Source organism: Coptis chinensis, chromosome 4 (genome assembly GCF_015680905.1).
Source record: "Coptis chinensis isolate HL-2020 chromosome 4, ASM1568090v1, whole genome shotgun sequence".
Classification (NCBI taxonomy): Eukaryota; Viridiplantae; Streptophyta; class Magnoliopsida; order Ranunculales; family Ranunculaceae; genus Coptis; species Coptis chinensis.
The window spans coordinates 82709949-82782037 of record NC_141459.1 but is presented as its reverse complement, the minus strand read 5'-3'; the positions used below and the strand labels follow the sequence as shown (position 1 = coordinate 82782037).

Sequence of the window (72089 nt, the reverse complement as noted above, 5' to 3'; positions counted from 1 at the left end):
GATAGAATCCCCTAACTAAAAAAAGTAGATGCCCTTGTAGTTCAAGTAAACGATCAACTACCAAAACCGGTCATAAACGCGTTGACACCGCCCCCATGTGTCCTTTGTCTTAGTCCGACCATCGATGCATATTGTCCCTTGTTATATGCTTCCCTACTAAACAATCGGAGGAGGCATGTGCATTCAACATTCTAATGCACCGTGGAGACAACATCGAATTTAAACGGCGCCAAAATAACCAACAAATGGGGGCTCCTCCGGGTTTATTTATTCCACTGTTCGACCTACCAACAATTTTATTCCATACCGCCAAGGAAATAATCAACAATACCAACAAGGTCAATTTCAAAATAATTCCAATGCTAACTATCAAACCAATCGCAGACCTTGTTCGGCTAATCCGGATCCCAACTATAATCAACAACTTCTCAAGAATAATCGTGAACTACTACCTATTGCACAACTGCGCATGAACCCGTTTTGGATAGGTCAAACGAGACTTTCTTAGCTACATGAATGAACAACAGTCTCAAATTTTAACGCGTCTATCCAACAATCACTTCAACAATTGGGCAAGAAAAGAGTCGGAAAAGCGTGTTTCTGGACAAGCGGTTTCAAACCTTAAACCACAAACCACGACCTTTGAACTTACTAATGCACCGGTACAAACACCTCCAATCAAGGTGAGGTGCATGCAATCACTACTCTATGATTTGGAAAAAGGTAGACAATCAAATACATTATGCGGATGATCAACTAAAGGAATCCGAAGGTTCAATGAACCTATTTCTAATAATGAACCTACGGACGATTCACGGATCAAACAAAGTCAACATCTCGAATTTAGGAAATAAGCAAAGAAGACCCCTTTTCCAAATTCGTCCTAAGGCACCGTTTCACGCTTGGCAAAGAATAAACCCGATGAGAATTTTCTTTGAAATTCGAGAGACTTTTAAAAATTTGACTATCAACTTGCCTTTTCGATGCCTTAAAACTATTACCAAAACATGCAAAATTTAAAGATATGTGCACCATAAAAGGAGAACTAATGTTCCTCACAAAGCGTTCCTCAATCAAGCGGTTTCTATCCATCCGCGAACCACAATGGTATAGTCAAATACAAAGACCACTGGTATTTAAGCGGTTCCATGCACCTTAGGTGACAAATATACGACTCTTTTAGCTACTAGACCTAGGAGCTAGTGTGAACTTACTTCCATATTACTTATTTAAACAACTAGGTTTTCATGAGCTCAAACCTACCACCATGACTCTACAGTTAGCCGATCGTTCCATAAAGTATCCAAAAGGAATTGTGGAAAACGTCCTCGTAAAAGTCCAAGACTTCTTCTATCCTGTAGACTTTGTTATTTTGGATACAGAAGTTGCATGCGATTCCATTCCTATCATCTTAGGACGTCCGTTCCTAGCAACTGCTAATGCTCTTATTAATTGTAGGGATGGTTCAATGACCATGTCCTTCGGAAATCTATCGGTAGAGGTAAATGTGTTCAAATTGATGAAACAAATTCCAGAGACTGACATTGATGGTGAGGTGAATAGGGTTGACAGCATTCCGCAAAAGTATTTAACAAATTAACTTGTTTCCAGAAGATGAAGTGTATCAATTTCTTTCATTTAGCGAATCCGAGTTTGAGGACGATGATTATACACAAGAAGTAAATGAGTTATTAGAGTCAATACCATTATTTGACCCTACTATTGTAATGTCCAAGATAACTTGGATGAACATCAATCTGTTTCTTGCATGGATGATGACTTTCCTCAAGAATCTTTAATACCAATTCTCCACCCCCTCGATTTGAAACCTCTTCCTTCGGAATTAAAATACGTACAGCTTGATCCAAATGGTCGTCACCCAGTTATCATTTATTCACAATTAACTGACGATCAGGAAGCTCGTTTAATTAATGTCATTCAACAACATCGTTACGCTATTGGATGGTCCCTCGATGACATTAAAGGCATTGCACCCATTGTGTGCACCCATCGCGATACACCTTGAAGAAAATGCTAAGGCGTCGCGTGAACCGCGGTCGACTAAACCCTACCATGAAAGATGTGGTAATGCGAGAGGAAGTTTTAAAATTACCGATGGGTATTATTTACCCTATCTCGATAGTGTTTGGATAAGTCCAATACACGTTGTTCCCAAGAAATCGACATTACGGTTGTGAGAAATGATAAAGATGAATGCATTTCCGTTCGAATCGATGGAAATGGCGAATATCGTTGATTATCGCAAACTTAATGCCGTCACTCGTAGAATCACTTTCCACTCCCATTCATCGATCGGATGCTTTCGAGCGTTTAATGGGTCATGCACATTCTTGTTTTCTTGATGGTTATTCGGGTTATTTTCGGATAGTCATAGACCTGGCGATCAAGACAAGACCACGTTCACCGTCCATTTGGTACATTTGCATATAAGCGAATGCCTTTTCGGCCTTTGTAATGCACCGGTACTTTCCAATTTGCATACTTCACATTTTCAGGTGATATGGTTGAACGCGTTTTATGGAAGTGTTCATGGATGACTTCTCCATATATGGAGATTCTTTCGATAGTTGTCTATCAAATCTTGAAAAAGTCTTTACACGTTGTGAAGAAAAATCTTGTTCTTAATTGGGAAAAATGTCATTTCATGGTGACAAAAGGAATAGTTTTGGGACATATCGTTTCAAAGGGCCGGAATCGAAGTCGACAAAGCTAAGATAGAAAAAATTGCTTCACTTCCTATACCAAAATCAGTTCGAAACATTCGGCAAGATTTTAGGACACTTGAGGTTTCTATAGGAGATTTATTCAAGACTTCTCAAAGGTTGCTTCGACCTTTAACCAATCTCCCCGCTTTAAAGATGCCGTTTTTATTTCGGTTTCAATTGCAAACAAGCCTTTGAAATTTTAAAAACGATTAACTACCGCTCCCATAATTCAACCACCTGATTGGTCTAAACCTTTTGAATTAATGTGTGACACGAGCGACTATGCTATTGGAGATGTACTAGGGCAACGCCAAGAAGATAAGCCAGTTGTCATTTTGCTATGCGAGTAAAACCCTTAATGAAGCTCAACGTAACTATACCACCACTGAGAAAGAGTTTCTCGCCATTGTATATGATTTGGATAAGTTTCGTCCTTACTTAGTGGGTTCTCCAACTATTGTCTACACTGACCATGCGGCACTTCGTTATCTATTAGCAAAAACAGATGCAAAACAAAAGTTGATCCGATGGATTCTCCTTTTGCAAGAGTTTACTCTAGAAATTATAGATAAAAAAGGTTGCGAAAATGTGGTTGCGGACCATTTATCACGACTTGTCAGTGATATTGATACTGATACAGAACCTATCTGTGATTCTTTTCCAGATGAACACTTGTACTCTATTTTTTCGTCTCCTTGGTATGCTGACATAGTAAATTACTTAGTTACCGAAGAAGTCCCTTCATCTTGGTCTCGTAATGATCGGAAAAAGTTCTTATCCACTGTGAAATTTTATTTCTAGGATGATCCCTACCTCTTCAAGTATTGTTCCGACCAACTAATCCGCCGTTGCATCCCCGATTAGGAACACAATGATGTGTTATCCTTCTGTCATGAACAATCTTGTGGTGGTCATTTTAGTGGTAAGAAAACTACGGCCAAGGTCCTACAATGTGGATTCTATTGGCCAACACTGTTTAAAGATGCACATGAACATTGCAGAGCATGCAATCGCTGCCAGCAGCTAGGACGCATTACTCAACGCAATATGATGCCCTTAAATCCCATTTTAATTGTGGAAATCTTTGATGTATGGGGCATCGACTTCATGGGTCCATTTCCAAATTAACATGGCTTCCTATACATACTAGTAACAGTTGACTACGTGTCAAAATGGATTGAGGCATTGACATGTCGTGCTAACGATTATAAAACGGTTGTTTTGTTCGTAAAAGAAAATATTTTATCTCGATTTGGTGTTCCAAAAGCTATAATTAGTGATGGGGGAAAATATTTCTGCAATAAAATTTTTGAATAATTAGTAAAGAAATACGGAGTCACGCACAAAGTGGCAACTCCGTATCATCCTCAAACCAGTGGTCAAGTAGAAGTCTCTAATAGAGAGATCAAATCCATTTTGGAAAAAACTATCAATCCATCTAGAAAAGACTGGTCTCTATGATTATTTGATGCCTTGTGGGCATACAGAACACCTATAGGGATGTCTCCTTATTGCCTCGTTTTTGGAAAACCTTGTCATCTGCCAGTTGAACTTGAGCACCGTGCTCTATGGGCCATCAAAAGCCTCAATTATAATACTAACGCGGCAGGCACGAAGAGAAAATTGCAGTTAAATGAGCTTGAGGAAATTCGGAGTGATGCCTATGATCTCTCGACATCCTATAAAGCCAACATGAAAAGAGTGTATGACAAGCACATATTGAGAAAAGAATTCAAAGTGGGTCAAAAAGTTTTGTTGTACAAATCAAGATTACACATTTTTCCGGGAAAATTAAAGACTTCGATGGTCTAGTCCTTTTCACGATCTCTGCTTTGTCACCCCTTATCGCGGCTATTTATTTGAAAAATGTAAAAATGATGACAAATAATTTCAAGTAAATGGCCAACGCTTTAAACATTATCATGAGTTGCACTCTCCGGATGTCGAAGAGACTCTTCTCAATGACCCGATCTACATAGACTAATAGATTCGATGGTGTACTTCTTTCCCATGTTTTTAAACAGAAAGTACGCCATTTGGGCCTCTTCTATTTTCTTTTCTTTAAATCCCAGAGAGTGTGTGGTTGCAAGCCCGGAACCATAGTCCACAAAAACTCTACTTTGGCGAGTATAAATGTCTTCGATAATCGAGCAAGCGTGCCTCCGGAAAACAATGGGTACCAAAAATTTCAACTCCTTCTTTCTCCTCCCTTTTCTATTCTCTTCCTCGCGAACTCCAACTCATCATTTGGTCCAAATCTCACCCATCTCGAATAGGTAATGGTCGTAGTACTTTTTTGGTCGCGTCGGCGAAAAAAGGATGAGGTGGTGTATGAACATCAAACTCTTTTTCGTCGGTCTTGATCTTCTATCGAGAGATGAGCCGGTATAAGGTATATTATTGTCTGACACCAACTCAGCAGGATAAACTTCGTCGTCGTCCCGTTGTTCCCATAGGTTGGGATTTGTCTTGAGGATCTGACGTTAAAAGACTCCTATTCATCTTGAGGATCTGACGTTAAAAGACTCTTATTCGTCTTGAGGATCTGACGTTAAAAGACTCACATTCATCTTGAGGATCTGATGTTAAAAGACTCAACATGTATATACTCGTTTTTCCCTTAGCATCAAGCATGGTGCCCAAAGAAAGTCGTGATATGCAACATCGGACATTTCCTAGTTCGTGCGGGCAATGGATTCCACCAGGCCAACCCCGATCGGTTTTCTATGTGACTGTATCAAGGGGCGGTTTGAGGCTATACCATATGTACTAAGGGTAATATTATTACTAGACCATTACACATTGGTCAGGGATGGTATCGTCCTGAACCCTAGGCCCCTATAACATAAAGGTTAAGCCACAGTCTGGCAGGATTGGGTTCGCCCCAGAGCCAACATGAAAGTTGCTTGAGTTAAGTTGTTGTGATGTGTTGTTTTATTTGGATTTCCGGTGTTGTTGACACGTTCCTTTCGTCTTGTACATTTATGTATAAAAGTGTAAATAAATAAATAAAAAATAATAATAATAATAATTGAGTTTGAATGTGATTATGTCATATTCTAGTGGATGGAATTTTTAATGCCGATCGTTTTGATATCTTATTGGTTCAATTTGGAGTTAAAACGAATCGAAATTCCAAGTTTAAAATTTCGGAACAATTCGGGACATAAGGGGAATTTCTGGAAATCATTTGGGCTTGGGCAAAAATATTGGACCTAACCCAAAATAATGGATTCCTACTATATTAGTTGTCCCTTGATGCATTGGGCCTACTCTCAAAGCCCAACGGTCAGAACCAAACGGACTGATTCCAACGGTCAGAAATCAAGTTATAAATTCTCTCCCTCTTCACAAATTCTTTTTCACAAATTCTCAATTTCTTGAACATAATGAATCAAATAGAGCGATGGGAAAAGGAGCAACGCGAATGGGCTATCACAGTATTCGTGGATAACAGTGTTTATCATTATTCTCTTGTCACTCATGCATAACATGATCCAGAACATCTAGATCTATGTAACCGTATCTTTTTATGATTTTCATTTTGTATATTAGTATGGTGTGTTAAATAATTCTCACACATTTGTACGGGTTACGTATTAAATAGAGAAGTTCCGTATTAAATATTTGTGTATATTAGTTGTCTTTTCCTCTCTAAAAATAAATAAATAAATAAATAAAAAATAATAATAATAATAAATAAATAAATAAACAAACCATAATAAATAAAGGCCATCCAAAACTCACCAAAATAATTAATGGATACACATGGTGTTCAGAGAAAATCGCGCACGCTACAAGGTACACATAACACTTGTCACACATGCAGCTCGATTATTCTATCCATATTCTATTACTGAGTTATGATCATCATTTCTGAAATTACGTGTAAGTCTAACTATCCTGTGAAACTTTTCTCCGTATTTTCTAACATTAAACCATCTCATTAATTGTATTTGGATATCTGACATGACAAAGACTTACTGTGGATCCCCTATGATGCTGTTCATAATCACATGGGTCATTAACTACACTTGGACTCCAGATTGGTACAGACTCATAGATTGGCTATAAATCTCTTCTTTTTCAGCCATTCTTATTCAAACAATTTCCCATATCATTATCTCAGTAATACTACCAATGGATCAACCAAGAAAAATAACGGCAGAGAAAGACTACCTGAAAACTTTTCGAAGATGGCGGTTTTCTCCTTATTTTGACACGAAATCATCACGTCGCGGATGGACGCCTCTTCTATATCATTCAAAGAACCTGGTTATTCCGAGAATTGGTTTTGATGTTCTACCAATTTAGCGGATCTGAAAATGGAAAATTCTACTTCAATGCCTATGGACAACGCGTTCGAATTTTCAAATCCGGTGAATACCGGGGGTCCCTATGATCTCGACATATTTCAAATCCGGTGAATACCGGGGTCCCTTTTTCAAGAGTCATCATTTGATTCCGCCAAAACTTTACTACGAGCTACCGTATCTCATGGCGAAGTCGGAAATACACATCACATTGTTCTTCAACGCTCTTTGAAACAGAATTGCGTGTTGTGCTCCATCGGGTTGGGACCACAATGTGGTAGGTACATCACACCAATCGAAGTCACAAAGCCTCAACTTCACCTACTTTGGATTTTGCGGACTCAAAGAGATGATTTTTGTCTAATCCAACACCTCTGGAACGTAATCACCAAGAAAACAAGAAGGTTAGCACCCCTACCCACTTTAGTATCGCAGATTATGATGCGTTGGGGTTATCCAGTAATTTCTCCAGAGACACCCTTCAAAGAGCACAAATAAAAGTACTCCAAACAGATTACTCCGTTGGTTTTTGGACTCGATACTCGATAGAGGACCCGGAATGACCCAAACTCAAATTCTGACCATTTATTTGATGAAAATGCCATGTTGAACATTATTAATCCCATGGAAGGCATTAAACTTCTTCATCAGGGTTTGAGGGAACTACACGCCGTCGAATATCATCATCACAACTCTTCAGATTTCCAAGATCGTCAAGCAACGATGATGTTGAACGAGGAGGAGATCTTGGAAAATCATTCGATCCTTGCAAAATCACGCCTCCTAATGAAAAATCAAACGTACTCTCTCTGCCACCAAGGGGACATTCAGATGGAACTCGGCCAACAAATGGAAGAACTAAACAGTCTGGTGCACATTATGCGTCTCCAAGATCAACATAACAATCCATAATTTTCTACTATTACTAAGTCCATAAATAAATACTCATATATGTTATTACATTTTTTTCGTCGTATTATGAATTTTGTCTTACTTTTGTGTCTTCTTTTGTATGAAATGCTTAATAGGATTGTCATCATTTGCGTTGTGACTAATATAATTTAACATGTGCTTACAGGAGGGTCTATTCTCTTACATACTCATTTTTCCATCCAGTTTGCCTTTGTCGTTACATATTTCTCTACTTCATCCACTATGGCATCTTCATCAATTGCATCTTCATCAAACGTGGTACCTCCCAAACTCATTCCTGAGCAATCCTTTCAGTCTATAATGGATTCCAATACCTATGGCCATCTCTTCCGTGACTACATTACAAACATCGGATGGTCTTCCCTAATTCTTCAACCTGACCAAACTTATTCTCCGAAGTTTGGCTGCATACTTTTATGCTAATATGGAAGACACACGACTTTCAACCATGCGCATGGTTTCTACTTAGACGGGTTCACAATCAAGTTGGTGACACACCTTATATCTTTTTCGAACAACAACTTGCACTAACTTTGGATCTTCCATTTCACTTAACTCGTTGCATCATGGCATTACATCTATCATAATTTTACGTTTCTTTTCAAAAAGTGGCGCGTTTTGTGAAACTTACGGTGATGGTCTTGAGATTAAACGAGAAGGAAATGGCCATGTGGCATGGCGTGGACGTCACCATTTCCTTGGCAAGCATGACCATGAACATGGGGACTGCGATGTTATTTGTACTCCTGAACATTATGGGAGATTGGCATTTTTCTACTGCCAATGAGGCTGCTTGTGTTGTATTCGGTGCCCTAGCTCAAGGTCATACATTATTTAATATCATAGGTTGTGTTATCTCCAACCTAAAACGAGCTTGCACTTTTCAAGATCAGTATATACTCTTACCGGTCACCGCTTGCTATTTAATCATGAAGACACATTTCCCACGGTTTGCGGCTACTTTTCATGATCGGGTCAAGGTAGATTCTATGTGCCAAAGACAAACATAATCATTCGTTCATTGAGGTTTAGGCAATGGAAGGCGTCCATTTCGGTACCTTCGGCAGGCATAGGCATGTTTGTTACCCAAAAGGATGAAACTATGAAGACACATTTGAGGAAAGCCGAAACTAATAATGGGCGTAAATTTGGCGGTGTTATCTTTTGGCGCGATGCTAAGGAAATGCATTTCCTTCAAGAGGACGCTTTAACTTCACATCATTTGGATGGTAAACTTGAGTTTGCCATTGTACATATATCTAGCTAAACCTTATGTTTGGTGTGCTATTGTTTTTCATGTTTCATATGCTATTGTTTTTTATTTCGTGTGCTATGTTTAGTGTGCTATTGAACATTTTCTTGTTCTTTCTGAATAATATATTATGTTCTCCAACCTTTCTGTTCCAGCAATCTAGCCCTAATTTTGCTCACGGTTCTCAGGTACTTTCTCTCTTTAATTATTGATACTTCGAGGACTAAACATCATTCAATTGGGGGTGCTTTAACCCTGTAGCAAATATTAGGCAAATTGTAACCTGTATATAGTTTTTATTTCATGATTAATAATTGTACTTAGTGACAAAGTCTTGTTTTCTTTTCAATGATGAAAATTGTCTAGAAATCTCACATTAGTATCCGAATTAGGATTTGTTTTTTAAGAAACTTAGGATAATATGTATGCAATAGTTTATACATCTTTTCATGAACATTCATGTATCGAGAGTATCATTGATTGTACATAGCAAGAAGTTTCGAACCAACGGTTAGTTACTTAAACTATAAATCTGTGAGAATCTAACCAAAACCTTGACATGAGTGATTTTGTGTGATGACACGGATGAGTAGTTTTTCCGATTAGAGAAAATCACGCATCTACTTACTTGATCACCACCCGAACCCTAGGTGAGAATTTAGGCCATCTTTGGATCGACATAGCTAAAAATTCTTACCTGTTACAAATTTTACCGCTAGTCACTCCACTGAACCTTTCATCAAACCTTTCATTTTCACCAACCAAAAAAAAAAAAAAAAAAAAAAAAAATCCTTATCCATCTATTAAACCAAATAAAATAACCTACCTAAGTGATGAGTATGAGAAATAGGATGAAATGTGGAAAGAATAAAGAGAAAGACTTGTCCCAAATAAAAGTCAGTTACTTGCTTCAGGAAAAAAAAAAATAGAATCATGTTCTTAAGCCAGTTAAAAAAATAAAATAAAAAATCATTAGATGCTTAAGAAAAAGGTTAGAAAAACTCAGTTAGAAGAAGGAAAGAAAACAAATATTTCTCTAGTGTAAATATATGAAGACCCTATTCTCTCATACTCGTAAATTTTAATTATCCATTTCCATTTTCTTGTACACTATCACCTAAGCCCCACAATACCTAATAAAGACCTCTAGCTCAATTAGGAGTAGGGTGGTGTGATAATAAGTAGTAGGCGTGATTGATCGACATCGGCTCCTCGACCGTATCATTGAGATGTGAGGAAACGCGTGTGCCCACCGCACATTGGAGTTAACAAAACCCGAGTGGAAAAATTTTGAGTGAAATTGTGTTTCGACACATACCGTGAGAACCCATTTAGGTACACTCTCCAAAGGATTGAAACAACCCCGCTAGTACATTTCAATGAAAAGTTCACTGCATGCATGATCATATGTAGATGTTTTAATTATTGAATACATATTAACTTGAGTTTCAAAGAAATCAATCCTCGTTCCCTGCTAAGGAGAGGTATGAATATCTGAGATTAAATTAGGAAACGAAGTTTACATCGAAGTCGTTGTAGTATAAATGAAGTTTGTGAGTATCTTCTCTGGAAAACTCTCACGAGGCTATAACTCGTCCAATAGGGAATTCCTAGTGGTTTAAGGCCTTGTTGTATATGGTCAATGCAACCGCACTCTGCGAAACGAGAATTAGTTAGGACTACACATTTTTGGCCACTTATATGTTTTAATGTCTCTTCTTTGCTTGAGGACAAACAAAGTGCTGTTTAGGGGTAGTGTGATAAGCACCCAAAAGTGTATTATGAAACCCCGTTGAGACATATAAATTTAGTTAACTATGTATTTAATAATCATGAAATAAATATGTTTTCATACTTTTGCAGGTATTCGCAGTAAACATGGAAATATGGTTTAAACCTACAATAAAGCACGAGGAACGACATATATATGAATTCTTCCAAATCCGCACAGAAGCATCAAACTTCCGAAGCTCCTACCTCTTGAACCGGGACTCGAATGTAACAAGTGAGCCGCCGGACAATCGTATGATGAACTCTACGATAGGCGGGAAGTTGTAAAATTGCCCAAAGACCGAACCGCCATTGGACTACACATAGGACCCACTATGCAGGCCCACAAGATTGGATGAGTCATCAATCATGGAGCATGTCAAGACAAAAATGACAAATTATTGGTGCAAAGTTAACACCTTGCATGTAATTAATTAGATTAGGTGTTAATAGTGAAAAAAAAGGCAAGGTGTCACTTTGTTTTAATGTGGTGGATAAAAATGAAGTAAATGTGGTTTGATGTTTCACATGGGAGGAAATGAGATGTCTCTCAAATGGAGAAGAAAACAAAACAAGGGGGACACTCCATTTACTCCCTTGACTTATTTTCCTTATCTTGTATTATTTTAGTTCCTTAGCCATTTTTAGTTTTAGTTTGAGTTTTGTAAGAAAGCTTGTAATAGTTTTAATGGAGGAAACCTTAGTTTTCTTCTAGAAAATAAAAAGCAAGTGAGTTTAATTGGTTTTTCTTCTTCTTCTTTCTCTCTCTTTTGTTCTTCTAGCTTGTAATTCATCATCCCAAGGATCATGAGCTAACTTCTCTTTTGGGGAGTTAATCCATCTCATGTGAGGGAGAATATTTGTGGTTGGCTTGGCAGGTTGTTAGGAAGAACAACTAGATCTACATCCTATCCCAAAATGATAGTTGGTGTAATGTCTAGTTAGGAACCAAAGTAATGAGCTTAGAGATAAGTCATTACTTGGTTCCACTTGCTAGCATGTATGATCTCTTTAATGAGCCATACATGTTAGGGATCAAGTTTTCTTCCATTAGGGCTTGTCTATGAGTCTAGGAAGAATCAAATGAACCTGTTCAAATCAACAACTAAATATTATTTTCACATGAGGAGGATTAGCTCTCCACATTTTCTTTAGTAAATTGAATTTTGTATTAATTGCATGATTTCAAATCTTAATGTTTTTTCTTTAATGTTTGTATAGGAAAGAAACTTAGCAAAGTAGTAGTAAACTTACTCACTAGTTCCTAAGAGTAACAACCAATTTGTAGTTGTCCTGGACTTTAGGTTGGTTGAATCCTTATTCCAACTTTTACTTAAACGAAGATCGTGAGTAAGGAACTTTGAGTTCGCTTTCGCATCAAATTAGAGAGTCAAATCTCTAACGTAGTAAAAAAAATCTAATATCATTGATCAATATAATATTTATATATAATAGTTCTGCATATATAGTTGCAAATATTTTTAAGAATAATTAATATAACACCACACGTCCGTAGATAATCTTTGAAGATCTCACATAGTGAGTCATGTATAATTTAAAAAATAATTAACAGGAAATCAGGAACTAGATAATTTTTAATGATCCCACATAGTAAATCAAACATAATTTATTTTTATGTCATGTTTGAAGTTGATATTACATACTATATTGGATAATTAAAAGGAAATCAGAAACTGGATTCAAATACATTAAACTGATATCAAAGAGTAATTAACATGAAATCGGAAACTTTATGCAAATATAATAAACCAGACTCAAAAAGTAATTAACTAAAAATCGAAAACTGGATGTAACTACATTAAACTAACGTAAGATAATAACTAACGAGAAATTAGAAATTGGATGCAAATCCTTGAAAAATATTTAACTGGAAAATGGAAACGGTATGCAAATACTTCAAATAATAATTAACGAGAAATAAAAAACTAGATGCAAATACATTGAACTAATCTCAAAAAATAATTAACAAAAAATCAAAAACTGGATATAACTGCGTTGAACTAACCTCATAGAATAATTGGCGGAAAATCAAAAACTAGATGCAAATGCATTGAAATAATCTCAAAGAATAGTTAACGAAAAATCAGAAACCGGATGTAATTACATCGAACTAACCTCAAAGCATAAATAATCAAAAACTAGATGCATATATATTGAACTAACCTTAAAAAATTATTAACAAGAAGTCAGAAACTGTATGCAAATGCAATAAACTAATCTCAAAGATTAATTAACTAAACATCGAAAAATTAATGCAACTACATTGAATTAATCTCAATGAATAATTAACAGGAAATCATAAATTTGATGCAACTACATTGAACTAACCTCAAAAAATAATTAACGGGAAATAAGAAACTTGATGCAAATGCATTGAACTAACCTCAAAGAACAATTAACTATAAATCGAAAATTGGATGCAATTACATTGAGCTAATCTCAAAGAATAATTGACGGAAAATTAGAAATTGGATGCAACTGCATTAAACTAAAATAAGATATTAACTAATGGTAAATCAGAAATTAGATACAATATATTGAGAAATATTTAACGGAAAATCAAAAACTTGATACAAATGCATTGAAATAATCTCAAATAATAATTAACTATAAATCAGAAATCAGATGTAATTGGTAAAACTAACTTCAAAGCATAAATAACTAGAAATTTGAAACTAGATGTAAATGCATTGAACATCGAACTAACCTCGAAAAATAATTAACTATAAATCAGAAACAAGATGCAGATGTATTAAACTAATCTTAAAGAGTAATTAATGAGAAATTAGAACCTGGATGGAAATACAATGAACTAATCTAAAAAACTAATTAATGAAACATCGAAAACTGGATGCAACTGCACTAAGTTAACTTTAATGAATAACTAACGATAAATCATAAACTTGATGCAACTGCATTGAATTAACCTCAAAGAATATTTAACAGAAAATCGGAAACTTGATGCAACTGCATTGAACTAATTAACCTCAAAGAATAATTAATGAGAAATCGAAAACTATATACAATAACTACATTGAACTAACCTCAAAGAATAATTAATGGGAAATCAGAAACTAGATGCAATAACTACATTGAACTAACCTCAATGAATAATTAGTATAAAATCATAAACTTGATGCAAATGCATTGAATTAACCTCGAAACATAGTTGTATTATTTGTAGGGGGAATATAATGTCTCAATAAGTATAGTTTTGCATTTTAAATAGTGTTTGTCATAATTCTTTTATTATGATTGAAAGTGTCTTGCTATTCAAGTAGTTTCAATATCATCTTCACTACTTTGAGTATTCTCATAAAACTTCAATCAAACTTCAATTATTAAACCTAACAACTAAAAAAAGTCTATAGGTTTTATCAAGGTTTGGTGTTTTCTTTTTATTGAGAGTGGTGCAAAAAAATTGAATGAGTGATTAATATAATTTTCATATATATCTCATAGCTCTGCATAACTACTAATATTTTTTAGAATAATTTCATATAAAGGCACCCATTCGTAGGACGGGTTCGAAAACTAGTATATTTCATGGGATAATAATCTTGTCTTAGTTGTCTATCACCTTAGAGCATTCACAATGGAAGTGGATTTATTCTCTCCCTTATCATCTCCACGTAGGTAGTTATTCTCCCTCTTTTCACCGTTTTGGTGAAAAATAAGGTGAAACCGTGCAATGCAAAGGTGAAAAAAAAAATCTTGGACGGGATGTTGGATTCTGTCTGGAGGTTTTTTGATTGAGACGGAATGTAACATCCCGTCTGGTATTTTGTCTGAAGTTAAAAAAAAAACCGAAAAAATCAAAAATACACTTGAGATGGACGGAATGAAACCTTTCCGTCGAAAAAGAACCAATTTAAAAAAAAAAAAAACACACGAGACGGAATCCAACATCCCGTCCGAATATATCAAGTCAACCACTATCTCGGTTGAAGATTTCACCTTGGTAAAATAGTGACCAATTATTCATGTGGATTGGGCATTCATTTTCCACAAAATGAAGGTGACTATTTTCACGAACCCCCATTTTCACTTGCATTGGGAATGCTCTTAGGTTAGGATGATTCTTTTTCCTCCGCCATAAATCTTATACTAGTTTTCGAACCCGTCCTATGAATGGGTGCCGTTATATTAAATTATTTTAAAAAATATTAGCAATTACGCAGAGCTATGAGATATATATGAAAATTATATTAATCACTCATTCAAATTTCTTGCACCACGCACTCTCAATATAAAAAAAACACCAAACATTGATAAACCCTATTGACTTCTTTTAGTTGTTATGTTTAATAATTGAAGTTTGATGAGAATGCTCAATGTGGCGAAGATGATATTGAAACTACTTGAATAGCACGATACTCTCAATTATAATAAAATAATTATGATAAACACTATTTAAAATGTAAAACTATACTTGTCGAGACATTATATTCTCCCTACAAATAATACAACTATGTTTTGATGTTAGTTCAATGCATTTGCATCAAGTTTATGATTTTATACTAATTATTCATTGAGGTTAGTTCAATGTAGTTATTGCATCTAGTTTCCGATTTCCCATTAATTATTCTTTGAGGTTAGTTTAATGCAGTTGCATCAAGTTTCCGATTTCCCGTTAATTATTCTTTGAGGTTAATTCAGTGCAGTTGCATCAAGTTTATGATTTCTCGTTAGTTATTCATTAAGGTTAATTTAGTGTAGTTGCATCCAGTTTTCGATGTTTCGTTAATTAGTTGTTGAGATTAGTTCATTGCATTTCCATCTAGGTTCCAATTTATCGTTAATTACTCTTTCAAGTTAGTTGAATACATTTGCATCTAGTTTCTGATTTTCAGTCAATTATTTTTAGAGGCTAGTTCGATGTTCAATGCATTTGCATCTACTTTCAAATTTTTGGTTATTTATGCTTTGAAGTTAGTTCGACCAGTTACATCCAATTTCTAATTTATTGTTAACTATTCTTTGAGGTTATTTCAATGTATTTGTATCAAGTTTCTGATTTCCCGTTAAATATTCCTCAAGATATTGCATCCAATTTCTGATTTACCATTAGTTAATATCTGATTTTAGTTTAATGCAGTTGCATCCAGTTTCTGATTTTCTATTAATTATTCTTTGAGGTTAGCTCAATGTAGTTGCATCCAATTTTCAATTTATAGTTAATTGTTATTTGAGGTTAGTTCAATGCATTTTCATCAAGTTTCTTATTTCCCGTTAATTATTTCTTGAGGTTAGTTTAATGTAATTGCATCAAATTTATGATTTCCCGTTAATTATTCATTGAGATTAGTTCAATGCAGTTGCATCAACTTTTCGATGTTTCGTTAATTAGCCTTTGAGATTAGTTCATTGCATTTGCATACAGTTTTTGACTTCTCGTTAGTAACTTTTAAGGTTAGTTCAATATATCTGCATCTAGTTTTTGATTATTTATGTTTTGAGATTAGTTTGATGCAATTACATCCGGTTTATGATTTTTCGTTAACTATTCTTTGATGTTAGTTATTAGTTTCTGATTTCCCGCCAATTATTATATGAGGGTAGTTCAACGCAGTTGCATTCGGTTTTTGATTTTTTGTTAATTATTTTTTGAGATTAGTTCAATACATTTGCATCCCATTTCTGATTTCCCGTTAATTATTATTTGAAGTTTGTTTGATGTATTTGCATACCGTTTCCAATTTTCCATTAAATATTTTTCAAGGATTTGCATCCAATTGATAATTTATCGTTAGTTGTTATTCTCTGACGTTAGTTTAATGCAGTTACATCCAGTTTCCAATTTGTAGTTAATTACTTTTTGAGTATGGTTTATTGTATTTGCATAAAGTTTTCGATTTCTTGTTAATTACTCTTTGAGCTCAGTTCAATGTATTTGAATCCAGTTTCCGATTTTCTTTTAATTATCCAATGTGGTGTGTAATACCAACTTCAAACAGGACATAAAAATAAATTATGTTTCATTTACTATGTGGGATCATAAAAAATTATCCAGTTCCCGATTTTCCGTTAATTATTATTTAAATTATACATGAATTACTATATGGGATCTTCAAAGATTATCTACGAATGTGTGATGTTATATTAATTATTCTGAAAAATATCTGCAACTATATATGCAGAACTATTATATATGAATATTATATTGATTACTCATCCAAATTTCTTATAAAGTGAAAACCCCACTATCATTAAAAAAAAACTTACCCTTGATAAAACCCTTCAACTTCATTTTGTTGTTTAATAATTGAAGTTTGATTAAAGTTTTGTGAGATTGACTAATAAGGCGAAGTTCATATTGAAGCTACTTAAATAGCAAGCGTTCACAATCATATGAAAAGATATAAGATAAACACTATTTTAAATGCAAAATTATACTTATCGAGACATTCCCACAACATATAGCACAACTATGTTTTAAGGTTAGTTAAATGCATTTGCATCCAATTTCTGATTTTCAATCCCATTATTTCTTTTTTGATGTTAGTTCAATGTAGTTGCATCTAGTTTCCGATTTCCCGTTATTTTTTTTAGGTTAGTTCAATGCATTTACATCCAATTTCCAATTTTTTATTAATTGTTCTTCGAGGTCAGTTCAATGCATTTGCATCCAATTTCTGATTTCCCATTAATTATTATTTTAGATTATTTTAATGTATCTGCATCCAGTTTTTGATTTATTGTTTATTATTCGATAAGATTGCATTTGCATATAGTTTCCGATTTCCATTAATTATTGTTTGAGGTTAATTCAATGAATTTGCATCCAGTTTTCGATTTTCCGTTAATTATTTCATGAGGTTAGTTCAATGCATTTTTATCCAGTTTATTTTTTTAGATTAGTTCAATGCAGTTGCATCCGATTTCTGATTTCCCATTAATTATTATTTGAGATTAGTTATACGCATTTGCATCATGTTCCCAATTTATAGTTAATTTTTCTTTGATGTTAGTTCAATACAGTTGCATCCAGTTTCCGATTTTCCATTAATTTAATCATTGAGGGTTAGTTCAATGCATTTTTAACTAGTTTTCGATTTCCCGACAATTATTTTTTTTATGTTAATTCAATGTATTTGCATTCAAGTTTTGATTTCGTTAATTATTATTTGAGGTTAGTTTAATGCAGTTGTATCTATAGTCCGATTTCCCATTAATTATTTTTTAAGATTAGTTTAATGTTTGCATTTGCATCAAGTTTTTGATTTTTCGTTAAATATTATTTGAGGTTAGTTCGATGCATTTGCATCTAGTTTTCGGTTTCTCATTAATTGTTATTTGAGCTTAGTTTCATGTTGTATTATATATATTTTAAAATATTTGTCATTATTGGTTTGCGGTTATTTGTTTACTTTTTATATACATATGTGAGCTTGCATTAGAAGGAATGCAAAATTTTCTATTATATGTTTTGTGATGTTATTTAGTTCTGCTCTTATGTAGACTTTTAAAATACGGACTTGAACGGACTAAAATTTATATAGGAATCTCACGTGTATCTCCTCACTTCGTATTTAAGTTTCTCTCACCAAGTCACCAAATATATAACTAAATATTGGGTCCCACGGGCCACTAAGCAAAAACTAATTCCTCCTTCCACTTTGCTCGTTCTAAGAAAACAAATGAATTGAACTCAAATCTTTAAGAACCCTGTGTACACACACAGCTTCCAAGTTCTTATGAATTTAACCTCTACCCAAAAGGCGCGAGTTCAAATAAAACGAGTATGTATATGTCAACTGAGAAGCTTCTGGCTTAATTAGTAAAAGGACATATAGGGGGCACCATTCTAGTTTTGCATTCTAGATAAAGTGGATAGTACATAGACTGGAAAAAACTTGAGTTGCTAGAAGATTTAATTTTCTACCAAACATGGAGATTAGTTGCAAACAGAACAAAACACACGACAATTACAAAGTGAACAATGAACAACCTATTTTACAAAGTGAAACACTCCCAGAGTGCTAGCATACTTATACAGTTATACCAGGATCTTGGTTATAGTGATAACAAGACACCTACTCAAAAGCCCACTTATTCTCTTCCACAAACTTATCCTCCTCTGCAGGTTCACATCACATGTAATGTTGAACATCTTTCGGATCTGTTGAGGTGTCTTCCCCATTATCATTTTGCCAACCGTTCCAACATATAACTCATACAACTGTTTGAACTGCAACTTGTTAGTTGCTAGGATAAGTGCGAAAAGCGTTTGATAGTCTACCTTGACAAACTCTAATTCCCAATCCTTTAAATCATTATCTTCAAGGCAGTCATTCTTACATGACTCGATATGCTTCTCATAATACTCGATCACCTTTTTTAGTGTGTTACTAGTAATGTTTAAGTTCAGTGGCGAACATATACTATCAAAAGAAAGTGGGAGTCCTTTACCTAAAAGGAAGGTGATAACATCTAGTAATCTACAAGGTACACAAATCGGGTTTTCCACCATGAGAGAATAATCAGTAGAGTGAAAGATGAGTGAGTCCAGGAGAGAGAGAGTCACGAAAGAGGAGCAAAAATGGATAGATATTTATTTTTGGTAGGACTGTTGTTTTTTTTTGGTAAAACTTATGTGAGATTCCTAAGTTTGATCGAGTCCGTATTGTAAGAGTCTGCATAAGAGCAAAATTGTATAATTTCTAATTTTATAATATATATATATATATATATATATATATATATATATAAATATATATATATATATATATATATATATATATAATGTGGTTTTGAAATCTTTAACGATGACTAAATGTCTAAATCCCAAAGTGTATGGTGCATTAAATCTATCCAAGTTTATTTGTTTAGGCCCATATAGACATATAGTTCATACAATACAATTTTATTTGTTGTCCGCTTAGTTTTGGGTGTGTACTGTTACTTATTTTATGATTAGTTGAATTTTATTTTTCCTTTTTTGTCCCAGTCACATGTGAGGTTAACAAATGTAGAAAGTAAGTGTTCAAGCAACTCAATTCATTTTTTCCTTCGTTATTTCATTGTCTTTTTCTAAAAAAAACTTTGTTATGTTAAACTTCACCTAAGATTAGTGTGGAAACTATTTTTTGTGGCGTAAGAGTTTTAGGAAAATCGTTTTTGGTGGAAACTATTATTTTTAGCATTTTAGTTTTTTTGTTTCCTATTTTTTTCGTAATTAGCTATAGTGTTTAGGAAAAGTTGAAGAATCTGTGAAACTCTAGATGAGATTGTTTCATTTTTTATATCATATTTTTTTCTTAATTAGTAATAGAGTTTAGAAAAAACTGGAGTCTATGTGACTGCTCCAATTGTCTAATTTTTTCATATTAGTCTCATACTTTTTTGTAATTGGCCAAATAGTTTTACAAATATTGGAGACTCTGTGAATGCTCAAAAAATAGAGCCAAAATGGTACAACTATAATATATATCTAAGGATGAAGGCTATCTTATGTATATGTTGATGAGTCGTGAGTTTATGACTTTTACATGTGGGATAGAAGTATCATTTTAAGTTTCACTAATTTTTATCCAAACAAGACATAGAGCTTGATCTTTGGACATGGAGAAAACACCAATCCAACACTGAAAGCGGCTTTTTGACCAAAAAAAAAACACTTAAGGCGACTAACTTTAAATGCAAATTGAAAGGGAAAAAACTGGGGAAACTAAGCCAAACCAAAAGAGATGGAAGTTGAGCATAAAATGAGATATTAGATTTTTGAAGTTGAGCACAAAATGAGTTTTATGTTTTTTGCTCATTTTTCAGTGGAGAGAAAGATATATACGGCTAAAAATGGCTATGATTACACTTGGGGCAAAAATAGGGATGGTTAGAACTGATAGGCAGCTTATTTAGCTAACTTTGACACATGTAACAAAAGTATGGATTGTTATTAGAACCAATAAAACCAAAAGACAACTTATTCGGCTAACTTGCCCACGCCATTTATAAGTAATAGAGATATGTTGATGTTGTTTTCCTCCACCTTTTCAATGAACACTAAGCACAACCATTTGCAAGTTCCTCATCCCATCGTGTTGATGTGGTTCATATTAGTACTTAATATCATGCTTCCTCCATATTAGTACTTAAGATGATCTTAAATAATACTGAATATTATTGACCTGGTGTAGGTATTAGTTGTTTGACCCTTAAACCACGATAATATAGCTTATATTTCAGAACTTTGATTTGATAGCAATCAAAGAATAACTTACATAATTATGTGACACTACTTAGAGCAAAACGTTTGTTATGTTTTTCAGCCTCAAAGCCAATAGCCCCGCCCAAAGCCCAAACATAAAACCCAATAATAGATACCAAATTATCCTTTTAACTTTCTAAGTGCCCAATTGCAAAAAACTAGTGTCTGCGTACATGATCAGTTCCAAAATGTGTTTTTATTATTTTTATATTACTGCATTACAACCCTTCTTACTTACGCATAATTAAAAGATAACTTATAGCTTTTATTGTATTTTTCAAGTTACAAAGCAATTAGGACCACTTATCATAAAAACTACATCTTAGCACCAAAATGAACCTTATTTACGCTTATTATGAAGACTCGAATTTGCTATGAAAAAGTGCTGAAAAATCAAAGTCAAAAGTTAAGAACTCAAAACCAAATAACTTAAAGTCACGTCCTTAACTCAGAAGACTAGAGATGGATGACCTTGATACAAAATAAGACTTGCTCAAAACCTAGCTTGATCAAGAAGACATGCAAAAGCAAAAGAAACAGCAAAAAGGAAAAAATATAAAACAATCACGGTGAGGTGAATTGATTATAAAGGGATAGGGCAAATCAGACTTTTGTAAAAGTAGTACAATAACCTAAAAGCAGGAAGAGATAATGCACCTAGACTTATTCTAGTGTCATGTAGGAGTAGTGTAAGATTTATTTTTCAAGTCATTTACATTCAAGTTTGTTTCACTTTTTGTTCTTCAATTTATTCATTTTTCTTCCAAGTTCATGTTTCAATCATATACTTAATCAAGTTATTTCTTTCAAGTTTATGTTTCCATCTTTAATCAAACAAGTTTTCTTTCAAGTTTTATTTCATCAATCAATTTGTTTCTTTTAAGTTGTTCATTCAATACAAGTTGAGTCAATGCAAACAAGTCATAAAGCTAAGAATACTATATTTTCTCCTTCACAACTCCCACCAATCCATCTTTCAAACAATCTGTGGTGAACTACAACAAAATCTCTTTGAACTTACCAATTATATAAAAACTCCAGTACATAGTGTAAATAATTTTATGATAGTTTTCATGTCAAGGCTCACAACCTCACACAACTCGTTCAATTTCATTCTTAATGCCAATTCATCTATAAAACTAACACAAGCACATAACGTTGTTTTTAGTCGTAGTTGCACTATACATTTCCATAAGTGCAACTTTTTATTGGTAGCAATTCATCAAAATAAATAATGACTCACCATATAGCAGACTTCGAAACACATAGCTAAAGAATTCACCTTATATACTAGAATCAGTTAGGCAGAGACGTAAATGGTAACAAAATAAGGTTATAAAGATACATCAATAAAGGAATTTCCATTGGAATTGGCAGCAAAGATCAATTTAAGTATAAATAATTATGTTTTTGAAGTCAATTCTAACATAAATAGCTTTTAAATAAACATTTATGGAATAAATGATACCAAACAACCAAATACAAATCAATTGTTGATTTAATGAACAAACCAAAAAGGGAAAGAAAAATGACCAAAAACCAAAAAGTATTAAAATATGGTAACTGATTTCAAATAGGAAAGCTCCATAATTTTTGTTTCTCGTTCTTTAACCAACTTTTTTTTTTGTTTATGTTTTAATTGATTATCTCATTTTAAGAATGTGATAATAGTTTCTAAGAATTTTTATCTGCAAACAACTTTTCTTCTTATCCAAAATCAATTGCATAAGAAAAATATATATGATCTTCTTTATTATCTTAACTTTGTAATCCTTTTTATATAACTGAATTTGATTGAGAATTGAATTTTGTGGATTTATTTTTGTGACTGGTGTACAAACTGCTAAAAAGTAAAAAAAAATAGACCTGGAATCAAATCTTGTAACACGATTTTGGACCTGACTGTACAACTTTCCATTTTTTTTTTCTTATTTTTGTATATGAAAACCATGTGAATTAGCTTTCTAAAGTAGGGCTTAATTTCCAATTTAGTGAATAATTAAAACCTACTAAATTTTTCAAGTAAAGAGCTGCAAATCTTAATAGTGTTATGCTAGTAGCTCTCACGATAGCAAGTGCTCCCCTCAGAACATTCCCAATGCAGGTGGATATGGTTGGAATGTGACAATATTCACCTCTTTATGGTTTAAAACTTTTGCCCAATGCAAAGATGAATATGGTGGTGACTATTTTCCCAAATCAAAACGAGGGTGAAACCTTCAACCAAGATAGTAGCTGAGTTAGGAACTTTGGACGGGATGTTTTATCCGTCTCGTGTGTTTTTTTTTTAAATTTTGTTCGTTTTTTTTTTGGACGGAATGTTTAAAACGGAATTTTGTAAACATTTCTTTTTGACTTTTTTTGTTTTTTTTTTTTTTTTTTTACCCGGACAAAATACCGGGCGTGATGTTATAAATCGAATGCATCCGGATAGAATAAACATTCCGAGATTATTTTTCACCTTTGCATTGGCTGACCTCGCTTTTGCTTTTCACCAAAGCGGTGAAAAAAAAAGGGAAATTTTCTCATTGGTATGCATTAGGGGGTTTTTTTAGCCGCCCTAAACATTTAAAAGCCCTTTTTTAACCCCTAAATAAGATACTGTGGTCGGGATGGTCCAAGTCTAAATCTCAAAATCGATGCCCTATTTAATTCTTTAGGGCGGATTTTAGGGTCAAGTTTTAGGGCCGAGCCTATATATATTTTTTCGTTTTACAAATGCCATTTTTCAGACAAAGGTTATTTTTTTGGTTTATGTATTCAAATTTCTACTATGTATTTTGGCTTTAATGGTGTGGGCCGGAAACCTTTAGTTTAGACTTTGGATGTGAATAAAAATATAATTTATAAATAAGTGAGAAAATAAATTGAGAATAATAAGTTATAGACTTTAATTTGATGATCAAATGAATAAAGTCTTATTTTTTATTTTCATTATTTTTCATGGGCCGCTAAATAGGTTGACAATTTTTTGTTATATAAGACAAATTATTGAAAGTATTATTGGGTGTAAAGTGATAAATTCCAAAGGACAATGTTATTTTAATATAAAATATTTAACAAATAGTTGGACAATTTGCGATTCATTTTGAAAATGTGAAACCTCAAAACGGGTCGGCCCTTCCCTAAACTCTATGAGGACTTTTAGTTGTGAAAAAAGGGGCGGGTTAGGGTCGTTAGGGCCAAAATCCCATTGGTATGCATCAATATAGGTGTGACACTAACAATGGCCTTTTAAGAGAAAAACCCGTAACCCGGTCGAGATCCGAATAACAAGTCTTCTTAAAGACTTAAACCCATAAACCTGAAGAAAAACAAAATCCATCCAATGGAAGTCCAACAAGACTTCGTTTACGAAACCCTAGCCCCACTCTCAACCGATTCACCCCAACTCACTGAGTCACCCGAGCCGTACTCAGTTTTCAGAAACCAAGTCTCATCCTCATCTTCTTCTCTTTCAACTATTACAACAACAACAACAACACCTACTACTGATTACTTCTCCCTTGATGTCAGCAATGACGATATTGACCTCAAAGTAGCAAAACAAGAACCTACTCCTATTGAGAATCGTGAGTTTGAGTCGAATAAACGGGTTTTGGAGAGTGGGTGGTTTAGCGCTAATGGGAAATTTAAAAGCCCTATGCTTCAGCTTCATAAAGGTTGTTTTTTTTGGACTCATTTATTTATTGGTTTTTGTTTTGTTTTAGGGGTTAATTTCGTTTTGTAGAGATTCTTGATTTTTGCGAGTTTTTGTCCCCGACGTTGGAAGAACAAGCCGCGAGGAATGCGGCTGTGGAGGGTGTGTTTGGTGTGATTAAACATATTTGGCCTAATTGCAATGTATGTATCTTTCATTACCTTTATATTTGATAGTTTGGTTAATTGGTTATTATTGGTTGGAATTGAGTTTTGAGTAGTAGTGGCTTATGATGGTTTTTGTATCTAGGTTGAAGTATTTGGATCGTTTAAAACGGGTCTTTATCTTCCTACTAGCGACATTGATGTAAGTATAAAACAACCCCATTTTGTCTGTCATTTCTGTTACATGCATAAATCCCGGGCGTGCATTCCAATAATTCAGAAGCTATAAATTTGTCCATAGTTAATCACTCCACCAGCTGCTACTCTTTCACCGTTTTAGATAGCAGTCCATAGTTTAAAACATTTGGTTTGGTTTGATTGGCTTTTGATATTTAAGCGTGGACACTATGTATTGTCTTCTGATGGCATCATGGGAACTGTTGCAGGTTGTCATTTTGGATTCAAACGTTAAAACGCCACAAATTGGATTGGTAGCTCTATCTAGGGCATTAACCCAGAGAGGAATTGCTAAAAAGATGCAGGTCAGGCAATGCTTATTCTGATTAAATTGTCCAATTCATGTACACATTCTGATGCAGTGATACGATGTCTATTTCTCAGGTGATTGCAAAGGCTCGTGTGCCAATTATAAAGTTCATCGAGAAGAGAAGTGGAGTTGCATTTGATATTAGGTGCATATATTCTCTCTAACTAGTAGTCAATTCTTGATTTATTATATTGTTATTCTTTATTCTGATTAAAGAAATATATTATGTTGATTTGTAGTTGCAAAAGTTGCTCTCTACTGGTGGTATCTTTATATGCATTATCAGCCACCTACTCACTTTGTTACTTCCCCAAGTCTCCCCATTTTCATGAAGGGACACTATCTCAAATGGCTCACTTCTTTCTAGGGAATTAGAAGCATATTTAACTCATAATATCCGTATTCTTCCCTCTTTGGACAAGTAATTAATGACACAAATCATGCTGAGTTAGTACTAAAGAAAATTCAACTCCCCTTACGGCCCATTCTAATTGGTATAGCGTCCTGATTTCCACTGTGTCTGTTTTTATGGCACAAGATGTATACTGATGATTCACAAGATCCTGTTTTACAATTTAGTTTAATAAGGTAGGTCTTAGGTTCGTTTGTCAACGATACTTGAACATACATTAAGCAGTTTTGCTTGATGAAGTATGAAGTTTCAGGAATTGTTCTTGGTATTGTATATGTTGTGATACACTTGATTCTGTTGAAATACACTTGGTGCCTGTACTAAATGTTTGAGCTTTTAGAGCAACTAGTTCTCAATATGGTAACTGAGTGTTTCGTTCCTAAAAGGTCCTGGATTTAAGTTTGCTCAACAGCATGAAAAGAAGAACAAAAAAATAAGTTTTTCTGGCAATACCGCTAAGGGGAGCGTTGTCAGATGTTTGCACACCCCAGAGTATGTTGATAGGTGTGTGCCTAACGAGTCTGTGACCTGCAACATTGCTTATGGGGAGTGTCGCGACCCATGATCTGGTTGATATACACTCATGGTGCCTCTTTCTATAAGTCCGAGCTTTTAGAGAAATTGGTTCATTCTTTATAGACATGAAGAGTTATTATTTTCTTGGAGTGAATTAGTATTCTTACTGCGAACCCTAACCCTATGATGTCTTCTGCTAATTATTGTTACTTTACATCGTTTAGCAAAGGATTAAAGGTTTCCTTTTCTAGCTTTAAAATTTAGTGTGATTTTCAGTTCTTCACTAATGATGTAATCTTATTTGTTGCAGTTTTGATGTGCAAAATGGACCGAAAGCGGCAGTGTTCATTAAGGTACAAATGAGATTTTTCTTGGTCTTTGATGATTGTATGATATCAAATTACCCTTAGGGCTATTAAAATTTAGGGATTGTTTGTGCTTAAGCATTACTCAAATGTATAATCTTGAGTTTCGCGACTTAAATATTTTCATGCGGACGGTTCAGAATTGCAATCATCATGGTAGAGGAATACCCTGTAGTGCAAACTCTTTGCTGTCTGCATGTATCCATAGTGCCATTTGTTGTTTTAGGCATTGATCCCACTCAGTGTTGTCAAAGTCGCAAGACTCATGATTATAGTGTAGACAGAGATTGTATCAATATGTTTGCGGCGCTAAGTTTGCTTAAAATTTTCCTGGACAGTGGTTTTATATATAAATTATCCAAGCTTATGACATGCCTAACTTTGAATTCTCAAAATCTAAGCCTGACAAGTTTATGGAAAACCTTTCTGGTCTTCCATGTCAAAACTCTTTTATGGAGTTCTGCAGCATGTCAAATAGTTTTCTTTTGACAGTATGTGTGCACCTTCAGTTTACTATATGAATTTTGCCCTGGCTGCATTGCCCACAATGTAATATGATATCCAGAGATTAATATTTAAGTTGGCATTAGCATTAGCATATATTGTGGGTTTCTTATCAGTTTGTACTCAGGATGCGATCAGTAGGATACCTGCGCTGCGACCGTTGTGTTTGATACTGAAGGTATTTCTGCAGCAGAGAGAACTGAATGAGGTGTGGCTTCTTACGTGATACGAATCTTTTGTGTTCTTTTCCTTGCACTGTGACATTCTTATTGAATACATGTATGTTGTATAAATTCGTTTGATTTACAGGTGTATTCTGGTGGAATTGGTTCCTATGCGCTCCTTACCATGCTAATAGCACAGCTGCAGGTAATATTAATTTAAGTTTAATCTGTTTGTATTAAAAATTAGGTTATGATTGAACGCCTGACGTACTACTTGATGGATGAATATGATGTGGTCATGATGTTGTCATTGTTTATTAATGCTGGTGAACAAAAGACTTAAGGGGCCTTGAAAATGTTCATAATCACTGATAAAAGAGTGCATGCTTTGCTGACAGTGTTTGTGCGGAGTTTCTGCTGATTAACTATACAAATTTACTAGAAAGGAAGTCATCTTTGAGCAATTCCTATTTCCATTGTCTTTTGTCCATCATATATAAATGGCCTATACTGCATACTAGTTTGCTTCAATGTGCAAATTATACCATTTGTCCCACTAAGCCAAAAGACAGGGCTCTACATATGATATGTGGAAAGATGGTTAACATAACAAATGGAGGTTTTCTATGCGTGCATTGTGAATTCTTTTTTGTCCAGAAAGCCTTAAAAGATACTAGTATTTGATCTACATCAAGTGTTCTCAATCCTTTCTGGGTAGTTACTAAGACATCTTGCTATGAACTTTGAAATTATTTGGCATACATAAAGTTATAACGATCTTCATCAAAACGAGTGAAGATTTAGATATGTAAATTAGAATCTACGCCTTAGTGCTACGCTAATGTTGATTATGTGAACTTGGGATACATTCGCTTTCTGCTATTTTTTTTGTGACAAGTTTCCTTGGTTATTAGATGCATTGGAAAGGACAATATTATCAGAGCAGTAAAGCTTCTCCAGAACAAAATTTGGGAATACTTTTGGTATGTTGTCTCCTTAGCTGCTATACTTTGTATTGTAAATTTCGGTGATTTTCACCTTTTCTTCTTGCCAACCTTGTATGATACATTGATTTTCTTTTTCTAACAATCTTATTTTACCCACAAAAGAAACAGTAAAACTCTGCAGTCTTTTCCATTTTGAAATTCATGAAGTGTTTTTTTTTTTTTTTTTTTTCTACTTTGATTTATAAATGTGCTGTCTATTCTGATACTGCACAAAATCATTGTCCGGCACCAGTAGATAATTTTTTAGTAGACAATTCTTATGAGGTATGACTATCCTTGCAATTCACATTTTGTAAAATTTGTGATCAACATATTTGTTATTTACTAAGTTACATTGACATGGATACGTGTGTCTGTGTTTTACACGGCAAAATATCAAAAATGATGTATATAACATACAATGTGTCCGACACAGACACGTAGATACGTATCTGATGTGGATTATTTTTAAAGCGTTGGTGTGTATATGATAAGATTGTAATGTTGGCCTTCTGCTACTGCTAATGCTGCTTAAAACATGTGAAATGTTATTGCGGCTGCAATATTTCTGGGGGGAAGATATATAGCTGGCGTGGGTTCAACATCTTATTAAAATGAGAATGGATACTGTATTATGAGAATCCTGCACCATTGTAGTGCAATTAGATGGGGATTACGTGGATTATTTTTAAGCATTGGTGCGTGTATGATAAGATTGTAATGTTGGCCTTCTGCTACTGCTAATGCTGCTTAAAACATGTGAAATGTTAGGCGGCTGCAATATTTCTGGGGGGAAGATATATGGCTGGCGTGGGTTCAACATCTTATTAAAATGAGAATGGATACTGTATTATGAGAATCCTGCACCATTGTAGTGCAATTAGATGGGGATTTTAAATTACTAGTACTGTTTTGATTTTATTGTTAATGTCAATCCGGCATGTGCATAATTGTGACTGCAAATATCATTTATCACATTTCATCAGAGGACTTCTAATCTAACTTTGCTTGGAAGTGTGATATGGAAGCCCTTATTTCATACTTGATTGCTGGCTGCTGGGGTATATCGCTTGAGAGGAATGTAAGGGTTTTTAAGGACAGATTATGCACTGATTAGCCAGTGTGTTATACACTCAAAAGTATTATCTGGGAAGACTGGGATTGGGTCTTTATTCTCCCTATCATGAGAGAGATTTGCTTTGATGTAGTTATGGTGGATTGGGATAATTTTGTAAGTTTAGATCCTTGATTTTCTGGAAAGGGTTGGATTGTAGTGTGACTCTCTTTCACACTACACCCATTTTCATTTTTATTAGATCTGCTTGTTTGTGACTGTTCACCTTGTAGAGTTCTGAGAAAATGTAGGAAGTTGCTGAGGAGCAGACAAGCAATGACGCTTTCAAGCATGGTTTCATAACTTCTTTGTTGCAGTCATTTTTTATTTTTATTATTTTTTTCCCTTCTCCACTGTCCAACCTTTTCGAAGCATTTCTTTAGTCTACTTCATGGAAATGTATTCATAGGGTGAAACCTTAACTATCACAACATCATCTCTTTTGAATTTCATTGTAAGATTAAGAGGGCCCCAAAAATGTGATTGGTAACAACATTAGATGTTGGATCTCTGCTTTGGTGATTTGATTTTGATAAGGTGAGCAGAGTCTATGGTATATTAATATATGTTTTTCTGGTCCAAGAAAGGATCAATTTGGCTACCACTTACCAGTTTCTTGTTCAATTTCCGGTGCTCTCTCTTAGTATCTCGATCTTTCATTGCGTAAAGTCACTTTGATTTGAGGTCAACTTAGGGGCTGCTGGAGATTTTGGACTGGGATGGTCATCATTGCGTCTGTATATATTAAAGAGTATATGAATTCATGTTCTAGTGTTTTCACTCTTGCTTTCTTCCTGCTATAGTGCTCTCTTTCCAGTTATAGCATATTGATCTCACTTGGGCTGCTGTAGAATCTTTAAAAGTTGTCAGTCAGTCCCACTAGGCTCAGCTGGTCTCCAAATTGAAGATGGAACTCGTACAAAACCACCGCTCCTTGTGTGATTCTTGTCTCCACTGCCTCTGTAACTTTAAAAAACAATGAGACTGGTCAAAGGGAGAAGTGATGATGTGTTTGCATACGAGTTTGTTTTCTAGGTTGATTGGTTGTGTAGGAAGTTTTTGTATCAGAACTTATATATATGTTGCCATTATCAATATTTTTAATAACAATGCTTTCTTGTTGTGTCCATTAGGATTCTTACGTGTGTGTTGCGTTTGGTGAATAGGTGAACTTTTTTGACTTTTATGGACGAAAGTTGAACATTTACGATGTTGGAGTATCTTGCAAAGATGCAGGCACTTTTTTCTTAAAAAATAGGAAGGGGTAAGACTTATTGTCCAGAAATCATTTATAAAGATTCTCAGAGCCTTGTTTCTGAATGATGACTTCATTTTATATATATGATATCTGCTTCTTCAGGTTCTTGAATGAAGATCGACCATATCTTTTGTCGATTGAGGATCCACAGGTGATGGTGCTCAAGTTTGATAAGTTGGTCTATCACGATTCTCTGAGTAGCTAGTAATTATGTTCTCAGCTTATTGAGAGTGGTTTTTCTTTTGTTGGACGAAAAATAGGCACCGGAAAACGACATTGGAAGGAGCTCCTTCAATTTTTCCCAGGTGTGTACTTGTAGGTTTTGATTAGTTCTTTTAAGTTTCATTTATAGATGTAGCAGATGTTAACTTTTCTTTCACGAAACTACTCTTTGCACAAATTATTTTTCGTGACGGAAGTTCTATATAATGTTGATTGAACTTAGACCAGCTAATCAGATACTCTTTTAATTGGAACCTTTATATGTTTTTCCAAGTTTTGGTTATATACTCCTGTCTAAATGAACCGTACTCAAGAATAGATTGTGTTTTAGTCTAGAAAAAAGTGTTATAATACATGGTGTGTTTTATTCTAATAAAAAGTGGAATGAAATATAATCAAGAACGCAAAAAACTGTACGAAGAGATATTTGATGATACTAAGGAAACAGAAAAGAGATACAATAGAACAGCAGCTGAAGTACAAGATCTATGATTCTATGGCAAAATATATCAAAGTGCATGTAGTTTTGCGGAGCTAATCTCTGTAGATTTGAAATTGTCTTTTGAACTTGATTCAGTCAACATCCTTGTTTATTTTTTCAGTCAGGTTGTGAGATGTGGTTCAATGAAGTAATTTATTTGGGGTATTGGTATAATAGAAGTTATCAATGGATCTTTAAATAATTTAGATCTTTAAATTTCAGTATCTACAAAATCAGACTAAGAGCATGTGTGTTTTTTTCATGGACCAGCCCGTCTTAATAAATTCTGACGTTTTAGTTGCTTTCTTTCTTATGGTACTCAACTTTCCAAGTGAGATTTCCATGAAAGATTATTGTTGTATGTGTGTGTGTGTGTGTGTGTGTGTGCATGCAGAAAGCAGAAATAACATAGCAAGGATCTGAGTCACTACTTTATTATCTGAGAATCTGTTTTGTTGTGTAACCATAGATAAGGTCAGCTTTTGGGATGGCTTTCTCTACGTTGACAAATGAGAAGACCATCCTGAGTTTGGGCTGCAGCAGGAGCATTCTTGGGACCATTATAAGACCTGACTCTATACTATTAGAGCGGAAAGGAGGGGCCAATGGAGAGGTGACTTTTGACAGTTTGCTTCCAGGAGCTGGTGAACCACTATTAGCACAAGAGCAGAGTGAGCAGGAAATGATGTTTAATTGGCAGTTTGATGAAGAGGAACCCTTGCCACGGCAAAATGGGAACCTTGGAGTGGACAGCTTGAATTCATCTGGGAAGAGGAAGAAGGTCTTGAGAGAGAAAAGGGTATCCTTGTCAAATGGCAGAGAAGTTGTGCAAAGAAACTACCATGCAAACAAGTTGAGGAAGCGCTGGAAAAGTCAAAAAAATGCTGACGACGGAAATGGTGGTGGGAATAGTTCCGGTCATTATGTTAGTGGATCACCCTGGGGCCGTAGCCATTAGAAGCAGCATTCTTGCCTCTTTCACAGTAGCTGTGCTTGTTTGTAAAGCAAATTCGAAATGTCTCCCCTGTAGAGCTTTGCTCTGTTAACAATTGCAATGAAATGGTTCCTCGGAATTCCGGGAGCTTGGTTGCTTTTTTCTTTCTTCGATAAAGTGGTTGCATTTAATTTACATGTACGGTTATTATACATAAAGAAAGGTTGGCCTGAGTACCTCATCTCTCAGGCCAACTAGAAGGCCAAGGATTCTCTGTTCATATCTCAAGGTAGATCAATCTGGAATCTGGAATCTGTATCAAATAAAAATAAAAAAATTTAATTAACTAATAATAATATTAAATTAATAGTTATGATAAACGATTTTTGCAAATAATTAAATTCAGATGCTGCGCTTAAGTTTATGAGGTAGATGGAAAAGGAAAAAGTTATTAGACTCGATGTACATATGATCATTGATACTCTTTGGAAGGAAAACCGGGTGAATGATGCTGTCAATCTCTTTCGGGAAATGATTTGCAAAGGAGGTGTAGTATCTTTCAACTCTTTAATGGAGCCAGAGTTTATAGGAGAGTTGTTCAGACTTTCAGCCCCATACACATAGCAACTGCACACGGATACTCGAGATTTTGAAAGTCAATAGTGATTACTGTCGTATTACAAATAGAGATGGAATGACTCCAATCCACTGTGCTGCTATTAAAGTTAGAGTAAATGACATTAAGGACGTGCTTTAAAATTGTGGTGATTTTATTGAAGATAGGACCGCTTGCGGAGAAACTGCTCTTAACCTTGCTTTTTACGACAAACCAGTTTGAAGCTTCCGAAGTTCTGATAAAAGCAGCTCAACAAAGAATGACGTTGTAAATATGAAAGATGAAAGAGGAAACATAGTTTTACACCTAGCAACCTACATGCCATGCCACCTTCTCGAAGTTAGGTTCTGAATTTTGTGAGCCTGCCAGGCACATCAATTGGGAAGTGATATGCAATAACAGATGAACTTTGTGTCCTTAGGAATCAGAGAGAGGGACAGTAAGTGTCAGATTTGGGTAGGCATTGACGAAGTGGTGTCAATAGTGACAGTGGTAAATGAAGGACAGCATCCAATGCACTTGAGTAGAGATTATCGCTGTTTAGGTTATTATTAGGTTTTCTATAGTGAGATCAAATTTATTAGTGTTCTCTCTCTCTCTCTCTCTCTCTTCTTACTAAAAATGTGTTGATAATCAATTTTACATTCTGCTGAGCAAGGTTCCCAAACAAGAAGAGAATAAAAAGATCAGCTGTTACAAACATGAAAGTAAAGCAGAACATAAAACTTACAAATAAACTGTTGAATACTTATATTTACAGGCGTAGGATACATTGTGATAGTCGACAATCACACACATGAATCTATAAATAAATCCCAAACTGTTCCTTTTACATATATTATTCAACCCGCACACTGCAATCTCCTGTAAGGAAAATAAATATATATTAGTCTTGCAATGAAGAATAATCATTAAATTTCTCTCAAGGATAATTGCAATCATTCAATTATATAGTTGATTGACATGATGACATGTTACTGAAAAATTTGTTATTTAAGCAGCAGGCCTAATTGATACTGGATTTTTCTTCCAATTTAATAACTTCATCAAAGTTATTAATTAAGTAATTAAAAAGAAATGCATAAAAGGAAATGCTGCTCGTAAAATACCACAATAAGCACACGGTAACAAACTCTTTTCCAGCAAGAAGCCATCAAACTGAATCATATAAACACAAAAAAAATGTCAGCACAAAATGCAAACAACTAGAAAAATGGCTTAGTAAAGTAAAACATGTAAAAACAAATGAAGCTAAAAATTGAGATTACCTCGTATATGAATTATGACTGTTTAGGAAGTCTAAATGGCTTCCAACTATTGAAACTTATATGCCGCTTTACATTCTCGTCTTCCCATTCCAACTGCTCCCACCATTTGGATTCACCAGTGACCTCTAATGAGGAAGCGATCTTGTTACAGTTAATAAAGCCTGTGTTACTGTGGAGCGGAAGCTTACGAAGCTCGGGACATCCTTTTACATGAGCCATTTTTAAGGATGCCAACTGCAGATTGTGAGCGATGTTCTTTAAGGTCGGAAGCTCTAGGAGGCATAATGTGTGCAAACGCCCGAGTGACCCTTCTGCATTCACCTTAGCCGCAAAGATTTCTTCTAATCTGGCACAAAATTTAATTTCAAGCACTTCCAGGCTTTCCAAGCGGACAGCCGATGAGAAAATAGTAACAACTTGTGGACAATACTCCAGCTGCAAATGCTTGAGGCTGCCAAAGCTTCCTTCTTTCAGAATTCCACTACCAATACAGATGTTGGTCAATTTCATGAGTTTAGAGATTCTTAACTTCTCCAAGCGCCTTAATACAGGTTGGCATTGAGCCAAGTCGTGAGCTCCTATATCAAAGACGAGTTTCATTGCTTGGGATCCTTCAATCCAACATTCTCTGAGTTCTCCCATATTTCCAATACCCAAATCTGATAATTGCACTATTATCTTTTCGTCGCGCAATGATAAGAATTGTGCCTGACTAAGAACAGCAGAGATATCTTTTGGAAACTTGTCTACTCTTTCGATTCCCAACCACCTCTCATAAGAAGGCATAGAAGGTCTTATCATAGACTCGATGTCCTTGTAGCGATCATGCGAGCGTTGGGAAGGGAGTGCTTTCTTCTTACCTCGTTCCATGCAAGGACATACATAAACAAAAAAACGACCTTTTATCCAAGAATGGGATTGTGATAGAGTTCTAAAGATATCCGACAGAAATAAAAACTCCACGCTCATTTCCGTTTCCCCGCCATTCAGCTAATGGGGTACGCATATGCGACATGCTGCCATCACCACACTGATCCCAATTCACCTCCTGAGGTAGCCTATTGATTCTTTCCCAATTAACCTTGCAAAGATGTTTCACTCCTAGTAGGTCCAAGCGCGACAATCCTTTAAATTTCGAATGACCCTCTAAGGGAAACTTCTGAATTGGTGTACCAGAAAGGTCAAGCACATCAAGATCCTCGTTTGAGTCCAAAACTAAGGTCTCCAATCTTGAATGGTTTCTAAGTGAGATGAAGTTAACTGGGGTACCAGCCAAGTTAAGAGCCCTAAGATTTGGTAATCTGTCCCGAAATGAAGATACGTCTTGTAGGGACTTACATCCAGAGAGGTCGAGCTCCTCAAGTGATGAAGGGAGATGTTCCAAACTTGGACTGACACTCTTTAAGCTAGAACACCCCTTAAGGTTAAGTTTCTCGAGACTGACAAGCTTTACCATACACATGAAAAATTGGTCAGGAATTTCTTTTATCGCAGTTCTGGAGAGATCTAAAAGTTTGAGTTTTCCTAAGGGTTGAACAGAAGAAGGGAAAGCACTTAACTTTTGACATTCTGAAAGCAAAAGGTGTTCAAGGTTGAGTAGGCAAGATATGGATTGTGGCAGTGAGAATAGGGAAAGACAGTTGGAAAGATCAAGGAGTCGAAGGCTTTGCAGACCTTGAAAGAAATTCTCAGGAAATTCTCGTAAAAGTGTATGTGAGAGATCTAACACCTCATGCTTCGTAAGAGCTGTAAGGTAGGCCGGATACTGGGATTCTGTGACAATTTCTACAACCTTTTAAGTCGAGCATTTTCAACTTGTTACCCAAAAAAACTATTGAGGAAGGCAAAGAGGAGTCGAATATTGTTCATGTTTTCGAAAAAGTTATCAGGAAGTACATTGTCCAATATGAAGAATTGTTGAGAGTTTGTTGCAGGTTGGAGCAAAAAGAATGGGTATTCGAGAGAAGAAAGAAATTGTTCAGATATACGATTTCCTCTTACTTGAATTATGTGACGATCACGAAGCTCATCCAATAGGACCTTCCCCAACTCGAAAACTGCATCTAGATCCATAGCGGACATGCATCTTCAACTTCTTCGATACCATATGTAAATAGAGAGAGATAGCAGATGCAATCTAAAACAATAGCTGGAGTTATACGTGAACAATATCGAGAGACTCTGAACCGAATAGTTGGCACTCTTCCCAGATCGTTGAGTTGCCACTCACCATCGTGTACCAGCAAGAAATTTCGCTTCTTTAAAGATTCATGAATTTTGAGTGACACAACTTCATCTACTACACTCTGTTTGTCATCTTCATCGTTTCTTGGATACTGAATTTTCAATCTGTCTGCTACTTGCATTTGAAATTTCTGCATACTTAATTTTTCCTTTCGCGCCATCACCCATATAAGAACGTCCAAGACCTTGGTTTCCGTCAACGTTTTTTTTGCCACGTACTTCAGTATCCGTTCTGTTCCAACGCCGTTCCATCCTGAAAAAGTAATTGCAATACAAGTATCCATCTTCTCGACCACTCCATCAACGGCTTTATTTATCACGGGTGGACATGGATCGGAGAGTCCCCTGAAAACTTCCTGCATGTCCATTGCAATATCTTGATTTTTTTTGTTTTGTTTTTTGGCTAGGTAAAGTGTAAATTGTATTAAGAAAAAGAAATTTAGAAACCTCGATCTCACAAACTACAATCTCAAATGCAAAAAGATTGAGCACAAGCAAGTTTGGTCTGTGAAATTTTCTTTACTTGGACTGGGATTTTAAGAAGGAAGAGAGGCATCTTTTTATTCATTGCTGCATTATGAAGACAAATTTATAAAAGTCACAAGACAAAGTGATTCTTTAGTCACCTTATCAAACTCATCCAACATAAATAAAATATGCAAGGTTCTTATGAGAAGCAAGGATGGTTATCAGAATATGCAAGGAGCCAAGGAACCTACCCAAATGGTACCTCCTCTCAAATCCCAACTTATCCAAGTGTGTTAAACTTAGGAGTGGAGTTCATGTTACGAACGTAGGAGACTGGACAAACACTAGGTAAAAAAAAACAGAGTAGTGAAACCAACAAGTGCACCATTGTGGCTATCAAGTGTTAAGCATGAAACCGCTGACAGCCACAACAGGTTGTTTCGCATCCCAGACAAACAGACATGATGCAATCCTATACATAAGTCGATTATACATTTATGATCTAGAAGTAATGAAAGATGGCATTGTAAATTTGTAACATGAACCTTCACAAATATGATTAATCGTGTTTCTTCCAGCCTCCGGTCTGTGCATTGGATCTAAGTTCGAATTTGGAAAACATCTATGATCGAAAAGTCTTACAAGAAGAAATAGAAAAGACAATTTGATTTAAGAACGTGAATCAACTTCTTAAAGCGATCCATTACCTGAGTAAAACAAGACTTTTTATCAGTTAAATGAAGTACAAATTACAAAACTCCTCTCAAATGTTTACACTCTATAGGACTGGCATAACTATTGTTGTTAAGAAATGAATCTCGCGGTAATACTATTCATACAAATTTGCAACATATTATGCATAAGCAAATTCCTCTCAAACTCCAGCTAAGACTCAACACTTCACAATCAGCTGCAAATTCCATCAGCTATTGCCAAAATCTCATCCTCAAAATCAGATATTTCTACTTTGGGTATCATTTCTCTATTGCACTTGATTTTTGTCTCGAGTTTTGCATTCCGCTTGATATAACCTACAAAGATGCGAAATTAACCATATTAGTAGGCTAAATTAACTAGAACGGGACCAACAGATGCATAAGCCCGAGAATAACTACATGACTTACAGATATTCTGCATCTTCTCTTATAGGAATTAACCTGTTTTTTTTCCGTTAGCTATATAGGAGCACCAAAGCCCAGCTACAAAATAATATTAGATAACGACCGCTGAATACCTAACAACACTCAGTTATATGTTACAAGCCATTCAATCTGTGTAAAATCCTCAACATGTAGGTAATTAGATGGCCTGAAGTGTCTAATTGATTGAACAGCTAGCTTCGGATATCTTAGAAAGGTGCACTCTTAATTTGCAGAGTTTACAAGTCCGAAATCAAGTGGAGAAGTATGACACAATATTGGGCCAACTTTGTACGCATCCACTAGATTTAGGCACGAGCCACCTTATTCAAGCTTGGGCTCCAAAGAATGCCTGCAACTTGAGGCAGAGTTGATGTTCATTGCCAACAGTCTGTAGTAGTTCAAGCTGCCATTAAATGGACTCAACCAAGACTCCATGACAACATGCTATGAAGAGCATTTCCTTGGGCTGTTTTCACATCTTACACTCACTTTTCCGAACATGGAATTGGCCAATTGCTTACTTAACCACATTCATTAGCCATCCCATTTTGAAGCTGCCTAATAGATGTTGGTATTTTGGCCAATGGCACAGGCCTTCCTTATGCATGTGCTGCCATTGTTCTGTAAATCACTGCAACCATCAAATATCAACATACCGGATCATAGGCGACCTCTTCACAATCGCCCCACTATTTCCCCCACTCTTGTTCTCTCCAACATGAACCAGTGCCCCGACATGATCACCCATGGTGTCGATGCCCAAGGACAGCCTGTTGACCCTTGCAAGATCCACGAACACTTTGAGGATCAGTTTTCTTCAGCATTCTTGACCCCTAACCGTAGAAAGAATGCTCTCTGGTTACACATCATTGTTCCATACTGAACCACGCAAAAGGTTCCTACAGCACAACATAAAAAAATTATTGTCTTTTACTTTGGGGTCAGCCATTTAGTTTCTATCATTGTCTTCTAAAAAACTCCCTGTTCATGCATAATCATTGATGTATCAAATCTGTGTGACTATCCCATACAGCTCCAAGTTTCATATTCAACCAAAAAAAAGTGATATTAAATAAATTATTTGATTTAAATGTAAGAAAACAAATCTCAAAGAATATTTCATTAAGTAACTATGAGGAAGAGATGGACCTTACTTTTCTAAAGGAACCAAGGATCAATAGTATATTTCTACTCTCAACCAGCGCGAATACTCTTCAACCTACGAGCTCAACTGAACGCCCATAAGACAGTAACAAGTACCAAGATGTGTGATTACTGATTAGTAAGTCAGCAGTGACAAAATATGTAAGGAAAAAATCAATTTCGATCTAAACAGATTGTGCATGAAATCAAGATCATGGTGACTTGACTTCTATCATACATTTCCCAATCTATATGTAAGAGCATCCTACCAGGATTACAACCAGGCCTTATTGCTTAGGGTAGTAATACAACACTACAACCTCAGAAGAATTACTTTCTTTCTTATGATTTCCCATTTACACGAAGACACACCTAACACCATTAGGCTGCTAAACTTCAACAATTTTTGAAAAAAGATTCTGCATTACAAGTTTGCAAGTTCACATCAATGCACTGTTTCAGTTAATGTCGTATTCTGAACTGCACAAATTTTAATCTATCAAATTCAAATGATCAAGTTATGCAGAATTTTACCTATAACATTATTTCCAACAGAAATATTGAGCATTAGTGTTAAAGTTTTCTTGAATGAGAAAGCAAGCATCATTCCAAACACTCACCAAGATCATCAACCAACCAACTTATAAACTTATCTAAGTCATACCAGACACTACCTAATAAAAAAATACAAGTGTTCAAACTTCAAAGCAAGCAACATGCATAACAGAAAAACTAAGGACCATAAAAGAAAATACCATTGATCCATGAAGTAAACAGAAAAGAAACACAAACACTGATCAGATCAAAACAGTCATTACAGTTAAAAAACAACAAGAGTCCACTTTAAAACTCATCAAAACAAGACAGCCCAAACACATAAACTTAACAATTCAAGTAATAAAAAAATAATTCAAGATCATAAAAAAAATTACCTGAACCCCAACCCAGTCCTCATTCAGAAAGAATTTATCCTTTCCTTTAAACGACATAGTAGTAGGACCATCTGTCAATATTCCACATTGCAATAATTTGTCCAGTAAAGGCTCCCTCAAGTTTGTCGAGACAAGTCCAGTGACTGCCATATTCTTTACAAGCCCACACTTATCAAACTACCTAAAGAAAAGTGCACCAAGACTCATGGCTAAAGTCACATATTATCGCTAAGTGATATGCTGACTCCTCATGATTTCAGAGATCATGAATAGTCATGTCCCTAACATAATATTATCTCTTTATAGACCATTTTCAAGAAGGCGGAACAGAGTAAATTTTCTTTTTCCAAACCAGTTATGCGAATAAACCAGCTGATATGCTGAGCCAGAACTAAACTGCTGAAGCCAGTAAAGGTGCTCTCCCAAGCACTTAGTTTCTTTGTGAAATTTGTGTTTTAAATTATAGAGGTACTCATTTCTAATGGAGCATACTATTGAACAAAACTAATAGAACAAAAAGAAAGAGCCGATTTTAAAGTAGAGTTGAGTAAAAGGGCCAAGCAAAGGAAACTCCGTTGAGAAGTAACAGATGGTATGTATCCTGATATAACATCAAAACATGCTTTACTAAAACCTTCTCGTGATCTTCTCACCAACGCCACCATCCTTTGGACCCCAGAAATATACATTGGTGAAGCTGTAAGGCAACCAGACTTACATGACGTGCACACATAAGCCATTTTTAACAAACTTAAGTACATATTAGGATGCGGCACAGTGATGATTTAATATTAATAGAAATCTATACACCATCATTCAGATATAACAAGATCACTAATGACATAAACAACAATGATTTAACACTAGGATCCGTATTAGTGGCACAGCTTGTTCAATGATTTGACAACGACGACATGCACATATTATTGGTCATTGATGTGTTGACCAGATTCTTGTTAACAATGTTCACAAGCATGCAGTTTTAATATAACAGGGGTTAAAATTAACTGGAACAATATATATTAAGGCTATTATGCAAGCAACCAGACAAGAACTCAAAAATGATATCAAGGTTAGGTATGTAACTCTTGGAAAACGTTGCTTGTCAGTTGTCACAGTGGAGTTGTATCTCTGTGCAGACCCAACTTATAGAAAACGTAGAGTAAAGCAAGGAATTAATGATTATTGACCGAATTGCATGTTTAAAACTACTACACTGGATGAGAAACGAGTCACAGGTCAGCATAAGAAAAAATAATATAGAAGTAGTCAAGAACCTCAAATATCAAGGGTTCAAAGTCAGTGAATGAGGAATTACCTCAAATAGTGTTAGTTCTTTTGCTTGACAGTATACGAGATATGTGGAGGCCCTAGCTAAATGCTTTCATTAAAGAGGTCCTAGTCTGCATCAACTCTAACCCAGGCATGGGAGATAGGAATGCCACTGAGGCCATAACCATCACTCCAAACAGTATATCATAAAATCTAGCAAGGACGCCAGAGTCTCCCACCATACAGTAGCAACGAATGCAAGACGACTGAGAAAAGATCAGTAGATTTTAACTCGGTAAAAGTCAGCAGTACAACACTACAACAATCACCACTATGTTGAACACAATGACAAGTAATTGAACAAGCTGGTAGTAGTTGTGCTACTTTGAATCAAAATTTTCCCGATCAGAATATACCACTTTATAAATCCCAACAACCACAACCACATAAATCCAGTGTAGCAGATAAACAGCAATGCTGGTGCTTCCATGAGCAATCCCAAGGTGGTAGACTCTCCCATACTAAAGAAGAAGCGGAGATCTAGCATGATCGCTGAAAGATTCCTCTAGAAACTGGTTGTTCACAGGTGGCCCTGTTCCTCATACCACCACGTCTCCCAACATTGATCAGCTTTTGTGAATACCCCAGTGCAATACTATATCCAGTTCAAAAATCATCAAAGTCATAACGGTCTTTAACACTCAAAAGCACGAACCAACTTCTTACAAGAAACCAACTAAAGACTGTCATAGCTATCTAAACAAATGTATCCGGCCGCTATGGAGTTCTCAGCTGTGTAATGGGTAAATCACTAATAGTGTCCCCTGCTCAATTTCCATCACAAACTGGCTACCAGCATATATATGATCTTTCATAGAATAGCTCTTGTGCTGCACAACAAAAGCACACCCAGTTGCGCGATACTTGGTCTCTCCAAGAAGATTGAAGAATGATCCATCCAAAGAAATGTTTATGAGTTCTTGTTGAGAATGTGTAAAAAAAACAGACCCAGACAGCGTTGAGGAACCCATGCTCAAGAGAACTTTCCAAAATCACTGCTGATTAAGATTGCACCTTATTGTTGGTTGGAGTCTTCATTGCTTTCTCAATACAAATGCAAAAACATTAAGGACTGCCATCTTTGTGTTGAAACACCAAACTTCTCTCTAGCTAGAGACTGAAGTGGATTTACCAGTAATCCAGGCAGGAACATGATCCTTCTGTGAAATGGTGGAATCGATGCTTATCTCGAACTATTATTTCCCTGCAAGTAACAGTTGAGATGAATTTTATTGTAGAATGACAGTCATCGCACATTCAAAGATTCTTTATGATCCTGATGGTAGAGCCCTGACTGGTCTTCATGAGACCAAATGCTATGGCTAGCTTCTCACTGTGAAATCTAAGTGCAAATTCCCTCTCTTCTTCCTCCAAGTCATGCATCATTGAATCTGTTTCAGGTATGTAACCTGCTTGCTTACACTTCCACATCAAATTTTCTAAATATTTGTAGATCTCTGCCGTATGTGGGTGGGATGTATCCCCCAGGCAAAACATGTGAGACACATTGTCGACCTCTATTACGGTATATCCTACTTGCTTCTTTAAACCTTTTCTTCTCATCAGCTTTCTAATTACCTCAACTCGATCCATTCTGCCAGCCAATGCATACATATCTGAAAGCAACACGTAATGCCCAGGATTATCAGGTTCTATGGTCAGTAGATGTTCAGCCACTTGTACTCCTAATTCATATTTCTTGTGCATCTTGCATGCTCCAAGCATTGCTGTGCATACTGCTGCTGGTGGCTTCCCATGAAATGACTCCTCAATGTACTGAAATGCTTCATTCAGAAATCCAGCGCGACCAAGCATATATCAACCATGCAGACATGGTGCTCTACCCTCGGCACCAGCCCATACATTTGCTTCATGCACGTAAGAACTTCTCTCCCTTTTTCAACCAACCCCGCATGAGCACATGCTGACAATACCGCAATAAAGGTAACATCATTTGGCCGAGGCCCACAAGTTCTCATCTGATGAAAAAGTTCAATGGCTTCCTTACCATAACCAGACATTTGATCAAACACCATTCTAGCCACACCCAAATGACCCGACTTGGCATAAAAAGTAATCAATGCAGCCTGAATATAAAAATCCTGTCCAAGGCCACTACTGAAAACATGAGCATGTATAACTCTACCATACCCCAAAGCAGATACATCAGCACAAGCTTTAATAACAGCGGTAAAAGTAAAATTGGAGTGGTGACGCATTTGTTTATAATAAGAAATGGCATGAAAAGGGGAGTTAAATTTAGTAGAAGCTTTGTTAATAGAGTTGAAGAGGAAAGAATCGGGATTGGGTATTGAGAGAAAGAGTTGGCGTGTGTAGTGAATGGAACTTGTGGTGAGGAGTTTGGTAAGAAGAGTGAGTGATGATTTGAGTGTGGACTTGTTTAAGGGGTTTGATTCTAGAACCTGCTTGTAATAGTGCTTTGTATGTTGGTGGATGAGTTGCTTCCATTGCTGAAACCTGAAAGAAAATAAAATACAATTTAGTTTATGTTCATACTTCATAAGAGCTCTTACGTTCTCTGAAACAAAATTAAATTTAAGAAATTTGAAAACCTTAATTTTTAACAATTTAAGAATGAAAAGTTCGGATCAATATAGTGATGAGGATTTGGGAAGATAAATTACCATTAAACGTAAAACCCTAGCTTTTGGCGATTTATCTTATTTACATTTTTATTGGATGTAATTGACATGTTGTTATTCAATTTTTACTTTTATTTACAACTAATTTGAACAACCAATTTACATGCATAAATTTATTTGCATGTGCTGTTGTATTTGCGTGAAATTAACGAATAAATATCACGACTTTTTTAGGGTTATTACATTAAAAAAGTTGATTAATTTTTGAGAAGTTTTTAATAATTTGTATCGTATTATTGTTTGTTGGTGTAGACGTATCGTCGGAGGAAGTTGAAACCCAAAATTTCTAGAGAATAAAATGAAGAAAACATAGATCCGAGCCTACGATATTGCTATAATAGTAGATAAACAACTCACTGTACAAAGTTGAAGTGTGCTCCAAATGATGATTATTGTCATGCACATAGTGTTTTGAATAATGATGACACGTCAATAAAAGTTATGAATTATGAAATTGATGATGAGCATGAAGAAGAAAGCGATGATGGTGAATAAAGTGATGACAATCAACAACAAAATGACGGCAATAATGATAGTGGACAAAGTGATGAAGAAGAAACTGATGACGAGGTAAAACTAGATTTATATTCTTTGACATACGTACTGGCCGGTCTTTGCATGTGCATTATCAACATGCATACTGGAACTAAATAAGGTGTTTATGCACGTGCATTTTTTTTGTGTTTTTTTCACAGAACTTCACATGCATATTAGTGTATGCATGTGTGTTAGTCTCTGCATCTGCATCATTATACACCTATTTTAATATCTATTTATATCATGTTTTAAACCATTTTAGTATTTCATGCAGGCGTCCGAATAGAATTTTTTTGTTGTACCTAAAAGGAGTGGAAAAAGAAAAAAAGTTGACAACAAAAGACAAGTGAGTGAAAAAGATGCATCGGCGGCAAGAAAGCTTCACAGTTGATTCATCTCCTTTTTGTTGATCAGCTGTGAAGTCTGTGGGGTAACTTACATTGCCCCCATGTTGATTTGGACGTTCTGTCCGCGAAGGGCACATCCCCCCCCCCCACTATCTTTTGTCAGCTGTGAAGCCTATTGGGGGTAGCTCACTTTGCCCCCATGTTGATTTGGACGTTCAGTCCGCGAAGGGCTCATCCCCCCCGCTATCTTTGGTCACCAAATTTGTTGGGGTAGCTCACTTTTCCCCATGTTGATTTGGACTTTCGGTCCATGAAGGGCTCCCCAACTTGTTGTCTTTGGTGGGTTGTGAAGCCTATTAGGGGTAGCTCACTTTGCCCCCATGTTGATTTGGACATTCAATCCGCGAAGGGCTCCCCCCCCCCTTTGGTTAGCTGTGAAACCTGTTGGGGGTAGCTCACTTTGCCCCCATGTTGATTTGGATGTTCATCCAAGAAAGGGCTCATCATTGTTGTCTTTGGTTGGTTGGTCAAAAGCCCTGGGCAGCTCACTTTGCCCCCATGTTGATTTGGATGTTTAGTTCGCGAAGAGCTCATCTCCGCTGTCTTTGGTCAGTCGTGAAGCCTATTGGGGGCAACTCATTTTGCCCCCACGTTGATTTGGACGTTTAGTCTGCGAAGGGTTCATCCCCCCCACTATTTTTGGTCAGCTGTGAAGCCTGTTGGGGGCAGCTCACTTTGCCCCCATGCTGATTTTCCTCATTCAATACTCACGCCAATAATGGAAAGAACGCGTTCTTTATTTCATGGATGTATAAATTAAAACACAAGATATCACTCCTCATCTCACATAACTCTATAAAGAAGCAGGTCTTCCCTCTCTCAATTGAAAAACTAAACAATGCTCCCTCTATAGAACTTTTTCAACATTCTGATATTCCATGGTTTCTCGATTTTCTCCCCTACTGAAGTATGTAATCTGTAAGTTCCAGAAGTACCCTTCTCTATCACAATGTATGGTCCCTCCCAGTTGGGACCCAGTTTACCTTCGTTATCCTTTTTGGTGGTAGGTGTAACTCATCGCAGCACTAAATCACCCACCTTGAATGTTCGCGGCTTCACTCGCTTATCATACTATCTCTACTACTTCCGATGATACTCCTCCAACCGTATGCGAGCTATCTCTCTTCTTTCCTCTATGAGATTCAACTCGGTGGCTAATATCCTCTCATTCATACCCAATTCCACAGCTCTGGTTCTTGTCGTTGATGCTATCATTTCCACTGGTATGACTGCCTCTACACCATACGCCATTGCAAATGGTGACTCCTTGGTGGAAGTTCGCGGTGTTGTGCGGTAAGCCCACAGTACGTGATTCAGTTCATCAGCCCATGCTCCTTTCCGCTCCTCTAGTTTTCTCTTTAAGTTATCCATTATGATTTTGTTTGACAACTCCGTTTGTCCATTTCCTTCAGGATTGTAGGGGCTGAGAACCCTTGCTTCACCCTGAACGCCTGAAGGAACTCTCGCACATTTCCCCCGTAAACTGAGTTCCATTATTTGCGATGATCGTATGCGGCAACCCGAACCTACATATAATATTCTCCCACAGGAACTTCTTCACATGTTCTTCCTTAACTTGTTGTAACGCCATTCCTTCTACCAACTTGGTGAAATAGTCGGTAGCAGCCAACATAAACCTTCGTTTACCACTGGCCATGGGCAGAGGACCAACAATATCCAATGTCCACATGGCAAATGGCCAAGGACTGAACACATTATGTAACGGCTCTGCTGGTGAATGTATAGCGGTGCAAATCTCTGGCATTTCTCACATCTCTTTGCGTACTCTGTGGCATCTCTCTTCATATGGGGCCAAAAATACCCCTGTGATATCAATATGTGTGTAGTCGTTCGCCCAGCTGAGTGACTTCCACAATCGCCTTCGTGCACCTCGGCCAAAATTTTTGAACCTGCTGCGGCCCAATACACTTTAACATTGGCCCGTTGAAATTTCTCCTATACAGATCCCCATCTAGTAATGTGTACCTTTGACTCACTTGTTCCATCTTCCGCCTCTCCTGTTTGTTCTCTATCTCTACTCCCATCAGAAAGGTTTTTATGGGTGTCATCCAACCTGGATCCTTCTCCTTGGTAAACCAAACACCTTCCTCCTCTGACGTACTTGGTTTATTCAACACCCTCACTTCAATCGATCGACCCTCTATCCCTGGCATCACTGTGGCCACATAAGCCAATGCGTCGACATGTCTATTCTCTCCGCGGCCCAATTGGGCAAACTTAATCTTATTGAACTTGCTTGCCTTTTTTTGTAGGACCTCCAGCTATCTCGCCATCCTTGCGCAGCGGGCCACAAACCCCCCATTCACTTGACAAATTACCAAGTTAGAATTAGAGTAAACAGACAATTCGCTCACCCCAGATCTTGTGCCAAATCCAATCCTGCTATCATTGCTTCATATTAAGACTCATTATTAGAAGCCGCAAATCCCAGTTTCATCAATAACTCTAGTCGAGTGTTTTCAGGAGTTATTAACACGACGCCAATTCCATTCCCTGTATCTGTAGCGGAGCCATCCGCGAAAACTCTCCATCCATTCTGCGCATCCCAAGGATCTAAGGGATTGCGATTAGGTTCCCTTTTTGCTCCATGACCATTTCCTCCCCCCACGTTGGGTCCTCGGTTGGGAGAACTGCGCGAAACTCGCCATTATCATTGCCTTTTACGTTGTTCGATTTTGCATCAATCTCATAACAACTGAGCATCACCGCCCATTTTAGCATTTTGCCTGACTTCTCTACCTTCAACGCTTGCTTGAGGGGCGAATTCATTATCACCACCATTGAATGAGCCTCAAAATAAGGCTTCTACTTTAAAGCAGAGAATACCAAAGCCAAAGGGTATTTCTCAATCCTGTTGTACCTAGTCTCCATATCCATCATGGTTTTACTTTGAAAGTAAACTGGCTTTTTTACTTTTTCAACGACTCACACTCAGGACTGAGCTTACTGCGTATTCCAAAACTCCCAAATATAAATACAGTTTCTCCCCCTATTCCGGTCGTGACAATAAAGGTGCCTTTCCTAAATAACTCTTTAACTCCTGGAAGGCTTCTTCATACTTGGCTGTCCATTGGAAATCCAGAGTCTTCCTCAACAAACGATACAGCGGTTGGCATTTGTTCGACAATTTGGAAATAAACATGTTAAGTGTCGTGATCTTCCCAGCCAACCTTTGTATTTCTTTCACATTTTGAGGGGACGATGTCACACCCCAAATTTCCAGACAATATTTAAAACAATTATATTCAATTATCTGGAAACCCAGGGTGAAACAAAACCCAAAACCCTGTTATCAAACCCAATATATACAAAACTGAAATCAAAAGAAACCTAAAAGGAACAATCTTTAAATCACATTATTAAACTACAAAGAAACTAACCAACTCTATTACATTTGTCTCAAAACAAAACCGTACCCTTCAGAAAATCTTAAACCAGAAGACTTCAAGAGCAACTCCAAATCACATGTCCTTATCCACTGCACTCCACCATCTATGTTCCCAAGAACACACCCACGTTGCAAAACAAAGCAAACATGGGTCAGCAAATTGAATTTACTGGTATGAGTAGACTAACAACAAAATATATATAACAATCTTTCAAATTAATAAATACTAGTAAATGGGCACGTGCGTTGCACGTGCTAGGAAAGAAAATTAGAGTGGGGAAAAAATGGAATTTACCTCACCACAGACAATAATCATCCTCATCAGGGAATAAAATAAACATAGTCAGGTGAAATTGTATTCTGTAATACATATAAGAGTACCAATCTGGTAAAGATATAAGTATCTTTGATAATATAACGATCCAATGGAATTATCTCCCATGCGGATGTAGACGCGATTCAATAAAAATTCATCAGTTCAAATCCTATAATAACATATGTCATACTTTTCCAGAGACGCATTTCCTAATACACGTTCAAATCCTATAATAACAGAGACTCTCCTATTCTGTACTTTTTCCTTTTTGGAAAGGTACTAAGGTGGATTTTTAATAAGGTCTTTGTATTATCGAAGAATGTACACCCATTTTCTTTTCTACCTATAGACCAACTCATCAGTCCGGCTAAATGCTCACCACCAAACGGTGTGGCCAAGTCGTTTGGGACTTAGTCCAAACGACCTGACCGGGTCATTTGGACTAAGTCCCAAACGGTGTGGCCAAATCGTTTGGGGTTTAGTCCAAACGACCTAGCCGGGTCGTTTAAGTTTGGGGTTTCGAATTCAATTTTTTAGAGACCAATGGCATATTTATAATAATTGTTTTTTTTTTTAGATTTTTTGAAACTAAAAGCACATTTGTAATAGTTGTTTTTTTTTAGAGTCTGCGGTCTGCCCATCACAAATTGGGGTCCGGCAGCAATAGCACCCAAAAAAAAAGAGGCAAGACACGTGTGTAGCCTTTTTAGTTGCGTGTGAAATCTTCCTCTTTTTCTTTACTCTGTCACGTTCCTGCTCCAGCAACGCTGCAACATCACGATTGCTCACCACCAATTAAACTTCATTTTCTAAATTCTTCACTTCTACTGCATGTATAAATGAAACGAGTTGATTGAAATAATGTTTAACAAAACATATAAGTGGAGGTTAAGTCCAATTGCCATTTTTGCAAACATTTGAAATCCTAAACGACCTCCAAATCTTGTTCACTCACCTTTCGGCATATCTTTGGTTTGAACAACCAATTTAGCAGCATCTTTCCGTGTTCTTTTGAATTTTTTCAGTATTGAAGATGGTACGTAGGGGTTGAAAACTTTTTGTTCCTCGTTTGTCCGAGATGTAAAATACTTAAAATACTGAATGGATTTATGTCCGGCTTATATTCTTATCTACAGAGGAATAAAGAGCTTAGTCACTGCTCAAATCCAACTTTGTAAAGAGGACATGCTGAAGCCCAATGACATTACTTGCAAGATTTAGAAAAAGTTCAGTATGGGAGAAATGAGGAAACGATTTACACTGAAGGCAGTTAAAAAAAAATGAAAAGGAGAAAAACCTTCACCAATAGGACTGCTTAATGGAAAAGTTAGTGGTAAAAACCATCAGAACAGCTTTAGAGCATTATTTTGCAAGTGCAAAATGCACAAACCCAACTACCCAAGAGGTCATCACTCGTGTAGTTCATTAAAATAAAATCCTAATTAAACACTGGGCTCTGCAAGGTGTGGCTGCCAATAGGCAGTGCTTTCTGTGGATTTGCTTTCACGGCAGCGAGTTTGAGCGAGCGGGGAATTCTCTTGAGGGAAATTAACCTTAGCTTTGTTTTCCACGGATCCGTGTGAATGCATCATAAGCTCTTGCGGCTTCTTTCAAAGAAGTTGTTGAAGGTTCCAAGCCACACCACGACACCGCACCCTTCCCCGAGTCCCCGATCTCTATTGCCCATTTCCCCATGGACGATGTATGATACCTCTATATAGTCACCCATCTGATATGTCCTTTTCCTCTTTGCGGACTTTTCAACATATCCATTGAGCTCCACATTTTTCAGAGCAGCAGATGTTTCTACAGAATCGGAAAAAAAACAAACAAATTCATATACCAGGCACCCTTCTTACAAAACCACGGCTAGCCATAACAATAAAACCACCCATGAGTCTTGCAATACCTTCTTAATAATTTTCCGTACTGGCTCCACAATGCTGCGATAATTACGGGGTGACACCACCTGAACATCATAGGAGGAAATATCCAGATCTTTCAGGAGAGTAATGCCCCTGCCCATCCAGTACCGAGCACCATAACCTTCTTCTTCTTTTTTACATCTTGTAAAGATGGTTCAAGAGCGCGCACACCATGGTCTGATTGTGACTCTGGGTATGATATAATACCTCAACTACTGCAATGACCACCACAGAAAGTGAATAATAAAAAGGAGGGTGGTTTTGTATAATGTGGAATAGAAAATGGAGTTGAACTTGATTAATTAACACTTTAATAGGCCGGTAAACAAATAAAATATCAGTATACTATTTAAGATATAAATTCAATGTCTACAATTCAAGGAAAAATATTAACTCATAGATATAGTAATTGACATAAAAGGATATACAAAATGATCCATATTAGGGAGGAGACTTAATAAATGATGGTACATGGGAGATCTCAGCAAATTCAACAATCAACAAAATGCCAACAGAGTTTCAAGTATAACTACTTGATACATAAAATGTGCAGCAACTAATCAAACATGGAGTAAGCGTTCCGAGGACTTTGGTATAGCCTAATTAATCTCAACTTGCACCATATAATTAAAATCCACATTTCAGTCATACATATGCTCTAAAGAAAAACAGCTATGCCTGATTGAGGGCTTGAACCGTATAGACTTGTCACTGGTAGTCTAATGCACTATAATGCACTAAAGCAGCACAGGGGCAAAGAGCATGTGACTTGTTGTAGAATCTTGATAAGGAAACACTTCACGCTGCTAAAAAACTTATCAGAATCTAATAGCTAAAAATGGTAAAACAAAACAACTAAGACAATATCCACCAGCAACCATCTCCATGGTTGACGGGTCAAAATCTATTATGCCACTTTCACCACAATTACCTTTCATCTATTTACAACATTTTTTACATTATCAAAACTGAGCAATTTAGCATGCAAACTATAGATTTTTTGCCTGCTACCTATAGGGAATTTACAGTTTACAATCATATTATTAAAAAACAATGGTACCCCGCCACCAATACAGCTCACAACACACTTATATACACACAAACAACCAATAGGAACACCACTACCTATACAACAAAAGCAAAAGATAACGTAATACACTTTGTCGTACTATGCGAGGTTATTTTGTTTGCGTGTACCTGAACGAATAAAATCTATAAACATTGAATCCATCTCTCGAAAGCAAGAATGAAAAGTATACGGACAAATAAATCCGATTAAATGATGAACTTTTTAAGTTCCATGGAAAAGAGAAAGTTGTTATCTTAATGAATCATGAATATGTGATGTCATATTGAATCGATTGAGCAAGTTTGTTTGGATAACTTCCACAATATTGTGTTGACCCAAACATAATGATGCAAAAAAATGATTGTATTTCATTTTTTGAAACTAAAAAACAAACAACAAGATTACCATGCCACTTCCAAAGATGGTTGAGTAGATGATATAAAGCAAACCAAACCACACATGCATTACTTGTTCCAAGTCTTTGTTTTACTCAACTACTTGTATCGTGGATCTACTCAACCTGAAGTTTGAACGACAATGTCGATCTCCGCAAACTCATAAAACTAACAAATCTAGCACAATAGGGTACCAACTGGGATTCACATGTATATTCTCGATATAGCCTTTATAATATAGTTGTATCCTTGACAAAGATAATCTAAGTATACCCTAGGTCTTCCAGCAATGGTAGTCATGCAAAAAAAATATGATTCCAAGTCCCAACTTTATCACAGTGAAGGCAAACAAATGCCAACAAAATATTTGTTGAGCACATTCAAATCTTCAACTTCCTAGCAACCAAGGGAAGACAAATCAATACTGCTGCAATAATGACACAGACCTGATGCATTCAGACGCCTAAACAAAATACCTGATTCTTTGATTGGGCTAGAGGCTAAAATGGTTCTGGAGTTAACTTTGAAACCAACTTTGTTAGCGCTGAAAAGCAACATGCAATGAGTGAATAAACAGAAAGACAACTGATAAAAAATTCAACGGAAATTCGAATGATATGATTAAGAAGGTATACGTGAGTGGAAGTCCCAACTGAAATTCCCAGACTCCTTGAAGAGCTGCTAAAAGTGAGGCTTGTAGTACAGAAATCCCTACAGTGAAGAATAGTTGTTCAGCTGAAACAAAGAACCAAATTTGTATTAGTATATCTCGTAGTATGATGTAATTACTAACATTCAAGTATATCTTACCTCCCAAATTTTATCATCCTTGTACTCTTGAAGCTGTTCAGAGTTTTTTTCATATTAACAATGATTCTGAAAGAAAAGATAGTTTAACAAAAGGAAAAAATATATATAAATCACAAATATTCTGAAGCATACCTGGCTGCAGCAATCTGTAATTGACAAAGTGAGATCTTAGCAATTAATGAGCTCTGCATCCAGGCAGGAGTGAATCTGCCTGAGTTCCCCACAAAGAGGAGGAGGAAGGCCGTCATCCTGATTAGCAAGAGTTAGATCATTGATGCTAACGAAGATGACTTTACCCGGATCCTATATGCCGGAAGTTAGGCGGAATCAATCTTAAATGAAATACCGGTTTGAAATAGTATTTCCATGTCAAGAAAACCGCCATGGCGTAATAAATAGTTGAAAGCGTGAGAAGATGAGACACGGAGGGAGGAGGATGAAGAAAATACATTGTGAGAGTTTGTGGCTACTGCCCGAGGTGCATATAGGGCATAATTGGACATAACTAACGAGTTGTGGGGGCCTTCAAGCACCAAAGAACGAAATAAAAACATGGTTGGCAAGCAGCTGTGATCGATGATTAATACCTCTAGGTATGTGTGGCATGTTCCAGATGTGGAGGGCCACATCCATGTAGCTCATGAGGTGTTCATAGTTGCAGATGAGTAAACAACATCCATTGCCTTGTGTATCGCTTCCCACTTTTCCAGTAACTGTTTGTGGGTGGGCATTGATACCGCAGCATGCTTCATTGCCTATATTTAACTAATAAGAGCATATGATCAAAAGTATGAAATAATAAGAAACAATGACTCACTGGTAACCTTCCCCAAGCATCCATAGCTGTCAAGAGGCTAACAATATCCATATTCCATATTCTAAATACAGTTAATTCCTTCAGGAAAATAACTATTTCAGATGTATCAAATTGCACAACTCTGCCAGAACATTTGTGAAATATTTGGTCTGTTCTCCTCACAGCCCCTTCACTTTTATTATATTCAACAATGTAAGACTCCCTTAAACCAAAGCGCCTGAAACCTAATAAAGAAAACTCCAATTATAAATCACCTAAAAAAATTGTAGAATGAACCTTGAAAACGACAGGTCGTGTCAATAAACCTCGAGCCTCCAACACTGCAAGCTCTTGTTGTGCACCACTTACAGGAGAATTCCCGACGTAATTAGTGGATTTCTAAATTTTTTATGTATTCTCCATGTGCACAAAAAACTACATCAAATCGAGTAAAGAGATTTGATATGTCCAGAATTTAAGCTCGGTGATAAATTTCTATAAACAACAATTTGACTTGTAAATTTCTAGTCAACCTGCAATCCACGAGCCAAGCAAGCTCGGGGGTAGGCAACTCTTCCTCCACCCCTCCTCTTTTTTCTTTTTCCCCTTCCCTCACTTTTCTCTCACTTATATCTAATATTAGACATATGTACATAGTTTTACTATACACACAACACACCAACTTCTTGGGGGAACTATATACTTCCCCAGTATCACCCTATTGAGTTGTTGTGGAATCTACAATCTATAGGTAGATACTTAGATATACATCCCTTTGCTACACTCAAGTACTTACATGAGGAAAAAGTGGAACACATACAAAGAATAAAAAAAGGAGCATACAACAACTTACTAACATCCACGCATAAAGGTAATTACAACAAAATTGCAACTCTTAAGGAAACCAATCCATCAATCCTTAAATTGCATTAGGAAAAAGGACATTCCACATACCGTTTTTTCGCCCACAATGGTTTAAAATGAACTGTCAAGCAAATCTTTCCTCCTCTATACATCTGGGTTTTAAAAAAAAAATTAATTAACAAAACCCCAACAATTAATTAGAAACAATAACAAAAATAACCAATCAAACATTGTGAGTTTTTCCATCGAGTTAAGGCAATTCAAGTAGAAAGTTCTTTGAATCCAGCAAACAAATTTTCAGATGATTTGGAATACCTAGCAATGTGTATTTCAAAAATTTAATCATCTCTTCATGGCAAAGCAATGTGTTGAAAGAGGCATAGCTAGCACAGTATGTACCTTCCTTCAAAATGAATACACGTAACTAAAAAGACACATGGTAGTTCAATCAGCAACTACATAAATTGACTACGAATACCTTGAGTGGTTTGTACGTAATGTTCAATGTATGCATACTTAGAAGAACCGGAATCTTCTAACACAACAGTGAACTCAAGCTTGTTATGTGGGAGGGAACCCAGAGTAAACAATCTCTTTTCCCCATCATACGCAAACTGTTTTCTTCCAATGCCCTTTCCATCTACAGGACGGTCATCTTCATAAAAAAGGGCGATTTGCTTCCACTTGGTGATAGAAAAGAGCAATTTGCTTCGGCTTAGTGATAGAAAAGAGCGATCTGCTTCCACTTAGTGATCTGCTTCCACATCATGCACCTGGAGAAATACAAATGAATAACCTTGAAAGTTAATTACTTACACTTTAGTGATAGAAATCGCCATCTACACCACCGTCCATGTAGAATCACATGATTGTCATTCCCTTCCTACTTCAGTAAACCAATTCTGAACAATATTAAATATGTTGCCAAACCAAGATACAGAACATGGCTTTGCGTACTTGCTATCATACACCTAGTAACATACTAACATGTAAAATAAAAAAAAGTAGTGAAAAAGAAGACAACGATTCTGAAAGAAAATATAGTTTTAAAAAAGCAAAAAATATTTAGAAACAATAAATATTCGGAAGCATACCTGGCGGCAACAATCTGTAATTGACAAAGTGAGACTAACCAATCCAAATAAAACATAAAAGTGAGATGAAATTGTCAAATGATTAAAAGTGAACGATTAAAATTTATCTAAGAAGAGAAGTTTTTCTGCAGTTACCTGCAAATTAAATGAACCAAAGAATATACTCGTGATTCGTAAAGAATAAACCCACCCACGGAGAATTTATTCGCCATGGAATTTAGATCGAAACTTGGAGGGATAGAGAAGAAGATAGCGTCGTTTTTATTCGTGAAATTGGTACACTCCAACTGGTGCGTTTTTGGGAGAAGATAACGAACAATTGGTATTGTCAATTAGGAATATCGGGGAAACGGTGTGTCTGTTCTGCAAAAGTTGTTTTTTATTAGTCTGAGAATATGTAATTTTACCAATTATTTGTGAATGATATTTTTTCATGGTGTACAATAAAGGCATAATGATTACAATTATTGATCAAGGGTATGGATGTTTAGACACAGGTAAATTAAAATGAAATGTTATATCTAAACCACATAAGCATTTTGAGAAACACAGAGTCATATGCTGTCAATCATCACATCCTATGGAAATAAAACATTAAGATGGAGCAAGAGGGATGCATGAAGAATTAGTACATATGAAATCATAACTTGTTTTTTGCAATGGATACAGATGAAGTCCTTTCGGCATTAATGGTTCAAATCATGCATGAAAATAAAATAGAGGAAGGCAACGTACAATAAATGGTTTAAGATTAAATTCAAACTTAAAGTAAAAGTGAAATTAGGAAATAAGAACCTTGCCTCTTCCATTACGGTTGCAAAGGTAATGGAGAGTATGCAGGGGGAGAGACTAATTAGAGGGAGAAGTAGTTAGGGATTAAAGGATGATTTACTTTTCTTTGTTAAATCTGGAAACGGTGTTGAAACGGTGCAAAGAATTTAGTGTGGTTTCCAACAAATTGGAAACAGAGAATTGTATCGAAGAGTTTTATTTACTCACAGAGAATTGGTACTCAAAGAATGTCACCGGAATAATCGACTGGTTTCAGAATTTTTCTGATCGACTGGTCATCTTCATAGAATTGGTTGCAAAGTGTTTGATTTGAAATTTCGAACTTGACGGGTTTTAATTGGGAATATCAGGAACGGAGATGATGAACGAACGGTTTTCTTCTTTTTTTAATTGGGAAAACGGAAAACGGTGTCTATGTCTGTTTTCTGAAGACGTTGAGTTTTATAGTCATGCTGGGAATGATGTAAATCACCGATGAAATAGAATAATGATACCAACTATAAAATGAAGAACAAAAGCAACAATATAGTATGACAATCTATTATAGTATAAACAAAGAATCCTAGTAGAAATCGTTAAAAAAAAATTTGGAATAAAACTCGGATTCGTAGATAGTTAGATAAATTCAAAAGTAAGAGTATTTGACATAACTGTGAAGCCATTAAGGCAGAAAGTTGTAAAAGAGGCAGAAGACCATACCTTTGCGTCGTGGGGACAAAAAATTGTTGAGGAGAAAGTCAAAACAGAAATAAACCTTCAAAACCGCAACAACAAAAAAACACCATACAAAAGTCTCAGACAACAGATTGAAAGAAAATATGATTATTGAGGAAATCATGTTTTACAATAAATCATTCAGGATCAAGAATGGAGAAGACGAACCTTTTATTTTTCTCTCTCCAATTGGGGTTCTTGTGGTTATGATAACTTGAAGTTTTAATTTGGATAACCATAGCAACCGAAGTCTTTCCATGAATTTTCGTAGAGTTTTAGTAAGAAATTGACAGAGATTGAGTTTTAGAGTTGTTATAAGAGGCGCACTGTTTCGATTAAACGGTTGTGAGATAATGACCAATATACCCTTTCGTTTAAAGCTCTCTGAAAACTTAGAGGCGCACTGTTTCGATTAAACGGTTGTGAGATAATGACCAATATACGCTTTCGTTTAAAGCTCTCTGAAAACTTAGAGGGTGAAACTTTCGGGTACCCTTGTGATTAAAAAGTTGTCATGCTGGGAATGATGTAAATCACCGATGAAATAGAATAATGATACCAACTATAAAATGAAGAACAAAAGCAACAATATAGTATGACAATCTATTATAGTATAAACAAAGAATCCTAGTAGAAATCGTTAAAAAAAAATTTGGAATAAAACTCGGATTCGTAGATAGTTAGATAAATTCAAAAGTAAGAGTATTTGACATAACTTTGGAAGCCATTAACATGAAAGTTGTAAAAGAGGCGTAAGACCATACCTTTTTGGGGAAAAAAAAAATTGTTGAGGAGAAAGTCAAAACAGAAATAAACCTTCAAAACCATAACAACAAAAAACACCATACAAAAGTCTCGCATAAAGATTGAAAGAAAATATAATTATTGAGGGAAATCATGTTTTACAATAAATCATTCAGGATCAAGAATGGAGAAGACGAACCTTTTATTTTTCTCTCTCCAATTGGGGTTCTTGTGGTTATGATAACTTGAAGTTTTAATTTGGATAACCATAGCAACCGAAGTCTTTCCGTGAATTTTCGTAGAGTTTTAGTAAGAAATTGACAGAGATTGAGTTTTAGAGTTGTTATAAGAGGCGCACTGTTTCGATTAAACGGTTGTGAGATAATGACCAATATACCCTTTCGTTTAAAGCTCTCTGAAAACTTAGAGGCGCACTGTTTCGATTAAACGGTTGTGAGATAATGACCAATATACGCTTTCGTTTAAAGCTCTCTGAAAACTTAGAGGGTGAAACTTTCGGGTACCCTTGTGATTAAAAAGTTTGGTGTAAAATGGAGAATACGGGGACTAATAAACGGGGCTAGTTTTCCCATTATATATAAGATAACATTTCCAACCATTTCAACTTGGAAGACAATATAGTTCCGCTTTCCAAAACGGTGTGTAGTTTCTTCCCAAGTAAGATTTCATCCCCAATATACAAATTCCATGAATCTCATATAACAGTACTCGTCATTCCCACTTTCCAAAATAACTCACAACATAAAATACCACTTACATTCCATTTATTAAATGCACATATGATAACCTAATTAGATATGAGTTTGGTATACCTTACCTTTAAGCCAACACGTCGTCTTAGGGTAGGATATTTACGTCCCTGCAGAAAAGATTAATAGATCATACCCTCCTGCAAAACAGAGTTAGACATCACAATAAAATGATTTATCTCAGCCAGTCAAATTTCCATTCATAACCAAACCTCATTCAAGACATTTAAGTCTAATTGATATAACTTGGTTCGTCCCGCATATTCAGGGAATACCACTTATCATAATACCTATATCAAGGGTAGTCATTCATATGACATCATTACGTCATAAAGTTTCTGTGTGCATAACCATAGATCCCAGACTATCACAAGTCATTAATATTTTTGTAATAACATATCAAGTTATAGTCATTTCGCAGTCACATAGAAATCACAATCGTTTACTAATACTATTCACAGTCACACTTCACATCTAACTTCATACAATTCATATACTTTTACTTAAAAACCACTCGTCTACTTATGAGAACGGAAAAATATCACAACCAAGGAGTACATTCATCCCTTGTGAGTATCAACTCACTCAAATCACATAAATATTTCTCATACGAAATCATATACATCATATGCAATAACTCCATCACACGTAAAATCAATATTTTTACTTTGCTTATTAATTATCTTGTTGACTCATTTATTCAAAGACACAGCCCAACCTTTAGATCCTATTCCACGATTTGAACTACACACATTTGCCAAATCACACATATCCGTGTGCCTCACTCACACCGAGTACCACTACAAGACATATGTCCCAAGCGGGATACCGCCTCTAGGAAACATACTTTCATCTTGTAAACTCGTAACTTGTGAGTCACAGCCATCTCTGGGCTTTCCGTACACATAATCACAAAGCCTCTTTGGGCATAACAAAAATATCAGGTCATTCATGGTACATTCAATGAATACCTTGGGTCATTCCCGCCACATTCAAGGAATACCCATCATAACACTAACGGGCCATTCATGGCACATTCAATAAATGCCCTGAGTCATTCCCGCCACATTCAAGGAATACCCAAACCTACATTTCCGTACATTCAAGGAATACGACCAACCCACAAGGCGAATACCTTAGTTCCTCTCTAGGGCAGTTCAAACTATTGGGTCCTTCATGGCACATTCAATGAATACCCATCTATCACATGACATCACAAGTCATAATATCTCATTACCAAATCCTGAGGCGTGGAGAGTTCTAAAGATGTGGGCGACACATTAAAACATTATTATCACTTATAATTATACTAGCATTACTCATGTCAAAACAGACCACACATGTAGAGAGTCATTTTCGCGTGTCAAGGCAAATCAAGCACTTAAGCATCATTGAATGTAAACAGACTTATAATCAAACAAATACAATTTACATAACCACACTCATATATACAATATTGTAAATAAATAGTTCATTAGCCCAAATTCAAGTCCACACACACTAATGTCCAAAACAGATCTACATATACTAAAGTCTATATTCATATACAACTTCTATCTCACACATATATATTTATGTAGTCTCAAAACAACAGTACTTTCTAACACAATCACATAGTTATCACACAAACTAATATATATATTATAGATATAGTGACTGCACTTTTACTCAAAGCTGCCTACGTATCCAAATCTTTCAAGATTGGAATCAAGCCTTCGTAGTTCTTAACAGCCACATAGTCAATGCTATAGTTTTTTCCTACATTCATCCAAATGACATGTAACTTAATATTTAGAAACTAGGGTATGTAGACATACTTTTTCATGTAGAACTCGAAGTCCCAACCTCAACCCATCTAGAAGAAAACTTAAGTTGAAAACGGTAAAAAATCATAATATTCAGCAAACTAGATTTTTGACGGACTCTCTTCCAAATGACACCACGCTTTCCACAGCTGTCCAATTGCATCGAGGTTTTTTTTTTGTTGAAAAGCTGACACACAGAACTTACTTTCTTATGTTTTACAAACATACCCAATCTCATTCTAAAAGTGCCAAAACTAGGCTCGAACACAGTGCGAAGAAACTGATTTCTGATGCACTGTTTTCTGCCAGTCAAATTTCCAGACACCATAATAAATTCCACGGGCCTCGGAATGCGATGAGGCCAATTGGAATAGAAAACAGACTTCCAAATCTTATTCTTTTATGTTTTATAAAAATACTAACTCTCACTCTAACTATATGAAAACTGAACTCGAACACACTGCACAGAAACTGAATTCTGCCACACTTTTTTATGTTAACCAAACTTCCAAACATCCTAGCTGTCTCCACAGGACTCGGAATTGGACAAGGCCAATTGAGTTAGAAGGAAGACTCATAAAACTCACTTTTTCATGTTTTACAAAAACTCTAACTCTCCCCGTAGTTTTATGCAATTTGTGATCAAACCTTATGCAGAAAACTATTTTCTGACGAATAAATTTCTGACGCATAGAATTGTCACCAATATGTTTCGTTGTGCTGAGCATATGGCAAATTGATATACGGACTACATAGCATAGTCAACCTGAACATCCTGGGCATTAACATCAAGCTGATCAGCAATAAGAAACCGAAACCTCGAAGAATCAAGATTTGTACCCGACCCAATCACACGGTTAGCAGGAAACCCATAAAGTTTCCAAGCAACATAAGACCACGGTATACAGGAACATTTTTAACTAGCTCTCTGAGGTTGACTCGTCTACACAGTGTTGCTGCAAAATTTATCATTCCCGTTTACGAACTGAGATAAGCCAGTAGATGTGGTGGCAGTTATGTTGGCCATACAACAGAAGATGACATGAATCACTTATTCGATCTAGTGACGCCCCTTCTTAAACAGCTGTGCATAGTCGGGTCTCCCATGCATACAAAAGACTAAAAGCCACAAGTCGAACTGTCAAAAAGAAAGGGGAGGCGCTGAATTCTAAATAACATGGATGTCATGGTGCAGTACTGTTGCCCCACATCAATAAAAAAAAATAGTTAAACACGGTTGATAGTTTTGGATTTAGTGGTCTAAAAGATTCCAACATTAAGGATATCATGAAATTTAATATTATCTAGCCCAATGAAGAAAACTATCCCGCATTAAAAAATGTAACAACGAAGATACTTTTTTTCCTTTTATTTTTCAAATCTATGAAAAATAGGGAATTGGATTTATCCTCTTTACCCTATCTCTTTCTAATCATTATCCTTTTTATTTTATTTTATTTATCCTTATTATTAATATTTATTATATATTATAAAAATAATAAATAGAAATAGCCGGGTGTTATGGACGACATTTCTATCAGTGATCTGATATGTTCGGGATTCGCCTCAATTCCGCGGTGTGTGACTATGTACCCCAAGAACTTTCCAGAAGTTACCCCAAAAGTGCATTTCTCGGGGTTACGTTTTAGCTTATGCGTTCGCAGTATGCAAAATGTCTCTTGGAAACCTTCTAAGTGTTCCTCCTCTGACATGCTTTTTTCCATCATATCATCAATATATATCTCCATCCTCTTCCTAATCTTGCCCGCAAACATTTTTTCTCCTAACCGCTGAAATGTAGCCCCAATATTTTTTAAACCAAAGGGCATTCTAGTGTAACAATAGGTACCACCCTCCACCACGAAGGTTGTCTTTTCCTGATCTGGGCTGAACATTGCGACCTGATTGTACCCCATGGATGCGCCCATGAAAGAAAACACTTTGAAACCTGCGGTTCTGTCTACTAATTCGACCACCCGCGGCATAGGGTAACAATCTTTTGGACATTCTTTGTTTACGTCCGTAAAGTCAACACACATTCTGACTTTGCCGTTCTTTTTTGGAACCGCGACCACATTAGACAACCATTCCGTGAATTCTACATCCCTTATTATCCCAGCACCCTTCAGTCGTATAACCTCTTCGCGGATCCCCTCAGCGTATTTGGGTCTCACACTTCTCATCTTTTGTCTTACAGGCCGATCCTCATTCATATGCAAGTGATGACAGGCAAACTCTGGGTCTAACCCTATGATATCCTCAATCACCCATGCAAATATATCCGTATTCTCTGCCAAAAACTGCACTAGCTTGCTTTTCCATTCCTCCGGCAAGTTAGACCCCACTGATGTAAATTTCTTCTCATTTCCCACCCCCATGTTCACTACCTCAATCTCATCCAAAGTTTTCGGTCCTGGCAGGGGCTTGTACACTTCTGTCACAGTCATCTCCTGTAATTGCTATGCTGATCCTTGTTCTTGTGACGATCCCTCCCCTTTCGTTCCTCAGACCATGCTCTTTACAATCACTTGATGGATGTTCTACGCTGCCACTTGATCCCCCCTTATTTCATACATCCCCCCATTCATGGGGAAGCGGATCACTTGGTAATATGTTGATGGAATTGCCTTCATTTCATGGATCCATCTTCTCCCTAGAATTGCATTACATTGGGAACTAGTGTCCACCACTATAAACCTTGTGAATACAGTCGTCGGACCTGCTGTTACTGGTAGCACCAGCTCCCCCATGGGCTCTATCATACTGTCGTTGAATCCATTTAACTGATCTCTGTCGATGTTCATCTCCTCCATGGCCCCTTTAAATAGCAAATCCACTAAACTTCCGCAGTCTATTAACACCCTTTTTACCAGATAATTACCCATCGCTATAGTAATTACTAACGCATCCTCATGCGGCAAAATTACTGACTCTAGGTCTTTTGGAGTGAACATGATATGATGTTTTTCTCATCCATTGCGGTTCCATAAACTAACCGTGGTATGCTCACCACCCCATTAACCTGTTGTAAACTCACTGTCTTTCTTATCTTGTCTTTGTGTACGTTCCTTCCCAGTGTTTCTCCACTAAAGATGACATTGATAGTACCTAAAATTCTAGCCGGAGTTGGCACTCTCTCGGCTTAACGAACCTCCGTGACAAACTCCCTAAGCATCCTTTTTTCAATCATTATTTCCATTAACCACTTCAAGGCATAACATTCATTAGTGGCATGATTCCTGATCTGGTGATACGCGCAAAATGGTTTTCCCTCTATCTCCCCTGGTGTACTCTACGGACCCTCATAATATTGTTGCCCCTTAATTAGAGGAAAGATTTTCTCTAAGGGCCTGTTTAAAGGAGTCTGTTCTATTTCGCGGTATGGCTTCCTCTCTCGGATATCCCTTCTACCTTGATCCCTCATCCTCTCTGGACCTTTGTTCTCCCCTCTGTATGCTCCTCTCTCTTTTTCCTCTATCCTTCTTTTGCTTTTTCGGTCATCTCTGTCTACAGCATGCACTGCCTTCCCTGACTTCTTTAGTTCCTTCGCATTCCTCTGCATTATATCCTCATATCGTATGTATTTTTCTACCTTTGGGTACAAAGCATGCAAAGTAGTGATTTCAATTTTGGAAACCGACTCATGAACTCTAGTTCCTGGCATCAAGCCACGCTGGAAGGCTATGACCGCTGTATGTCCATCCAAAATTTTCACTCTCAGTGTCTCCTCCTTGAATCTGCATAAAAGCTCCCTTAACGATTCTGCTGACCTTTGCTTAATGTTGAACAGGGGCTCGATATCAACCACCTTTCTTTTCTGGTGCATGAAGTGATCAACAAATGCGCGCTCCAGCTTTTCAAACCTAACCTTTTGATGCTCCGCGAAGCCAACATATAATACCAATCTGAGGCTCCCCCCTTAAGACTGACGGGGAACATCATGCAGCGGAGTCCATCATATTTACTCTCCTGCCACAACGACATCTGTTGCCGAAAGTGGTGAAAATGATTAGTCGGGTCTCCTTTCCCATCATACCTCTCAAACCTGGGTTGGGAGAACCTCTTAGGCACTTCCGAGTTCCATATTGAATCCGCCAACAGATTTTAATTGAGGCTTGCAACCTCCTTCTGCGCAGCACTCTGGTTCACTCTTTATGCTACGGTTCATTTCTCTATCCTTCTCAATCATAGCCTGTACTACCTCCAGAGTGATGCCCGTTGTCTGTTCCGCGTCCGGTGGCGGGTACTCCTCATTCTCCCCCTCCACTTCACTGCCCGGAGGATCCCCCCACTCCGTTTCACCACGTGTAGTCTCCCTCTCCTTTCTCAACTCATCATTCTCATTCCTTAACCTAACTATCTCCTCCTGAAGAAGTCTAGTAACGTTCGCCGCCACATCTGATATTTCTTCCTCTCCTACCTTCCATCTCAGCGCTCTCTGTTTCCTTGCCTGCCTCTCTAACTGCTACTTTCCTAGGTCTTTCTACTCCTCTTTTCGCTACAGTGGCCATTTTCTTACTGGTCCCCACAGACGGCGCCAAATGTATTACCACAAATTATTACAACTAAGATCTTATGTAAACAGTGCAAACTCTCTGATTAAATGACTTAATTTTCTTTTCTCTCTCCTCTCTCCTTCTTTCTTTCTCTATTTTGGCCTCTCTCTTTCTTTATATCTCACCCTCTTTCCTAACCTCCTCTTGTGGAGCGTCGATCTTTCTTTCATCTAGCGGTCAATCTCTCTCCACGTGTCGCGTCGGTTTCCTTGCGGTTAGGGTTCCGCGGAATCTGATCCACTATAGCATGTCTTCTCCCTCTTATACCACATCCGGCCCACTTGCCACCAATAACCTCTCATGTCATGAATATGCCCTATACACCCACAAGACAATATAATATGTTTCTCCATGCTGCTGCTATAAAATAGTATAAAACTATGTCCTATGCCAAAAAGTATTTTTGTTGGAACTGAGATAAAAATTGTATCATATATTTACTATATATATTACTTATTATTAAAGCTTGATTTCGATTAAAATCTTAGAAGTTCTTGAACGAAAAGATGAATTGTCTTTGTTGTGAATAAATAACTGCGGAAACAACGTTACCCACAACAAATAGATCAATCCAACACAAGGATCAATCCTACTCACTAGACAATACTTCAACGCCCTCCAAAGTAATCCCAACACTTCTCAATGTCAAACAAACAAGCATACAAAGTAAAACAACTAATGCTAAAGAAGATAAGACCACAAGACGAGATATATCGTGGTTCAGCAATTTGCCTACGTCCACACTGCGAGTTCTAAGCTTTACTAGATGTCCGGAGTAACATATTACAAGTCTCTCAATTCACTCACAAAGAATGAACACTCAACTCACAAAGAATTGCTCTCTTATAATCTCTCTCTTTATTGGTTTTGGTTAAGTTAGATTTATACAAAAAAAATATATATTTATATTGTTTAAGAAAAAACTTCGAAACAGTCTTTTCATGTTGAAATGCAGGGTGCGCTGAAGAGGTGGAGTTCGACCAAGGCATGAGCATGTACCGCACCCTTTGCCAAGCAAATCCAAGCGTAGGGTGCGCCTTACACGAGAAAGAGAAAAAACACCTTTTTCTCTACATTCTCCACCTCGGTGAGGTTTTAACACATACAACCGAGCTGAACACATCCAGCAAGAACACATCCAGTAGGAACACATCCATCAAGGAAGACTCGCAGTCAACTGCCCCGAAGGGCCATTCCCACAAAGGGGTCTTTCAAGCATGTAGGATTTGGAGCAAGTCCAAGCAGTGTTGGAACTTAACTCCGGTGACAACCTCTGTCAACATATCAGCAGGATTGTCATGGGTGTCCACTTTCTCAAGTGCTACATCACCATCCTCAATGACATCCCGTATAAAGTGATAACGGACATCAATATGCTTGGTCCAAGCATGATGAACCTGGTTATTCACCAAATGAATAGCACTCTGACTATCACAATACAAAGCAACACTATTATGCTCAATACCCATATCATCTAGAAGACCCCGAAGCTATAGTGCCTCTTTAATTACCTCTGCCACTGCCATATACTCTGCCTCAGTAGTAGATAGAGCAACTGTAGCATGTAGAATAGACCTCTAACTAATCGGTGCACCATACATCATAAACACATAACCAGTAGTCGATCGTCGTCTATCTAGATCACCTGCATAATCTGAATCCACATACCCACTGACAAAACAAGTGCCTCTACCATAAACTAATCCCACATCCAATGTACCCTTCAAGTACCTTAGTACCCATTTCACTGCCTCCCAATGGTGTTTCCCAGGATTTGCCATATACCTACTTACAACACTAACTGCCTGTGAAATGTCTGGGCGTGTGCACACCATATCATACATCAAACTGCCCATGACACTTGCATAAGAAACATTAGCCATATGTTTTTGTTCCTCCACCAAACTAGGAGAGAACTTAGCTGAAAGCCTAAAATGCCTAGCTAAAGGTGTAGAAACCGACTTTGCATTCTCCATACCAAATCGAGAAATTACTTTCTAAAGGTATTTCTTCTGAGATTCAACTATCCGTCGCTTCTTCCTATCTCTATCAATCTCCATGCCTAATATTTTCTTGGCTCCACCTAAGTCTTTTATCTCAAACTCAGAGCTAAGTTGAGATTTTAACTTGTCTATCTCCACCATGCTTTTGGAAGCAATAAGCATGTCATCCACATAAAGCAGGAGATAGATGAAGTCATTATCACGAAGTCAACAAAAGTAAACACAACAGTCATACTTACTTCGGGTGTACTCATGTTGCATCATGAATGTGTCAAAGCGCTTGTACCATTGCCTGGGCGATTGCTTTAACCCATACAGTGACCGATTCAATTTACATACATGATCTTCTTTCTCAGCAACAACAAACCCTTCAGGTTGTCTCATATAGATCTCTTCCTCCAAGTCCCCATGCAAGAAAGCAGTTTTAACATCAAATTGCTCTAACTCTAAGTCAAAGTGAGCAACTAAACTCAATAACATACGAATGAAAGTATGTTTGACCACCGGGGAAAATACCTCATTGTAGTCGACTCCTTCCTTCTGTGAGAAACCCTTTGCTACTACTCTTGCCTTGTACCCAGTACTGTCGGACTCAAGAAGGGCCTCTTTCTTTCTGAACACCCATTTACTGCTAATAGTTCTTTTGCCCTTTGGCAATAAAACTAGGTCCCATGTGTGATTTTTATCAAGAGACTCCATCTCTTCTTGCATAGCAACCAACCAATCTCTGTAATGAGCATCTCTAACAGCTTCTTTGAAGCTATCTGGCTCATCATCTTCGATATTGAGTGCATATGCCACTAAATCCACCTGACCATAGTGTTTTACCGGCTTTTCGTGCCCATACTTGTGCACTTGTTTAACTTGTCTCTTTGGCCTAGGGTTAGCCATTACAAGCTGTGGATGTTCATGCTCTTCTTCATGTTGTTGTGTGGTTCTATGATTTGGTACCTCATTATGAACCAACCAGTTGTTTGCTGCATCAGACAACTCAAGCTCAGTGGCTTGAACTTCTATAGACTCACTATTCTGCCCAGCTCCTTCCGGCTTACTGAAAGATAACACGGAAGTCTCATCAAAGGTAACATCTCTGCTGACCAGGAACTTGTGGTCTTCTTGACACCACAATCTATATCCCTTTACCCCATTTGGGAAGCCTAAGAATATGGCTTTCTTAGCTCTAGGATCTAGCTTGCTCTCCCTCACATGATAGTAAGCAGTCGATCCAAACACTTGAAAAATACTATAATCAGCTGGGTTACCTGACCACACCTCATAAGGTGTCTTGCAATTTATAGCTGGAACTGGTGACCTATTATACAGGTAACACGCAATGGATAATGCATCTGCCTAATACTCTTTGCCTAGACTGACATTAGACAACAAACATCTCGCTCTTTCAAGCAAGGTTCTATTCATCCTCTCTGCCATTCCATTCTGCTGAGGCATGCCCCTGACTGTCTAGTGTCTAGCAATTCTCTATTGTGCACAAAACTCTTGGAAAGGCCTATAGGTATACTCAGTATCATTGTCAGACTGTAGTGTCTTTACCTTCCTATCTGTGCGATTCTCAACTCTTGCCTTCCACTTCTTAAATGTCTCAAACACTTCATCTTTTGTTTTCATCATATACACCTACACATAGCGGGTATGATCATCAATGAATGAGACATAATAGCAGTTACCTCCCTTTGAAGCCACTTTGGAGGGTCCCCAAACATCCGTATGCACATAGTCAAGAATGCCTTTTGTTGTGTGCTTGCTTGACTCTACACTGCTTCCCATAGACATAATGCTCACAAAACCCCATACTTGGCTTCTTCAAGTCCTTCAAGAACCCTCAATTGCACAACTCAGACAAACCCTTTTCACTCATATGCCTTAGTCGCATATGCCACATCTTAGTGCACTCAGAATCATCACTACATGCAACAACTATTACATCGCCTATCACCGTACTACCCATCAAAGTATACAAGGTTCCATGTCTTTCACCCCTCATAACAGTTAAAGAGTCACTGACAATCTTTAGGACTCCACCTTTGCCCACAAACTTGTGGCCTTTGGAATCCAAGGTACCAAGAGAAATAAAGTTTTTCTTTAGCTCAAGAACATGCCTCACATCAGTTAAAGTCCTCACTATACCATCATGCATCTTGACCTGTATAGTTCCAATTCCTACCATCTTACAAGCATCGTCATTACCCATCAAAACGGAACCACTATTAATACTTTCATAAGAAGTAAACCACTTTCTATTCGGGCACATATAGTAGGAACATCCGGAATCAAGAATCCACCTTTCGGCCATATAGTCTTGTGTGGACACACAAAGACTCAATTCATCCCCTTTAGAGCCTGAAACATAACTTGTCTCAATTTTTGCCTTACCTTTCTTCTTACCATCTCTCTTGTTCTCTTTCTTCGGGTGAGGACAATTACTTACATAATGTCCCTTTTCATTGCAATTGTAGCACTTCACATGTGTCAAAGGCTTCTTTAACTTGGACCTAGACTTCTCATTATTTATAGAAGCCTTTTCATACGACCTTCCTCTTGCCACTAGCCCCTGACCTGCATCAATGCTATTATCTACATGTGTCTTCTTCATCAACTCATAAGAAAGAAGAGCACTCTGAACTTCATCAAGATCAACGTCTTCTCTATTCATAAATGTAGTCATTAGATGCTTATAGCTTTCTGGCAAGGAGAATATTAAATATGCCGCTTGATCCTCATCATCCATCTTCATGCTCACATTCAAATAATCCACTAGGTGTCGACGGAACTCACTAACGTGCTCTTACATCATTGAACCATCCACCATCATGTACCGATAAAGACGCTTCTTAAGGTACATCTTATTTGTCATGCTCTTAGTCATATATATAGACTCCAGTTTGAGCCAAATACCGACAGCGGTATTTTCTTCCATCACACTATACATGACCTCATTAGCAAGACACAACCAGATTGATAAACAAGCCTGAAGATTGAACTCTTCCCAATCATTATTACTCATACTCGCAGCCTTTGAGTTAATCCCCTTTAAAGCCTTATGCAAACCTTGTTGGATGAGGATGTCCCTAACTTGGATCCTCCAAATTCCAACATTATTATTCCCATTAAACTTCTCTACTTCAAACTTAACATTTGACATTTTGGGAGCCATTTTTCAAGTTACACACAATAACCCAAAAAACAATTTCACTTCAGAATTTAATCGAACACCTTGTCTACACAAATTTTGAGCACTATGGTTCTCTACCAATACTCAAAATCCTAAGTCATATACCTCGCTCTGATACCAATTGTTGTGAATAAATAACTGTGGAAACAACGTTACCCACAATAAATAGATCAATCCTACATAAGGATCAATCCTTCTCACTAGACAATACTTCAACACCCTCCAAAGTAATCCCAACACTTCTCAATGTCAAACAAACAAGCATATAAAGTAAAACAATTAATACTAAAGAAGAACAAACCACAAGATGAGATATATCGTGGTTCGACAATTTGTCTACGTCCACAGTGCGAGTTCCAAGCTTTACTAGATGTCCGGAATAACAGATTACAAGTCTCTCAATTCACTCACAAAGAATGAACACTCAACTCACAAAGAATTGATCTCTTATAATCTCTCTCTTTATTGGTTTTGGTTAAGTTAGGTTTCTACAGAAAAAACCTATAGTTATACTATTTCAGAAAAAACTTTCGAAATAGTGCATTTCATCTTGAAATACGTGGAGTCGACCGAGGGGCGATGAGGTCTTGTTGAAGAGCTTGGAGTTAAACCAAGGCATGAGAGCGCACCGCGCCCTTTTCCAAGAAAATCCAAGCGCAGGGTGCGCCTTACACGAGAAAGAGAAAAAACACCCTTTTTCCCTACAGTCTCTTTAAGTAATACTAGCTTTGATCCCTATATGGACACTTTGATCCCTATATGAAACCCTTGTTGATGACCATTGCTATGGTAAGATTCATAAGATTAATAGCAACCCTTTGTGTAACAATACGGAAACCCAATTGATATGAATGACCATGGCAATGTCAATCCAAATGACTATGGTTAATGTGAGAAAATTCATCACAAGTACATCCCCTTGTGAACAGGTGGTCTATCTGTGTAATCAATAGGCCTAGTACTCAATTGATATGAATACTCCATCATTGGCAATGTCAATCCAAATGAAGCGACTCCTCCTAATGTGAGAAAAATCCGGACAAAGTACATCCCTTGATCGATACCAGGTGGTCTATCATTACTAGTATGAAGAGCCAAAACAATAGCACCAAAAATCATAGCCACAACAGAGTTAAAGGAATAAAAAGTGAATTTCTCGTTTCACTATGAAGAAAAAAAAACGCCGCGGAATGCGAAATGAGTTGATAAAAGAAGAGAAGAAGTTGAGACTGGAATGTAAGCCAAACCTGCAGAGTACATGTAGGTATTAAAACCTTGTACTATACCCAAAACAAAGCTTGATAAGAAGAGTTTAGGTTCCATGAAGAAGAGAGATGAAGTTGTCGCCGTCTTTTGAGATAGGTTCTTCAAGTATAGGAAAAAGAGCGGGGGAATTAAGATTGGGAAACCGACAGATTGAAGCCAGCTTAAAAGGCATTTACGGTTTCCGCCATGTATATAGTAGAGTTTTTGCAACAAAGGTCCTCCAACTGTGCCTACGGCTGTGCAGGCACCATATAGTAACAACAGTCACCATCTTATGCGTTTTCTAG

General features: G+C 36.7%; 3 protein-coding genes, 2 long non-coding RNA genes and 1 pseudogene across 14 annotated transcripts; 1 reads left to right on the top strand and 5 right to left on the bottom strand.

Annotated features, from left to right (window-relative positions):
- Window positions 1–24435: 24435 nt before the first annotated feature.
- Window positions 24436–32690, top strand: LOC147505159 (Nucleotidyltransferase family protein). Its single transcript, XM_086557745.1, has 13 exons — window positions 24436–24887; window positions 24956–25068; window positions 25175–25231; window positions 25476–25571; window positions 25651–25721; window positions 26815–26857; window positions 27501–27581; window positions 27683–27742; window positions 28452–28520; window positions 30804–30901; window positions 30998–31046; window positions 31156–31200; window positions 32068–32690. Exons 1-13 carry the CDS (start codon window positions 24554–24556, stop codon window positions 32554–32556), a joined length of 1605 nt encoding a protein of 534 aa, XP_086413871.1. The 5' UTR covers window positions 24436–24553; the 3' UTR covers window positions 32557–32690.
- A 1184-nt stretch (window positions 32691–33874) lies between these two features.
- LOC147505158 (uncharacterized) lies at window positions 33875–37028 on the bottom strand. Its single transcript, XM_086605481.1, is given in 6 exon segments — window positions 33875–34012; window positions 34258–34306; window positions 34417–35354; window positions 35356–36208; window positions 36313–36479; window positions 36647–37028. Coding segments are annotated over 4 exon segments (2328 nt in total). The 3' UTR covers window positions 33875–34012; window positions 34258–34306; window positions 34417–34428.
- Window positions 37029–37834: 806 nt separating this feature from the next.
- Window positions 37835–44432, bottom strand: LOC147505157 (pentatricopeptide repeat-containing protein At2g33760 pseudogene; annotated as a pseudogene). Its single transcript, XR_015193241.1, has 3 exons — window positions 44323–44432; window positions 38253–44155; window positions 37835–38159 (listed from the first exon to the last, which is right to left on the bottom strand). The product of XR_015193241.1 is annotated as a pentatricopeptide repeat-containing protein At2g33760 pseudogene (transcript).
- A 1932-nt stretch (window positions 44433–46364) lies between these two features.
- Window positions 46365–46778, bottom strand: LOC147505156 (uncharacterized). Its single transcript, XM_086605480.1, has one exon. The coding sequence runs from the start codon at window positions 46776–46778 to the stop codon at window positions 46365–46367; it is 414 nt and encodes a 137-aa protein (XP_086461606.1).
- A 3959-nt stretch (window positions 46779–50737) lies between these two features.
- LOC147505155 (uncharacterized) lies at window positions 50738–53495 on the bottom strand. 2 transcript variants are annotated; one of them, XR_015220547.1, is made up of 6 exons: window positions 53341–53495; window positions 53209–53274; window positions 53034–53133; window positions 52875–52942; window positions 50919–51149; window positions 50738–50815 (listed from the first exon to the last, which is right to left on the bottom strand). It is a non-coding gene; the product is annotated as an uncharacterized LOC147505155 (long non-coding RNA). The 2 variants fall into 2 exon arrangements; XR_015220548.1 differs by having other exon boundaries at window positions 53209–53241.
- A 270-nt stretch (window positions 53496–53765) lies between these two features.
- Window positions 53766–57786, bottom strand: LOC147505154 (uncharacterized). Of its 8 annotated transcripts, none has more exons than XR_015220541.1 (6): window positions 57637–57786; window positions 57454–57508; window positions 55347–56320; window positions 55184–55271; window positions 54959–55020; window positions 53766–53973 (listed from the first exon to the last, which is right to left on the bottom strand). It is a non-coding gene; the product is annotated as an uncharacterized LOC147505154 (long non-coding RNA). The 8 variants fall into 8 exon arrangements; XR_015220544.1 differs by having other exon boundaries at window positions 53766–53963; window positions 55184–55267; XR_015220540.1 differs by having other exon boundaries at window positions 55184–55267; window positions 57637–57785.
- Between the last annotated feature and the right edge of the window lie 14303 nt (window positions 57787–72089).

Excerpts from the sequence above, each read along its gene's own strand:
- LOC147505159 (XM_086557745.1), top strand. The coding sequence starts at position 24,554 with ATGGAAGTCCAACAAGACTTCGTTTACGAAACCCTAGCCCCACTCTCA. Across the intron at positions 27,743-28,451 it reads TGCTAATAGCACAGCTGCAG|ATGCATTGGAAAGGACAATA; the intron begins GTAATATTAATT and ends CTTGGTTATTAG. Across the intron at positions 28,521-30,803 it reads AAAATTTGGGAATACTTTTG|GTGAACTTTTTTGACTTTTA; the intron begins GTATGTTGTCTC and ends TTTGGTGAATAG.
- LOC147505156 (XM_086605480.1), bottom strand. The coding sequence starts at position 46,778 with ATGGAACTCAGTTTACGGGGGAAATGTGCGAGAGTTCCTTCAGGCGTT.